Raw genomic sequence first — 54,164 nt, 5'->3', positions numbered from 1 at the left:
ACGTCTTGTTATTACATATAGCTCTCTCGGATTTCAAAAACATTCATTCTAAAACCCGTGCCGACCTTTTCATAGACATAAATCATAATGGCAATCATGCCCATTAGGCATTTATGATCGATCTATTAGAGTATTAAAGGAAAATGAGAATTTTATTCCTATTCTATGATCCTTAGGTCTAAAATAAGGCTCAAAGTAAAACTTGTTCCTATGGATATATAAAAGCTTATTTATCTTACTTCAAATCTTTGATATATTAAAATATTTCCTTAGACGTGTGCTTTTTATTGATTGTTGCTTTTTATTGATATTATGGTTAAACTTAAATTTATTGTTAAAAAATATACCACTTCATACTATTATCTCACTATGCAGATATGATCATTATTCATCTCTGTTAATATCCCATAACAACAGAGCGGTATAATATTAAAAAAATAGTGTAATTTTATATCTTTTAATTTTAATTCAATAGGCAAATAATTCTTCTTGGATGTAAACAATCTTTTACTGAAATAGTTGCGAGAAACTTCTTGCTAAGAGCCATTGGACAACCGTGCCAATAAGAATAGATTATTGAATAAAAAACTCTGGGATTTGTATACTTTTTACCTATATTGGAGTGCTAATTATATTCCACACAATTAAAATACCTTACTAGAGAGTAGTAGTTAAGATCAAGCTACTAGTAATAATCCTTTGAAAACTATTTTCATGGTTATATGATCAATTCTAATAATATATTATTCTTGTTATGTTCTAGAGTTAACATGATATGCGTAGCTTTAACATCATTAGTTTTGTTTAATGTTATTTATTTCAAGTCGAGACCACTTAGAATTACCATTTGAATTTTAAGCTGATAGAAGCTTTAAAAGATATTAATCCATTTTTTGATCTACTGATGAGTAAATCTCTTGACAACGAGTCAAGCCTGATTTCTCTCAATAGACCCATCTGAACAATGTTTAAACTTGAAACAGTTACTTTGACCCAACTATATCTAGGAATGGCAAGGAACAAAACCGAGAATTACTCTTTCATTCTTTGTTGAAAGAGATGACCATAATGGTTTCTCTTAGTTAAAAGAAAGAAAGTACAAAACTTGGAAAATAAGGATTTTAAGTAGAGTAATTGACCTTAGTATATAGTATGTTATTGAAAAATTTGGAGGGTATGTTCACAAGATTTGGTAGGGACAACGTGAATCTAAGCGTAAAATACATCGGGTTATTTTACCTAAAATGCGTGAGTCTAAAATGCATGGAGGATTGGGTTTTCGTAACTTGGAGATTTTTAACTTGTCTTTGCTTGCTAAACAAGGGTGGAGACTACTTAATAATCCTGATTCTTTGTTGTTCAAGGTTTTTAAGTTCAAATATTTTTCACATTCAACTTTTTTCGAGTCACAAATTGGGTGTAATCCTTCCTATGTGTGGAGGAATATTTTTGCCGCCAAAGATGTCCTTATTAAGGGTTGTAAATGGCAAGTTCGGAGTGGCGAATCAAGTAATATTTGGGAAGATAGATGGGTTATAGCAAGTTTGGAGTGAAGTTCACTATTAAAAAATTAATATTTTTTCATGTGGGGCCATTTTTTCAAAGTGATTACGCAGCGTTTGTGCACTTAGAACATTGGCAATGGCCTAGCCAAATGCCAATGCAAGTCCATAATTTAGCTATATGTTAAAAAAAAAAACATCTACATTGGACTAGCTAAAAGTCCAAAGTTAAATACCTCAGTACAGTAAAATTAGACTCCTCTCCAAATATGGCGAGTTACTGTTCATGGTTGAAACTAATATTTTATTATTTCATCTACTTTCCCACGTTCTTTTCTCTGTCTTTATTTATCTCCCTCATTTTTCATTTCTTCATCCCAAAACGCAAATCTCTGTAGCCCTTCATCTTCTTCAACCGCGAGCACCAAAGAGACATGTGTCTTTCAACCGCAATACGCCTTCTCTCCATCGTGTAGTCGTCGTCTTCCAGCTCAAAATGTAATTTCTCTTTCTCGCTCCACTCTCCTTCTTCCCTGCTTAGATTTCTTCTCCCTCTTCTCTTTCTATTTTCTCTCATTTCATCAGGTGATTGAATCTATGTTTAGGGTTTGCAAGGACCACTCTGTCGCAAGGTTGCCTTGCTGGTGAATCCTCGTCCAGAAGGTTGCACATTTCCTCTACAAACTGAACTTGAAAATTGCGATTTGGGTATTTCCGTGTAACTGATTTGAGATTTTGGTATTTTGGTTTGTGATTTGGGTATTTGTCTATGGTCATGCATAGTGTTTAATGATTTCAGTATTTTGCTTTGAGATTTCGGTATTTTGGTTTGTGATTTTGGTATTTTTGTGCTAGAATCTTATTTGAGATTTGGGTATTTTGGTTTCTGATTTGAGTATTTTTGGTTTGAGATTTCACGATTTGTTTAATGTTTTCTCATTGATTAGATCAGAAGGTCTATGTTAGATGCTAGATGGTTATTTTCTTGGTACATTTTTGTTTAATGTTTTCCCTACTATGAGCCATTTTGTGAAAGCATTTATAAGTTGGGTTTAGTGGTCTAGGAACTGTATTCCTACAAGAGTGTATATTGTTATAATCTTGGACAAATTATGGACACAAACCTGCCATAGCTTTTCTTTAAGCTTTCAGTCATTCAACCTTTCAAATTTTAGAACATAGGAGCAGAATGTGAATCGGATATTTGAAACTAAACAAAGGAGCAGATATATTCAGTTTGGTATTTGAATCTGGTATTAGAACATTTCAAATTTTAAAATGCTTTTCCATTTCTATATTTCTAGAGCACATATTCTTGCAAGTCCCGCAACCTTGTACACAACAGAATACCATTATGTTTTTACACTCAAATGTTTGCATTGACTGTACAAAGTTTAACAAACATTTTTTTCCAAGGCATATAATATCCATCTCCGGCACATCATGTTCCAATACTTGATAAGAAAACAAATATCCCCAATGTTTTTATAAAATCTAACTCTAAAAGATGTTATCTAAAATCACATTTTGGTTTTGAAATGCCTCATACAGTTTTTATAGAACTAGAGCAAACAAAAATTTTCTTCTCAAACACAGTATTAATTTGCATAATATAAATAAAATTGAATGAAGGGTGCATTAATATGAATAAAAGTGTATATTGTTATATTTTGGCAGTGTATATTATGTTGTTTTTGGCAGTGTATATTATGTTGTCTATATACATGAAATCTTTTTGGCAGTGTATATTATGCTGTTTTTGTTGGTTTGCAAGGCAACTGGTATGCATTTATATTTGCTTTGCATTTGTCCTCTTCTTTGTAGTTTTAATTTCATGAAGTTTTGTTTAAACTAAAAACCCGACACATGAAGTTAGGATTTCACCTTTAGATATATATATATATACACACACACACACACACACACTAGCAATGGGGCTACATGCTAGGCAAGTTTGCCTTGTATATATTTGAGCAAATATATTATATATACACCCCATCTAACATGGTTATTAAGAGGTAGATGAACATATTTGATCAAATATATTATAGAAGTAATTGGTTTAGTCTAATTTTTACTCCACTTGCCAACACAATGACCCCACTTAAGCTAAACATGCCAACCCAACACAAGCATCTCCGAAATACCTTGCTCTCCATCTCAAACTATTGAAATTCATTCACATGTTTACCTCGAGTCAAAAAAATAAAATCACCCACCATCACTTACACAAACAACAACTGATATAGATGTAATTAATTACAAATCTTTAGAAAGATTGTGGCATGTATCGGGAGGAAGCAAGAAAACAACATTTAGAACAAGATATTTTTGAGATTTCAACACTATAATCTTACAATTATAGATTTATCTCGGAATTTCTCTAAGATTCATTCACATGCTCGAGAGAAATATTTGCACCATCTAGTTTATGTTCCACAGGAAAATGACACCAATTTAAAAAGAAAAACCAACTCCAACTTGGTTGTAATTTTTGCTCAAGAAAGGACCACCACAAAGTCGACACCACAACCACCACAAATAGCAACAGCAAAAACATAGGAAAATACACAAACCATGCACTTCTCAGTAAAATGTAAAGCATACCAAGAAGAAAATAAGAGTTAAGAAATGTGGGAGATCCAATCTAAGCAACCCGCAAGACCAACCCTCTGGAGACTTTCATCCCAAAAATTTCTTAAGAGGCTAGAGATTTTCGAAAGCCATCTAGAAAACTCCATTTGACATAGTTATTAAGAAGTACATGAATATATTTGAGCAAATATATTATAGAAGTAATTGGTTTATTCTTATTTATAATCCACTTGCCAACACAATGACCCTACTTAAGCTAAACATACTAACCCAACAAAGGCATCTCAGAAATACCTTGCCCATCATCTTAAACTTTTGAAATTCATTCACATGTTATCTCAAGTCAAAACATAAAGTCACCAACCATTACTTACACAAATAGCAGCTGAAATTGATGCAGTTAATTATGAAATCTTTGAAAATGTGGCATGTATATAGAGGAAGCAGGAAAACTCCATTTAAAAGAAAATATTTTCGAGATTTCAACACTACCAACCCAAGCGAAATCTTTGCATCATCTCGCTGATGTTCCACAGAAAAATGATACTGATTTTAATAGTCTTTGCACCCAATCTGCCAACAAATACTTCACAAGGAGCAGTCCTCATCTCAGAGTACTTTAAAACATAATATACTATTCTTGGACTAACTTAGACTTATAACCCATCATCTTTATAGTTTGTGAGATCGATTAACATTATATTCAAATGGTTAACATTATGAAATCCATGAGTTATGCTTTGTATTTTTTTATTGTGCACTTATAACTATTGGAGCTGGAATTGCATTTCTTTGATAATTGTTATTAAAAATCAAGGCAACTGAAGCTGGAATCTTGTGACTGTGCTGGAATCTTGGGTAACTTTTCTGACTCCTTGAAAATTTAATCTTTTTCAAGAATGAACACACATTTTAAAGATGACCCATTCTTCACCACTTTCTTACAAAGTGGAGTAGGAGGTTGTAATAGCACACCAACGCAACATTCTAATGTTGTGATCCAAACAACCCCCACTGACGGTGAAAAGAGGCATCCTTAAAAAAAAATTCAAAGATGTGCATCTTTCACTATAGAGGAGGATAATCTTCTCGTCTCAGCTTGGCTCAACATTAGCATCGATGCGATAAGAGATATTAATCAAAAGTCAACTCAAATGTGGTAAAGAATTACCACATTTTATCATGAGTATAAAAAACCAAATATTGCTGACTGTTCTGAGGGCTCATTGATGAATCAATGGTCCACGATTCAAAAATTGACAAATAAGTTATGTGCATATATAGCATAGGTAGAGTCATTGCACCCAAGTGGTGCAACCGAGCAAGACAAGGTATGTACCATTTTTTTTTAATCATCAATTTATGTTGGACTTATTTATGAACTAACAAATATTCCTTCACCTTTGTAGATTGAGAATGCAAAGATGTTGTATAAAGAGATGGTAGGGTCTAATTTCACAATGGAGCTCCAACCAAAGTGGCAGCAGCACATATTCACCTTTGGTAAGAAGAGAAAGCCACAAAAAAAAACATGTTGGTGAAGTTGATATTAATTTAGCCGAGGAGGACCTGGAGGTTCTTACTGAGAGACCTCCAGGCAAAAAAGCTGTGAAAGAAATGGAGAGGAAGCAGAAGTCGATGGAAGGCAAAGATGTAGAGATCAAAATTGCGTTAGCTAAAATGTTCGAGGATAGAGCGACGACCATGGAAGAGCGGAGAAATGCTATGTTGAAGGCAGACCAAAAAAGTGAGAAAGTATTTGAACTAAAGAAGAAAAAGTTTGAACTAAAGGAGAAGAAATTTGAACTAGAGAAGAAGAATTTTAAACTAAAGATAATGATGTTATATTTACGTGGCATGAATGCCATGCAACAAGAATATTTTTGTAATATTCAACTAGCAATTTTTTAGGATTCGAAGTCTCATTCTGGAGGTACATCTACATCTCCTTCGACACCTTATGGAGGTGTCTAACTTCTAGTGTTGGTAATACTAAATTTTTTGGGAATTTAGTGGCTGCCCAGCCACATGTGGGCTGGATAAATATGTGGCTGGGTAGCAACTAAATGCTTGGACTGTTACCAAATCTGTATATATATTATTTTGTTGATAATATCTTTTATTAAACTAGATGTGTCTTCATTATTTTGTTGGACTGTGGACTGTAGATTGTGTTGGACTGTGGAATGTGTTTGTATTTATTTGTGGACTGTCTTGCTCAATATTAATGTTCATTTTATATATGTTGAATTGTGGACTGTGTTGATGCCTAAAAGGAATGTGTTGGTATTTATTTGTGGACTGTGGACTCAGTTTTGGCTTGTTGCTTGTAAATAAATTTATGTTATAGTGTCATTCTTATTATTTTTAGTATGTCTGAATTTTAGTATAGTGGACAGATCTGAAGGTCTGAATTTTAGTAGGTCTGCATTTGTATTTTTGATTCCTTTTCATGAATGAGAATAGAGTTTTGTCTCAATTCCTATTGTCTTTTGATTTCCTTTTGATTACACTTGTAATTTTAGGCACATTGCATAAGAAATAGGTTGAGGAAACAATAATTTTAAGTAAAATATAAATTATTAATAAATATATGAAGTATATTTACAAAATATAAAAAAAAAAAATTGTAAAATAATATTAAAATATATAATATTATATTATTATTTTCGCTTTAAGATACCTAGTCCAATATGAACTCAACTAGTCAAAAATTAATACTATAGCCAAAAGTTAAGATTCTAGTCAAAATTTAGACTTGGCAAGCCATTATCAATGTTCTTACGAATGTAACTATCATTTCTCTTATTTGAATGTTATTGAAACTATAAAATCCAAGAAACCTACTTTTTTTTCTGCACAAGGGGCCTCTTATTTTGGAAATTCAGCGTCTTCTTTACCGTTTTTAGGATATTGAACTTTTCCATGTTGGACGACAGAGTAATGAAGCTGCACATTTGTTAGTTAGACATGTTCACAAGTTGATGATACTGCACAATGGTGGCATACCTATCCAGAAATAATATTAAGTTTTGTACAAGTTGTATTTAATAATCAAGTTTTATTTGTGTTTACGGACCACTCATTTCATAAACAAATCAAATCGAATTCAACTTCAATCGATCTGATCTTAAGCGGTTGATTGAGTAATCTTATTCATTTACAACCACAAATCCCAAGTCTCTCCTCCATCAACTTGAGTTCAATAAAAATCAATCTCAATGACTGATTGATTTTGTAATCAAAGTAAACGATTTTTTGGCTTGAATATCAGTACTTAGAGTCGAGAGAAACGCTACAAGAAAGTCTTAAATTGCACATATCTATTTAACCAACATATGATTTGTTATTTTTATCTTTTTATTTAAACATGCATATTTAAACATTAATATAGAAGGACAAAAATAAAAAATCACATCTTAATTAGGTAGAAATCTATAATATAAGGCTTCTATATAGAATTTCTTTTAGAGCCAAAAACATTATTTTCGCCCAAAATAAGGCGCATATAACCAACAAAAAAAAAATAAAAAATAAAAAATAAAAAAAACCAACATACCTAAAGGTTATAAAAAAATTACAAATCCAACCACGAAAATGCAAAGTATATACAATGAAATTTATAGAATATCAATTACTTACCACCTATTTAGTCAAAATAATATAAATTACATATACATATTATCATCTTTATAATATGTATGATATACATATACAGTATATAAAAAAATATAAGAAAAGACGATAGTGTGTTATCAGTTCGGTTCAATGTGAAAAAATTTAAAAGAATAATGTTACTATACCTCTTAATTTATGTGACTCACTTTACCTCCTTGACATAGTATCATAATGTGGTGTCACGTGACTTATTAAAAAAGTATATATTTAAAATAAAATAATATTAAAAAATATAAAATGAAGGAAACTAAAATTCTAAATTCCCTCTAATCGAACCAATGGACTTAGTCATTTTCAATTGGTCGGTTTGATTTTATAATTTATTTTATTTTACATGAAAATTTAACAAATTTATAATAATGAAATAAAATTATAAAAACAAACGATACCATACCAGGTCATGATAAACCATTTAAGGCGAATGTAGCTGCAGATGCAAAGAGTGGAATATATAAAAAATAAATATAATTATATATATATATATATATATATATATGAAATTATATTGATGGTCTATGATTGGCTCTTGAAATGGGACATTAATGGAGAGAAGTCATGTGCGGGACCCGTTGAGCTTCCCACAACAACAGTAAATAGTGCAATTACCCATGCTCTTAACTCAACCACCTAGTTAATAATCAACCATGGTCACAAGGCCATGCCTCTATAAATTAGAGGATGTTGTCCCATAATTTTTTAACAAAACCCTAGTAGAAGGCCTTCTCTTTGGTTGGTATTTTTGACAAACACCCCGAGGGCAATAAAAACAAAAGACAAACAAAATGGAAAGAATAAGAAGGCATCAGGTCCGCTGAATTGAAAACCCCACACCACGGCCCCCAAAGGCCATAGCTTTACCGAGAAATGTACTGGTACGTTTTTTTTTCCTTTGGGTCCTCTCTTTTACTCCAATGACGATAGTTTTTTAGGGGTTTTGAAGACGAGGGTCTATATCTGTGCAAAACTTGAATTTTAGCACCCCCTCCTCTCTCTCTGTCGCACGCATGCACGCACGAATATCTGCAATTAAGGGAAAGAAAGCGTGGGGACATGAGTTGGGTTCCGAACTAGCTCGCAGCTTTCAAAGCGCTAGCTAGTGTGGATATTTTCCCGCCAAAAACCCGGTTCCAAGCATGACCCGGATGGATGATTGGTACTTTTTTTTGTCTTTCTTTCTTCATGGGTTACACGTCTTAGTCTTTTACATCGGCTCTTATTTTTATTTTTAAATTTGATGCATATTTTTTTAGTTGGCTGTGTTATGTTTGCGTCCCTTTTACTTGCGTGATTTCATTGTTCAAGACTACAACAGATTAAGAAGAGAGTGACTTGGGTTTTTAAGGTCTGAACTCGGAATAAATGGCAGGGTGGTGGATGCTAGCTCATGATGGGTCTGCTTTAGATTGCGCCAAATCCCCAAGAAAGAAGCTCAGGCAGAACGTCTTCTGGGTCGATCTCGAACAGGCTCTGGAAGGGTCTGATAAGGCCTCGAGAACCTGTGCTGAAGGTGAACGAGAACCTGAGAAGCTCCGATGCGAATTCAAATACTTTCTTCGAGGTATCCGCAAGAAGATCTGCGCCGAAGACCCTCTTCCGCCTCTACCTCCGATGTTTGAAGATGGGCGAGGCGTGAATTTGCTTAAGCTTTTCTGGGTTATGAGAGAGAGGGGTGGGTGCGATGCTGTTTAGGAAAAGAGTTGTGGATTCAGGTGGCCAAAGAGTCCGGGTTGTTGGGTTCGGATCTTTCCGCGCCGGTGAAATTAGTTTACGTCAAGTATCTGGATATTTTAGAGAGATGGTTGAAGCGGGCTGTTGAAAATAAGGGCTTCGAATGCGGTTTGAGTGAAGACGTTTTGGTGGGTATTTCATGGACTGTCAGCCTGGGCTTAAAGCTATTACAGCAAAAGTTCCGGATAAGAAGAAGAAGAAGAACGATGAAGAGTACCCGCATCTGGAGTCAGCGTCTGAGGAGGTGGAGTCGAATGGAAGCGAAAAATGTATTGGTGATGAGGGATTGTCAGCTTTGGATTTGGTGGGAAGGATTGATGATGGTAACAATTTTTGCAATGAAGTAGAAGGAGAGGTGATAGTGTTGAATGGGGACGGGAATGATGTTATAGATGAGAAAAAGACGTGTTTGGATTCGAGTGAGAGTGCTGCGAATGAACGGGGTGGTGGAAATTTGTGTTTCAATATTGTGGTAAATAGGTTGGTAGCTGAGTTGGATGCAGGGAAGGGATGCGACGTTGATGACGATGGTGTGGTGGTTTTGGACCCAGAGAGTTTTTGTGGTAAGAGGAAGCGGGAGTCCCTGTGTGGAATGCTCAACTGGGTTATGGGGGTGGCAAAGAATCCTTGTGATCCTGCCGTTGGTTCTTTACCGGAACGGTCCAAGTGGAAGTCTCATGGTATGGAAATGATGTGGAAGCAGGTTTTGTTGGCTCGGGAGGCCATCTTTCTGAAAATGCGGGTTGATTCGAATGCTGACCAATGGCAGGTACATGCTAGAGCAACTTGTGTTCTATGAATAGAAATTTTTATCGTATGCATATTCTACACTTGCAATGTGTTGATATCCTCCTATTCCTTATTCTTGTTAAAGCTTTATACTTGTGTTTCTGTTTATTTCAATGTTTGTCAGAGCATTCTCAATGAATTAGCTAAAACTAAAGTACAATTTTTTATGAATATAAGATGAATTTAGTTTTTGGCCATTCCATTCACACAGGTCTCTACATTGTAATAGCTATTTTTTCATTATATGACAATAAAATAATATAAGATAAATTTGACTTTGGCTATTCACATCAAATCTCCACATTGAATTATCCATTTATTCATTATATAGTAATGAGTAATTAATAATTTTAAAAATATTTTAATTTTTTTAATTATGAATTTATTTTATTTTATCATATTTTACTATTCATAATATTATATATTAATTAATAATCATATTCTAATTATATTTTTCAATTGCCATTTAAAAGGGGAAACTGCTACACCCACAGACTTCTGCCGAAAGGCAAATGTTTTATTTTTTTATTTTTGCTTTTTTTTTTCAATCATTTTTTTAAACATTTTAAATATTTTTAAAAAATACAAAAAAATCACAAATTCATTTAAAAACACTTTCTTAATCATTAAGTAAAAAAATTAAAAAAATAAAATAAAATGCATTTCGATATAAAATTTCGGTGACAAATTTCTGTGGAAATAGTATTTTCCTTAAAAGGGAGAGAGAAATAATTAATATAAAAGGGTGAGAGATATAATTGATATAAAATGTATTTGACGTATAAACAGTTACTTTCAAATTTGAAAATTATTTTGGAAGTGACTGTAGTTATTTGGAATTTAACTAATCTATTGTGATGCCATTTTATGTTCTAACAGCTAAATCTTCAATGGATTTAGCTTTTAGCTAATCCATTGAGGATGCTCTGAGAGGTAAGGCTCTATTTGTTTCAATGTTCCTCTAGCTCAATGTGTATATGCACATATGCGAGGCAGGTATATGTGATTTATCTTAGCATGGCATTTTTTAGTAATTGTACTGAATTTTACCTATAAAAAAGTAGTTGTACTGAATTCATGATACCTCTATTATGCATATCAGACTTAGTGTGTCATTGTGTTCACTAATACAGCCAGGGTTGCATCATTTACCTTATTGGATTATGTGCATCATATACGATGCCCTTGGCCTTCAAAATTTACGTCCCAAATCATTAGGTGTCTGAATTTTCTTATTTATTCACTCTGTTGCTTGTAACACTTGCTGCTATTATGTAACGGTGTGTTACACCAGTCACTTCATTCCGTTCATGCAGTGGCGGAACCATTCATTTTTTTGGGGGGGCCAATTTCTTGCACGTGTAATTTTTTTGTAAAAAAGAGATAAATATTAAGTTTATTTCCACGGTAAATTGTAAAATAACTACATATAAAAGTTACATCTTCGTAAAATTATCATTGAAGGGAACTTTCATTTCGAAGAAAAAATTTATAATTTACCATATACATGTAGAATAAAAAAAACACAACTTAGCCTCTTCTTTAAATTTCTTGTGACAGTATTTCATGGAATAATATTCATCCGCTGTCACTTTTGTAATGATATTTTTAGAAATTTTGTTCTCAATAAAAACTAACAGATGATTTTTCATAGGCTCATCTTTCATTCTAGTACGTAAGCTAGTTTATAAAAGTTTTACATAAAATCTGGATATTTTGTTATCACATTAAGTATATAATGTTACAATTGAGACCTCAAATAAATTCTTTCCTGCTTAATGAAATCTAAATGATAAAAGTTCTCAACTATTTTTTTTTATATAAAATGTCAGCCTTAAATGATTCTTCTAGTGTGTATTTCACTTTGGATTGAAGATTAACATCATATAATCTAGAAGGGGCCACATCATAAAAAATACATGATATATAGAAAATTTTGGGCCATATAGGAAAAAAATTGGAGAAAGGCATTCCTATGTATATACAGATTTTAGAAAGTTTTGGAAAGTACACCCTCCCCCCCCCCCCCCCCAAAGCCATAAATTAGTTCCGCCACTGGGAGCATGCCATTGTATTTGGATTATTGGGTGTACAACTACATCTTCTTGCTACTTTTCTTCTGAATTCCTATTAATCAGAATACCACGGGACATGGCAATTCAGAAAAATATGTATAATTTTTTTTTAATGCAGAAAAATCTTTTATCTCATCTTATCTAGAATTTATAATTTATTTTGTTCGGCTTTAGCAGAAGTGCATTCAACACCTAGTTTTTTTTTTTCAAATTTATTGGGTACATCATTGTTTTATCTAAAATACTTATAAAAAAAAAAATCATTGTTTTATCTAAATTGATTTTTATTGAAGTGTAATATCATGGATCTGCTTGATTTCATCTTGCATTTTCCTGCATTCTTGGCACACAATGCATGTCCAAACGTTACATACCTTCTCTTGGGTCAAAAAAGAAAGATTTCTCTTCCTAAGCTATATCTCGATATGGCAATACGTCCAATTTTTCAAACCAACAAAAGACTGTAACCATTCATATTTTTACGAGTATTTTGTTTTGCATCTATAGAGAACTCAGAAGATGCATCCATGCATGTATGACGATCAATTTGGTTCAAGTTACAATTTTAGAGAGAGATCAAGACGTTGCAAGAAGCTTCATTCTGAGAAAATGATGTCTCAGACACAAGCTTGTTCTGAGTCATCCTCAGCCACTCAAAGTGACTTGGACAAAACTTCTTGTACAGAAGGGGTGGAAAACGGAATCAACAATCAGTTACTTGGAACCTCTGATTCGTTTACAGAAGAATCAGGACTTGATAAATATGTCCCAAAACGCAAATCTTGGAGGCCTTGTTTTAAAGCTGAAGTGCAGGATTGGATTGGTGTGACTTCTGAAAGTGACCTTAAGTGGTTGGGCACCCGAGTTTGGCCATTAGAAAAAGTGGATCAGAGACATATCATTGAAAGGGATCCAATTGGTAAGGGAAGGCAAGATTCATGCGGCTGTGAAGTGCCTGCTTCTATTGAATGTGTCAGGTTTCATATTGCTGAGAAAAGGCTGAGAGTGAAGCGGGAATTGGGCTTAGCTTACTATCAATGGGAATTCCATAAAATGGGCGAGGAAGTTCAACTTTTGTGGACAGAGGAAGAACAACAGAAATTTAAGGCCATACTGGATTCGAATCATCCAACTCTTCAGAGGTGTTTCTGGGATCAAAATTTCAAGTGTTTTCCTACCAGGAGCAGGGCAGATTTGGTAAGCTACTACTTCAATGTCTTTCTTCTGGAGCGCAGAGGATACCAGAATAGATTGACCCCAAATATCATCGACAGTGATGATGAGGAATTAGAATCTGGATTGTCGGCTAATGGTATTGGACATGAAGCAGACAAGTTACAAACCTCCATCTTTTATTCCCCAAAAAAGCCACATACAAACTTTAGATAGGCTGAGAAGTAGCCAACACGAAATACTCAACAGTTGACAGTGGCTGATATGGATTGGAATCAAGTGCTTCAGTGAGAATGTATAGTCTAGCAGTTTTGGATCTACTGTGGAGTTTAAGACGACCTTTTGCTGGTATGCCAATGCAGAATTATCATTACCTTCGAGAAGTGAATACGAATGATTTTGAAGAGTAACATTAAGGATCATTTTTGAAGAAAAAGTTGATAACATATAAGTGGTCAATGTTTCTCACGGTCGAGGCTCCAGACAGCGTTTGTTCCGTTAAAGTGCTTTTTGGTTCGTCTGATTTTGTGTATGAGGTATGTCTTTTTTGTCTATTCACCATTATTAACGACAAAAAATATGGGTGTAGCACACTTCTCTCCTTTTTTACCATTGTTTTTTGACTGCGGAGTTGACTTTAAAACAGAAACTTAGGGATATAGAGGAACAGACTAGGAAATGGTTTACTAGAATCTAAATTGTAGCCCCTCATGTACCAGAGTAAATGCACTTGCTAGTTATATGATTTTTTTTTTTTTTTAAAAAAAAAAAAAGGAAAATGGTATAGTAATTGGTTTTTTCTCTGCAATTTCAATCTTGTTTCTCAATGTCAAATAATCACATTCTTGTTTGTGTATTCACTTTGTTTTTTCTTTTCGGCTAGGCACTTACATATACATTCACAAATTCTAGCGTCTTAATACAAATAGATGGCAATTTACAGTCACTGTATTAAATACTGTACCGTACCGACTGGTACGGCCGGTATATGCCATACTGGCCACTGGTATGGTACAAGTATTCTATATATTTCGTATCGGCCCAAATATTGGTTTATATTTCGGCCCATACCGGCTGACATTTCGACCTTTAATTTTTTTTTTTATTTTTTCAAACTACAAGCTCATTTTTTTATCTCTAATTTAGACTAGGTTATTTATAATTTATATATATATATATTTATATATAATTTATTCATATATCGACTATCTCGAAATGGTACATGAAACGGTATCGATACTGAATTATTTCGTTCCAGTGTCTTGATCGGTACAGCATCCGGTACGGTCTTCAAAACTTTGAATTTACCTACCTTTCTTACACTTACAAGTTACGTGGCTTAATGCAATTAGCAGGCAATATGTCTTTCCAATTACCTTTAGATTATTTCAGGAGAGGAATCCAAACCTGGGGAAAGGAAATAATTTCAAATGTTCACAAAATTAAACAAGTGTATACATTCTTTTTTTAAAGTAAATAGATCGATGGCTTTTAGTGGATTGACCACATTGAGACTACAAGGGTTGTCTCAATCCTTGATTGCTCTCCAATTGCAGAAGTCCCTTAATCTGTCCACTTCTACTTCACTTGCTGGTTGCAATGTCAAGCAAAGGCCATCGCCACTTCAACTTGTTTGTCTTTTGGTTTTTTCTTTTGAAGGAAACTTCAATAAATAAGATCAAAACGAGAAATGGTGCAAAAAACAGTCAAATAACACATTTCCATTTCCAAGGGATGTGATCATTGGCTAAAACTGGTTTATCAGTTCCATTTATTCAAATTTTAGAAAATACAAAGAGGTTTAGGAAAATTGAAAGGGAAAAAAACAGTTTCTCAAATGTCAAACTGGCCCTATTTCAGTAGGCCGCTCATTGAGTGTGGTCAATTACTGGTTCTTTTAAGCAAAGATTTCATTAAAATAAACAATGTAAGAGGAGAGAGTGAAAGACCTAAACAAAATAGGAGAAAGTGGTCTAATACTCAAGATCACAATGCTCATTAAGGTCACACTTGGAGGCCAAAATGTGTTGCAAAATGTGAAACTCATCCACGTCTTGGGTGCTGATACGTAAGCTTCATGCAATAGTCTTTTGGTGGCAATACCCATATGAATTTTGAAGATAGAAGGAAGTGTTTCGGGAGAATGACTCCTGGTTATTAGGAACGTTCATTTCTAGCTGTACAATTACTGGTTGATTGGGTCCCCCCCTGTTCTTATATTTGTTCGCATATGGCCGCCTGCCGTCTAGATGCATGCCATGAGAACCATCTGGCATCTATTTCAAACTCCCTTGTCAAGGCTTCAAAGCTTGAGTGGTAAGATATCATGTTGCTCCCCACATCGGAAACTGCCATTACAGCTAATATATACAACATGTAGCTTTCAATTGGCCCAACAAATAGTATTATGTTCCGTTTGGTTATTAGTATATCTGCATCATCCTACCCATCTAATTTTATTTACCTTTAATGCCCAATAATTGATGTTGGATAAAACGTAATTGAAGAAAGTGAGGGAGGGGGAAGGACTCGTAAGAGAAGGGGTGATCCGCAGAGGATGAAGATGGAAGCTGATCAGACAGATGATTAGACCCGACGTGAAAGAGTGTAATAAATGAGGAGGAAAGGAAATGAATCTTTTACAATCTATCAACTATAAATACTCCCGTCTAAGGCATAAAACTTTAGACTCTTTGAGGATTACACTTATAACGATACTAACTTAAACGTGAGAGGCATCCTCCACTAAAATCACTCAGGTCCCGTTTGGTTACTCAATTGAACCAAACTCAATTGAGCTAAGTGCAGTTTACTTTTAGACCTTTTTTACCATCCAAATAACAACTTGAGCTACATCCAAGATTAAGTTAAGTGAGTTTATATTGTAGATTGATTTAATGCTCCTGCCAAATGCCAGAGATATCGCCCAAACTATTTAAGTGATGGCTGCAACGAAAAAACAAGATTTTGTCTATTTTGCCCTTACTTTACTCCATCTGGTTAGCTGTAAGTGGACCCCACAGGAAAGTTTTTTGCCCTTTTGAGTAGTTGACGCCGGCTGACTTTTTAATATGTCAGATGAATAGTATAAATTAATGATGGGACCTATTTATTTTACAACTTTCTATAAATATATCTAAATTCATCTTAACATATAAATACACTTAAACTCATCTTAAGTGAGTCTTACAAAACTCACTCAACCATCTCAACTTACAACTATTCATAAAGAACTCGGTTCAACTCAGCTCAATATCCAAATGTAAGCTCAATGTCACTTTCCTTATATATAGGCATAGGACGGAGGAGGATGTGATGGTTTTGGCTGGCTGAAAATTGTCTCAACAATTGACATCAAACCACCACTTTTACCTTGCTATTTTGCCACCATCAAACAATGTCTTAAACGTGTTTCATGTTTTATTGTTTCCTTACAATAATTACTATACAACTCACTAAATCTTGCATTTTCATCAACATCGCAACAACACTAAAACCGATCTTAACATCGAGATTTCGGTGGTCGACGGAGTGATTTTGGGGTGAGAGATCAGGGGTTGGGACTTGATATGTGAGTTGTTATCTCGAAAGAACATAAGTTTTTAAATGAAACCTTATTTTAATAAGTGATTAGCGTAGATATAGATTGACTTGTTATGTCAGCCATGTGATTAAAGATTGAAAAAAAACAAAAAAAAGTAGAGACCATCAACTAGTAATCACTTGTTGCCAAACCATATTTGGTGGTTGTAAAGTGAATGATGATCGAGAAGTTCTTTAGCAATAATCAACATCACTGAGATTAACTCATTTTATAACTCAAAACTAAACTTATAAAAGGGCATTGCCACAAGTGCAAGGGAATATGAGTTATAATAATAATAATAATAATAATAATAATAATAATAATATTTGTAAATTGGATTAAGAAGGATGCATAGATGGGATTAAAAAGAGCATTTTTCACTCTCAAAGGAGTGCTTTACATTTTGTATCCTAGGTTTTCATAACTAACACATTGCACCCTTCAAATAAATAATGTGTTAAAATCTTGATGGTCGGATCTTAAAAGAGTATACATATTAATAGATAGATGGAGTGGTGTGTATTTATGTTATAAATTATTCAGATAGATTGGAATCTTTTACATTTTTGAAAGTGAGATCAAATCTAAGCTAAAAAGGCCATAAATATTTTAATCTAATAACTATAAGATAAAGTCTGTCCCTTGTGAATTTGGTACCATTACATTATATGTAGCCATGTTGTGTCAAACTTTATGTTTGTAGTTTAATTAATATGCTGATACATAATTGGGCAGTGTTGCAAAGGGATTTCTTCATTCAACCATACAATATAGATATCTTCCCGAATTTTAATCCGGATTTGAGCGTTTCATTTGAGAGAGATAAACATGTAAGGTAAACTTTATAACATCTATTGTTGTGCGGATGAATTTTTTTGAACAATATTAAATGTTCAATAAATACTGTAAGACTTGCTTTATATATGAGACAAGATATTTACAACGATGAATTGTGTAACCACTGCATAATCGTTTTAAAAAAATGAATAAAACATGGGATCCACGTGAAAAAATATTAATTTTTAATAGTAGACTCTACTCTTCTTCAAAACGATTACGCGACGTTTACACACTTCACGGTTGTATGTAGAATTAGTCTTTATATATATGTCAATCTCATCTCACTTAAGACCCAAGCTCATATAAGAACTTGAGTGATCTTGATCTAACATAGAGATTGAGGGGAATTCACCCAACATTTTTATTTTGATGAGAAAAAATGCAAGAAGTAATTGTGGAGAAATAAGTTTGTATCTTTGTATGTAAAATTATATGACAAGAACCATTTATAGTTGAATAAGGAAAGAGAAATAATAATAAAAAAAATGGTAATTGATTTACACCAAGTATGAGGAGCTGCATGGATATGATGGGGAATACGGAATACCATCAAAGATATGCTAAAATATTACGAAAATATTCTAACACGTTTTTTTTGTGTGAAATTATATTATAAGACCATGGAAGCAATCCCTAACCATGGTTTTTTATCCCTAAAATCTATTATTCACACGTTTTTTTCTACTAAAATTAAAGAAACATTAATTGGCATGAGTAGCATTCACATGTCACATGACACCTCTACCTTTTTCTAAAACACACGAAAGAACTCAATTTTCATACTTGTTAACGTGATATGATTCAATTTATATTTTAAATTTATCTTACAAATCAAGTCTTATCATGTCAATAATAGGGAAGATATATGATACATCTTGCAGGTAAAAATATAATCTATTTTTTTTTCCTTTCCGTGCAGCTCCTTTGGTAACCAAATATGAAAGACCCGGCTCCGTTTAGATGCTAAAAATATCTCAAATCATTTGTGAATAGTAGTGAAATAGTTTATGAAATTGTAATAAATAATAAACTTATTTAAGAATTATTTGCTGAAAATAGCAAATAGATTATCCAAGAAACCAATGGGAAATAGACTGGAGACTTGTGCATAGCAAAAGTACACATACAATGAACGTTAGGGTAAGAAGTTTTTGATGGACTCCAATTTGGTCAAAAGAATCTGCTATATTCTTTGCTTAAAGAGTTGGATTCCTCTTAGATAAATCAAATAATTCAATTACCCAAATCCAAATTAATCTATCACCTTTATTAATTTGTATAAAAGTCAGCCAACCTTCTAGGTAATCCCCCTACCAACTTTGACAGCATAGGGAGGAGCCATCTTGCTTGATAAATTATTTGAGGAAGAGTGATTTCCATTGAAGAAACCAAACTATCTTGTGGGTGTTAAATCATGCATAATACATACATATTCATCCCCTACTTGATTGAGTACAATATTTTTTATTTTCTTTGGGAGTCTGATGAGATTTCTTTTATTGTTGTTATTGTAAGAAACAAATTTGTATAAATGATTAACCGATAAATATTAAACCTTGAATGCCTAAATTATCTTTCATCTATGCATCAATTCAATCCGAAATTCATCTATGCAACAATTCATCTTACTACTTTCTTTTTTTATTTTCTTATTGTTAATTAAAATAATAAAAAAAAAAGTTTGTCTCTCAAACTTTTATCTGTAGAAGTTGAGTCATCTCCTTCTATGAATGGCGATGTTAGGTTATCTCTTAGACGTTTATCTGTAAAGAGTATCAATAGTAGTAAAAATCAAACCAGCCACAAAAGAAACTAATGTATTAGTAGAGCTTCAGATGCATTTTTTTTTTAATAATGTCATATTTGATACGGAGATATCTAAGAATATATCCGTTCATAAATGTAACTTTCTTGATGAATGAATGATGATAGTTTCTCTTAAAAAAAAAATCCGAATATCGACCATCAACATGATGAACATACTCATTTATCAGTTGATAATTTCAACAATATATATTAAAAATAAAAATTATTTCAATAATTTTAGAAAATATAGTTTAAAGGAGGGGGTAATTTAGGGTTGCTTTGAAATTTGGCCCATTTTTTCCGACAACATGTGACCCTTTTACTACAAAATATGGTTACATTGTCGAGATATTTTATTTATATATATATATATATATATATATATATAATATACTACATATGGTTATATCTAGATGATTCATCTTTCACATACATGATTTTTTTTAAAAATAAAATAAAATATAAATTTCTATGGTCATTTATTTCACTAAGTATGATGTAGTACATTTATCACTATTAAATGATCATTTATTATATTTTCTATTATCTAATAACGATGAATGTATTACATACTATTTAATATAATCAAAATAAGATAAGAGTGTAATGTATAATATTACTCAATAAAAAAATATATTTAGAGTTACCATCGAGCTAATATACGGTAGGGATTATACATGAGAAATGGCCTTATTCAGAGGCCACGCAAAATCAAACCTTCCTTCTAGTTCCCAATTCTCTCTTTCTGCTTTTTACTTTCCTATTTTATTTGTAAGCTCTACAAAAAATTCAAACAAATAGGAAATATATATAAGAGATTTGTTAGGTGCAAACGGTTTGATATACTGTTTATGTGACGTGAATCAAATATTATACACGTCAGCTTAATATTAAAAGAATAATATTTTTTTATTAATTATTATAAATGTAATTGGCCCACGAAGTTCCAATGAACCTTTGCTTTCGGCCAACCCTTTAAAAAAGGATAGCTGTCAAAATCAAATACCAAGTTGCACAAAAACGTGGGCCGGCCGAAACAATGTCTCAAAAGTACGAAACAGTGACTGTCATTTATGTATTTTTCGGTTGTAAACTTTGATGCGATTTAACTGCAGATTTGTTTGTATTTAATATTTTTCTGAAGATTTCTGAAACATTTTATAGAATTTTAAGAGGTAAATTTTTTGTAAAATATCTTTATATTGAGAAATATTTTTAGATATCTTTTTACTGAATTAAAAAAATGGATTGGAGGTAAAAATAAAAAACCTTTAAAAAAGCTGATTTTTTTTCTTTAGTTTTTCTTTTTCAAAAAATATATATACATATACATTACTATACTACTATTGACATAATAATTATTTAATAATTTTTCTATCTTAATAATGATTGATGGAAAGGTTATTAAATCTTACACTGTCAATGGAGTGGGATAATTTTAAAATAGTAATATAACTTCTCCCATTTTTTATAATAATAATAATAATATTGGCAGCTCCACCGGCAACAACTCCTATTTTTACTTTCCTGTATTTTATTTTTTTACCATTTTCACCTTCAAGGATTTTTATTTTAAATTGAGAAGTTTACACATTTAATTCACTAAAATATTATTAAAGATGGTTGTATTTGTGCACAAAAAATTTTCATTATCGTATTGGAAAATCTAATTTTCAAAAACTCTATGTGTAGTCACTTTTGTGTACTCCATATGCATTCTATTAATGTGATTGACTGCGTCACTTTTTTTAATATAAAATAAATATTAAATTCTATCACATCAATAGAATATGTAAAGAATACGCAAAAATAACTATATATAACGGAACTTAATTATTTTTATTATATTTAAAGCTTCAAAACCACCAATCTAGTTCTCTTTTTGTTGGAATCCCATTTCAATCCCAAATTTAACCAAATGAACCATTTTATACGCAGCATTAAATGTTCCCAACTGCATAAAGGAAAAAAAAAAAGACCACAGTATTGACTATCAATTTAAGGCCAATTCTATCTATCTATCAACCTGAAAAGCTCCTCCACATCTTTGGCGGACCTTCACCTTTTGCTTGATGGATTGAGGTGTTGCTCGATAGATTGGATCGTGGGAGAGGACCTCTGCCGTCCGCCACCTTGCATCTCACGTGTATGGAGAGATGGATTTGTTTTTCTTTATGTCCCATGTGACCAATATCTTGCTTGTGTCAATGTTTAGAGATGCTAAATTTGGCTCATCTCAATTTCAAGAGAAATTGATAATATCTGTTTAGCATAAACTCTAGGTATTTTAATCGTTTCAAAAAACTCATATGAGCAAATGGACAAAAAATGAATTTGATAAAATTAAAAAAAGTAGAGAATATTAGTGATGTATTTTAAAATCTAGAGAGTTTTTTTTTCTTAGTTCTTCTTTTTTAAATGGGACCAATTTTATGGATTAATATAGCAATTAATATAATTTTATGGATAAATTTGGTAAATAATAGAAAATAGTAAAATTATTTTTCATTTTAGATGTTATCATTTTTAATAATATATTTTTTTATGATAATGCTTATTTTTTTGAGAGAAGTTGCTACTTCATTGCATTAAACTATACTCTGGCCTTCAGTCATTAAATAAATCTCTAAACTAGATCTATTACATTCAACAAGAACCAGAGGCTCAATACATGGATTGATGTTATCAATGTTTATCAGTTCAGTACTGAAAATAACAGCTTGTTGTGCCAATCGATGTGCCACTCCATTTGCATCCCTCTTAACATTTTTAATAAGCCACTTTGTACTAGCCAAGATGGTCTTGATATCTAGCACTAGGCAGCTCGGCAACCCACGGTTCTATGTGTGCTATCCCATTGCCTTTACAACCAGCATTAAGTCACCTTCAAACAAAACATTTTGCAAACCTAACTCTGTATACAAAATTGCAGTAGATACTAATCCTCTTGCTTCTACAAGAGTAGGTTGTGAACAAAAACACAATGGCTACATCAAAGTAGCCAGTATTTCACCTTCACTGTCTCGAAAAGCCACTCCCACACCAATTCTATTACCTGCCTCTCTAACTGCTATGTCCCAATTAATTTTGATCCAATTTGCAAGTGGAGCTTCCCATAATGTGGTGATTTGTTGGTTTGAAGCTAGTCTCAAGCTAGACTATCTTCTTTGAGTTTATTGATACTCTTCATGTGCCCCTACTGCTCAACTAATCAATACTATGGAGGTAGAAAACTGTCCTCAAATACCATTTTATTTCTTCTAGTCCATAGTAATCTTGCAATCTCTGCAAATAGACTAATATTTGACTTGCCAGTTCTTTGAAGCACTTGCAGAAAAATGCAATCAAAGTCTCCCTCAGTAACTTAAGCTTTTTGAAGCTACCTACTACCTAGCATCCATACATTTTGTGCAGATGGGCAAGTCCATAAAATGTGTCCTGGTGTTTCTACTATTTGCTTGCAAATTGGACATAAAGATTCTGTGAGAATTTTCCTTTTATATAAATTCAGCTTTGTAGGTAGAGCATCACTGCATGCACATCATATGAAAGCTTTCACTGGATTTGTAGTCTACATTTGCCATATCTATTTCCACAACTCACATTTCTCTCCCTTTGATGAGGATTCCCCTTTTTTACTCTCATGCATCTTTTTAAAAAGATGATAGGCATTAACTGAAAAACTACCATTGTCAGTATGTTTCCAAGCCAACTTATCCTCTGCTTTAGTCTGTGTCACATGTAGTTTCGTGATTTCTTTCACCTCATCCTCCCAAAAATATCTCTAAGTAATTGTAAATTCCACCACCTAGATTAAGGATCAATTAAGTCAGCTAGCTTAGCATTTGTTGGCAAAATTCTCATCGGAGTCTGAATAAAACCTGATCCCTTAGTAGGCATCCACTTGTCTTTCCAAACCCTTATATTTTTCCCATTGCCTACTCTCCAAATCATGCCTTCCTTAACTATATTGATGGCTGAGCAAGTACTTCTCCATGTGAAATAAGGCCTTAATCCAATTCTAGCTTGTGGAATATAAGTATTAGGAAAATAAATGGCCTTGAGAATTCTTGTTGCAAGAGTGGTAGGATTAGTAAGCATTCTCCAAACTTATTTTGCCAAGAGAGCATAATTGAAGCTGAGTAAATCTTTGAAGCCAAGTCCTCCACTTGATTTACTATTGCTCAAGCTGATTTATCTTAAAAATCCCACTAAAAATTAGCCATCATTGAGTTTAGCTTGTTATAGGAGCTTTGGTAATTGGAAAACACTCATACTATATGTTGGTATGGCCTAAATAATTGCTTTAATCAAAATGTCCTTGCTATAGAAACTTGGTTTTCCAATTTTCAATCTTTTTGCTCACCTTTTCGACAATGCCACGGAAAGCTCTGATTTTTTATCTTCCTATAATAGATGGTAGCTCCAAATACTTTTTCACACTGGATGATGCTCTCAGTCCAGCTACCTCCATGATGTAGTCCTTTGTAACTTACTTGGTATTGTTGCTGAAAAACAAAGAAGTCTTCTCTCTATTAAGTCTTTGCCTTGAAGTCTGCTCATAACAGTTGAGGATTTGATTCAAGGACCCCCCACTCATTCAAATTTGCTCTACAAAATAATAAGCTATCATTAGCAAATAATAAATGACTGATTTTAATCTGTCTCCTTGCTAATGGTACCCCTGAAATTACCCTATTTGTTAGGCCATCTGAAGGTTTGCTGTTAAGACCTCAGAACAAATAATGAATAAAAAAGGTGATAATGGACAACTTTGTCTAAGTTCCCTTGTAGGCTTGAAAATTTCTTGAGGAACCCCATTGAGAAGAACAGAAAAAAGGAGGATGTTATGCATTTCATGATTAGATCAGTCCATTTTGCATCAAACCCCAATTTTAGCATGGCTTCTTTGAAAAAATTCTATTCTATTCGATGATAAGTTTTGCTCATATCTAATTTAAAGCCATATATCCCTTTTGTCCATGAATCTTAGTTCTCATTGTTCGAAGAGTTTCATAGGCAGTTAATATATTATCAGATATAAGCCTTCTTGTAGCAAAGCTGCACTGATTCTAGGAGATAACAGAAGGAAGAATCTGTTTTAATCGATTGACCAACACTTTAGTGATAATCTTGTATAGAACATTACATAGAATTATGGGTCTATATTCAATAATGGTCACTGGATTATTGCATTTTGGAATCATTACTAAATATGTAAAATTGATAGCTTCCATGTGATAGTCAGTAGTTAAAAAAGACAGAATTGCATCAGTTACCTCATCTCCCACCACATACTAATATTTTTTATATAGAAAGAGGCCCATTTGATATGAAACATTTTAAATAATTTTCGTATATTAATTGTTTAAATAAGCTGTTATTTCAGATTTACAATCTTAATTATTATTATAATTAAAGATAATAAAAATAAAAAGTAATTAATTTAATAAAATAAGATAAGCCGTCGGATAGAAACAAATGGAGGCCATGCAATTTGATAATATAGAAGTATTTGGGGTCCTAGCTGAAAAATTCACCTCCTCCACGTCATCATCGTCATCACTTTTATTTTCAATCAAAAGGCACGTTACGTTTTGGTTTAAAAAAAACAAAAAAACAAAAAAGAGCAGAAGCCACGTAGTGGCTGCTCCATGGAACAAGTCGCTTCTCTCAGTTCTACAAGAAACTCCTCTCTCTCTCTCTCTACCCCCAAGACATCTGGAAAGAGAAAAGGAGCCAAAATTGTAAAGAAAAATCATGTCTTCCCCAAGCAAACGCCGAGAGATGGACTTGATGAAACTGTTATTCCTCTTAACTGTTTTTTGGGTCATTTTGAATCTTTTCTCGGTTCATTTTTTTATAGTCAATTTTTATATTTGTGTTTTTTTAGGATGATGGGCGACTACAAGGTAGAGATGATCAATGATGGCATGCAAGAGTTTTATGTCGATTTCAATGGACCCAGTGAGAGTAAATCTTTAATACTCATATCTTGGTTTTAATTCTCATTTCTGGTGCTGCTGCATGAGTTTTTGAGCTTTACAAGATGGTTTCAACTTTCTTATTTCATAAGTTGTAGATTGAAACTCCCGTAATGGTAGAAAGGTACACGTTATGAACATTCCCAACTTAGATTTTGAAATTGCTTTTAAGTTTTCGGACTCCCTTCCTTTATGCAATTTTGGGGTTTGAAGTTCCTAGTGTGCTTTTTTGGTCTTAGAAAGCTGCTTAGTGAGTAATATTTTGATTTCTATATTGTGTATACTGTGGCCTTTTGGTTGAAATATAGAACCGTTTTGGCCCTGTAAAGATTACCCACAGAATTCTTTATAACATCTGTAGATTTGTTGTTTGCTTCTTGTTCTCAACGGCTTCAGAAGTTTTATTGCTAGACTGGAAATGGAGCTTTACAGTTTTGAGCACAGGAGTTTTTCCTGCATTCATGTGATGGATTCTGGCAGGTCCTTATCATGGAGGTGTGTGGAGGATAAGAGTTGAGTTACCAGATGCTTATCCATATAAATCTCCCTCCATAGGCTTCGTTAATAAGATCTACCACCCAAACGTTGATGAGAAGTGAGTATAAATGTTAAAACATGTATTTTGTTTTCTTTATTGGTAGTTTATCACATTCGTTAAGTTTAAGAGGAATTTTGTACAAGTCTGACCATCTTGTCTGATATTAATTTCAGGTCAGGTTCAGTTTGTTTAGATGTTATTAATCAAAGCTGGAGCCCCATGTTTGGTAATAAAAGTTGGGCCTTTTCATTAAAATCAAAGTATCTCTCGCTCTCACTAGTTCAGGAGGTTGTAGTTAATGGTCTTTAGCATCCACGTTTTGCAGATCTTGTAAATATATTTGAAGTATTCCTACCACAACTTCTGCTGTACCCCAATCCATCAAGCCCTTTGAATGGAGAGGCTGGAGCTTTGATGATGCGTGACCGAGCTGCTTACGAACAAAGAGTTAAAGGTATAGATCTTTTTCACTAGTATTTGATGTCATGCCTATAATAATACTAGAGCTGCAGTAGTTTGAGGCACGCACGTGTTTTTTCAATCATTATTTTATTTCAAGAGCATAGGACATATCTTGCTTGCGGATTATCACTGGTCTTACTCCTTGACATTACTATCAAGTATTTTGGGAACTTCACATTGTCCAATACCTGAGAAGGCGGCTTACATCTTACAACATTAATGATCTTATTAACTTGCATAACAAAATGTCACAGTTCTCTTTTAGATATGAGAAGATGTGGTCTTGTACCGATAGACCTCAATTATCTTACAAGTGCTAGCTTCGGTCCTACCTTCATAAAAAAAAATTATCTGTATTGTAAAAGCAAAAGTGTTTCTCCCTTTGCCAATGGAGTTCTGGACCTGAGTAAAACGGAAAGGTATTGTTTTGTTTGTGATTTGTCTGCTTGTTCAACCTTAGAATGGGTGATTTGACATTGGAAAAAGAATGTACGTTCATGTACCTTATATGTTTCCCTTGCCATGTCAAGAACGTTGGTTTTTGTGAGTTATTCATTTCTAATGGCTCTTCATCATGCAAAGCAACGCTCACAAATAGATTATGACAGGGTATTGTAAAATGTGATCATTACATCTACTCATCAAAAGCAAAAGAAAAGAGAAATAAAAGGATATATATATATATGAATAAGTATTTTTAACTCTGGTTGTTTGGGTAACACAATCATCACCAGTATTGACACTACTACAAATATCAACATCAGTGCTTCTTTGGTGCTGCCTATTTTGCCATTTTTGTCACAATTGCCAATGTGTTTCCTTCCATCATAGACGTTATCCACTGTATGCACCTCTTCCACCACTGTGGTTGTGGTGTGCTACTGCCTCATATTCGTTACAACCATGTTGGAACCATACTTTCCTTACCATTTTTATTGCCATTCCACTCTGTTTCCACAAGCTCTGCAAGCACTACCATGAATGCCACCCCCACCTCACTGCGTTATCCTTGCTTTTTCCCTTCAATAAAAGTATTATCTCCATGTAAGCAGTACAGAGAGAATTCTTCTCCTGCCTGGCAAAAACAATTCTAAGAGAAAAGTAAAAGGCATGTTTGGTACCATGAAATTAAATGCCTTTCCTAAGCTATGAAAGCAAAAATCATTTTGGGTATTATACAAATGCCTTTCCTAAACTATGAAAGCATGAATCAAAGGTGGCATTGATGTTGTGGAAACGGTGGTGCTGGTGGTAACAGTAGTTGTGGTGTTGGTGGTGCTGGCGGTATATGTGTGGCTGCTTTCAGTTTGATGATGGTTGAGGTAGTGATATAAGTGACTGTTGATCTGGTGGAAGTGGTGATGTCCTTGGCAATAAAAAAGTGATATGATAGTAATGGTATGTTAGAAGTACATAATTCTTGCCTTCCAAAACAGTATACTTGTTCAAAACTTTTGTGGAAGTCTAAAATGCAGTTTGTGCTTAAATATTAATTAAGTTACTTGATATATTGAGAATGCATGACTAAACCTGTCTTTATTGCATTCGTCATATTATATTGCTTTCTGAAGCAAGAATAGTATTTTCAAGGTTTAATGCATGAAATGCATCAGTGGCGGAGTTGTAGATCTCAATTTAGGTGCATTGTAAGTGGATTGTTCCATGCAATCCAACTCCAACCCAACTGTGAGTGAGTTGGATTTCGATTAGGCTTGTGGTACCCAATTCCAGTGCCTCTTTCTAAACATGAATTGATGGGTGAGTTTTGGATTGTGCCACCTTGTCGATTCGGTTCGGTTCTGATTTTAACTAATTAAGGGCTTTGACTCTATGTATTGCCGGATTTATTTTATTGGTTGGCCATTATGTGTACAAGAGCAGGTTGGTAGGAAATTCGCAACTGCAAATTTCACTATGAATGCCCCATTTCTCTGTTCAAGTCAGAGCTTTACCTCCTGATTTTTGTTTTAGATCCAAAATGTTAGGTAAAACATACTATTAGTGTGTTTGATGAGATTTCTTCCATTAGTCTAGGGAAGAATTGTATATTTTTCATTAAGGCCGCATTGAATGGATTGCCAGTGAAACCGGAAGTGATGATTTTGAAATTCTGAGTCTAAATTTTTAGATGGCTCCCAGAAGTTGAATGGATTCAAATTCTCGAGCTGGCTGGCCCTGCAGCTGCTCTTACTTTTAGCTTAGGGATCATGCCAGGTCTCTCTTGCAAGCCTATATCTGGTGACTCCTAGTGAGAGTTATTCGCAGTAATTATTCGTAGTAATTCATAGCTGCTCATCTTGAATTTTGAAATTGCCCCACCATTGAGTGAGTGAGTGAGAGAGAGAAAGAGAGAGCATTTTTCATCTGTGCTGAAAATTTTAAGGCAGCAACTAGTTAATGGTAGCAGGTTTTCGTAGCCAGCCGCTTAAAAAGAACTGAAGCAATATTATAGCAATCCAGACGTTGTACTCTTTAAGTTTTGATGGGAGATGTTATCCTTTTTACTGACCAAAAGCTTTGAGAACTTTGTGGCTGTTATTTACTGCTTCAGTCACTTTTATATTTGATGGACTCTTTTTCTTTGACTAGTACAATGGCATTTGGGTACCACACAAAACAATTCCATATAGTTCGTTTAGTACGTGTAAGCAGGCATCCAGCAGCTAGATATTTGATTTACTGTTATTTTTGGCAGAGTACTCCATTGTACATGGCATGGCATTGAATTTATCTTCAACCTATATTTGGTTTAAAAAATTCTCCAGATGACATGTAGCTTTCCTTTGCATTTCAATACCGTATATTTATGCAGATATAAATTCATGTTGCTTGTTGTATTCTCTCATCATTCAGAATACTGCGAGAAGTATGCGCAGCCGGAAGACATTGGAGCTGCCCCAGAAGAAAAATCTAGCGACGAGGAGCTGAGTGAAGATGAATCTGATTCCAGTGATGAGCAAGTGGCAGGGAAAGCAGATCCATAGGTGTTGGTGGGCTGTCCTTTAAACTCTCTCTCTAGTTGTTGTACATGTTTTAGCTTTGTTAAATTCAACCGCAACTCCAAGGAATATAGAGACTTTGTTTCTTGATTACAGCCTCTATTGTTTATAGCCCTTCTTTCTTTTGGCAGAACAGATTAATCATTCAACGCTTTCATTTGAATATATCATTCCTTGAACTTTTGAAAGCGGCATGATTTGTTCTTCGTTTGATGTCATTTACTTCACTTCCGCACTTTTTTACTTTTGACGCCACGCGTGTACAAATTAAAGAATAAAAAACATGTTTGTCTCTTGAGAAATTAACAAAAGCTAACTTTTTACATAATAAAAAAACCGCGAACTTTTTCGTTTATAAGGGAAGGAGTGGAGGCCGATTTGTATAAACTCGACTCCAATAAATATTTACGCTAATTCAATATACGAATCAAACAATGAAAACAATCACAGGTACTTGGATGGGACAGATACAAAAAAACTACTTGGTTTTTGTCTCCATTTCATGATGTTCGAGGAATAATTTTTGCACGAGTTAGTTTACATACAGTTCTTAAAGAAATGAACTTTTGTGAACTGTAAAGGTTGAGTCATCTCTTTTTATGAAGGGTGATATTAGGTTATCTCTTAAACGTTTATCTATAGAGAGTATCAGTAGTAGTGAAAATCAGACCAGTCACAAAAGGAACTAGTGTATTAGTGAAGTTTCAAATGTATTTTTTTTTTTTTTTTTATAATGTCATATTTGATATGAGAATATCTTAGAATATATCTATTCATGGATGTAACTTTCTTGATGAATGAATGATGATAGTTTCTCTTAAAAAAAAAATTCAATCCGAAATTCGAACATCGACCATCAACGTGATGAACATACTCATTTATCAGTTGATAATTTCAACAATATAGATTAAAAATAAAAATTATTTCAGTGATTTTAGAAAATAGAGTTTAAAGAAGGGGGTAATTTAGGATTGCTTTGAAACTTGGCCCATTTTTTCCGACAACATGCGGCCCTTTTACTAACTCCAAAATATCGTTACATTGTCGAGATGATATATATATATATATATATATATATATATATATCTAGATGATTCATCCTTCACATACATGATTTATTTTATATATAAAAAATAAAATATAAATTACTATCAAGACTTGACTTGACTTGACTCCACACACCAAAACAAATAAATATATTTGGAGTTACCATCGAGCTAATATACGGTAGGGATTATTCCTGAGAAATGGCCTTATGCGGAGGCCATGCAAATTCAAACCTTCCTTCTAGTTCCCAATTTTCTCTTTCTCTTCTTACTTTCCTATTTTATTTGTAAGTTCAAAAAAAAAAATAAACAAATAGGAAAGGTATATAAATGCTATTTGAAAATAAAAAATAATAATTATATAAGAAAAAAGTGCAAGAAAATATTACAAATGTGATATATCAATTAATATGACTAGAAGACTAAAAAAATATAAGATAAAGAATAATATTTTTCACAAAAAATATTCTGTACAAGAAAATTTTCAAATCAAAGTGGTTTAACTTTAATCAATAGGATGGTAAAGATATTTTTATTATAAAACAGATTTATCATATAGAATTTTTTTTTATATAAAATCTTTGTATAAATTTAGTAATGTTGTATTATAAAAAAATTATGTTGTCAAGGCAATGTATAGCATAATTTAATTTAAAAGATAAATTTTAAAATCTAAATTTTACTATTTATATATCGTGTATAATATAATTCATGCACTTCAACTTAATAATAGAATAATTTATTTTTATTAATTATTATAAATGTAGTTGGCCCACTTATGAAGTTCCAATGAACCTTTGCTTTCGAATAAGGCTGATCATCCCTCAAAAAACTCTCTTTAAAACTCTCTTCCTTCTCTCTACAACTTCCTTCACAGATCCGGCTAGAGGGGTGGGAGCTTCGGCTCCCTTCCCCTCCCTCCCTCCCTCTCCTCCTTCCTCCCTCCCTTCTCTTCTATGTAGTATTTTGTTTTTGTGTATTTCCAGGCGAAATAAGAGAGAATCGCAGATCAGGATTTTCCCGCTGCCCACAGGCCAGCACGCGCCCCGCCATGGTGTTGCCCAGCCGCCAATCTTCAAGACCACCGAATGCGGCACCAAACGGAGCAGCGAGTAGCCCGCACGCGGGGGTTGAAGTTCTGGCGTCGTTCGGCGCGTGGCATTCACGCACCACCGAGAAGCCCTCTGCCAATGCCACACGCGGCATTTCTGGAGTCTGTGAGTCCAGGATCTCCAATGTCGACTATCGGTTCTCTTCCCAGAGTGGCGCGTGTATTGCACGCACCATAGCAGCCTCTGTGCACTACTTTTTCCTTTTTGTACAGTATTTTCTTTGTAGTTTCTTTTGTGTAATATAGTTTTTAGGTAAATAAAAATCTAAAAAAAGTAGTGCCTTCGGACTTTGGTCCGAATGGAGTTGTAGTCCTCCCTCAGCGTTGACGGGTTTTGGTGGGGTTTGGTATATCCTACCCTGCTTAGTCGGGATATGGGGCTTTGTAACCTCTGTCATAGACAGAGGTGGTAGTTTCTTTAAGATCTAGGTCTTTAGAGATTTACCGTCTGGACTGGACCATGTCAGTCACGAAAATATACCGAAAAGTTATTAACGATTGTAATTGACTTAATTTTTAAGTCAACTTTATAAATTATCTCTTAATGTAGGATAATATTCATTTTATCAAAAAAAAAAAAAATGAACCTTTGCTTTCGGCCAACCCTTTAAAAAAGGGTAGCTGTCAAAATCAAATACCAAGTTGCACAAAAACGTGGGCTGGCCGAAACAATGTCTCAAAGGTACAAAATAGTGACTCAGGAATCTTCACTGTCATTTACTCATTTACAATAACCTTAGACACAAATTTTAAATAGATAATTTTATATAAATTTTTTATTAAAAATAACTCATTAATAAAAATTAATATTTTTATATTTTTTTTAAGTTGTACTCTATTTTTTTTTATAAGAATTTATATAGTATTTGTCTATATGAAATTGTACAAATCATTTCTTTTATTTGCTTTTGGGTTGTAATCTTTGATGTGATTTAACTGCAGATTTGTTTGTATTAAATATTTTTCTGAAGAATTTTGAAATATTTTGAAATATTTTTAGATATGTTTTTACTGAATTAAAAAAAATGGTGGGGTCCATTGAAGTGAAGCCTCGAGAGATTTTTTTTTTATTATTATTTTTATGTTTTTTAAATCACATAGACTCGTGTAAATGGATAGTTGAGAATTATTTTTTAAGAGATAGAAGATTTGTTTTATTATCCAAAACATGTTTGGATTGGAGGTAAAAATAAAAAAGCTTTAAAAAAGCTCATTTTTTTTCTTTAGTTTTTATTTTTCAATATATATATATATATATATATATATATATATATATATACACATTACTATACCACTACTAACATAATATTATTTAATAATTATTTTGTAATTTTCCTATCTTAATAATGATTGATAGAAAGGTTATTAAATCTTACCCAATCAATAGAGTGGGATAATTTTAAAATAGTAATATAACTTCTCCCATTTTTCATAATAATAATAATAATATTGGCAGCTCCACCGGTAACAACTCATATTTTTCCTTTCCTATATTTTATTTTTATACCTTTTTCACCTTCAAGGATTTTTAATTTAAATTGAGAAGCTTACACATTTAGTTCACTAAAATATTATTAAAGATGGTTGTATTTGTGCACCAAAAATTTTCATTATTGTATTGGAAAATACAATTTTCAAAAACTCTATATGCAGTCACTTTTGTACACTCTTTGTACATTCTGTTAATATGATTGGCTGCATCACTTTTTTTAAATATAAAATAAATATTGAGTTCCACCACATCAGTAGAGTATGTAAGGAGTACGAAAAAATAATTGTATATAATAGAATTGAAATAATTTTTATTATGTTTAAAGCTTCAAAATAACCAATCTAGTTCTCTTTTTGTTGGAATCCCATTTCAATCCCAAATTTAACCAAATGAACCATTTTCTAGGTAGCATTAAATGTTTCCAACTGCAGAAAGGAAAAACAACACCACAGAATTGACCATCAATCTAAAAGTTGAGAAGTCATGGTATTAAAAAGGGGTTAGTTCTTAAATTAGGGTTTTGTATTTGGCCATGAGAGGGTGGAGGTGGAATCTTTCCTCTAAGGTGGTGGTTGTAATCTATCTATCAAGGTGAAAAGCTCCTCCACATCTTTGGTGGACCTTCACCTTTTATTTGATGGATTGAGGTGTTGCTCGATGGATTGGATCGTGGGAGAGGTCTTCTCTCTAAGGACCTCTCCCGTCCGCCATCTCGCACCTCACATGTAAGGAGAGATGGATTTGTTTTTCTTTATGTCCCATGTAACCAATATCTTGCTTGTGTCAATGCTTAGAGATGTTAAATTTGGTTCATCACAATTTCAATAGAAATTGATAATATATGTTTAGCATAAATTTTAGTTATTTTAATCATTTCAGAAAACTCATATGAGCAAATAGACAAAAAATGAATTTGATAAAATTAAAAAAAGTAGAGAACATTAGTGATGTATTTTAAAATCTGGAGAGTTTTTTTTCTTAGTTCTTCTTTTTTAAATGGGTCCAATCTTATGGATTAATTTAGCAATTAATATAATTTTATGGATAAATTTGGTAAATAATAGAAAATAGTAAAATTATTTTTCATTTTCGATGTTATCGTTTTTAATAATATATATTTTTTAAATAACGCTTATTTTTTTTAGAGAAATTGCTACTTCATTGCATTAAACCATACTATGGCCTTCAGCCATTACATAAGTCTCTAAACTAGATCTATTACATTCAACAAGAACTAGAGGCTCAATACATGGATTGATGTTATCAATGTTTATCATTTCAGTACACAAAATAACAGCTTGTTGTACCAATCGACGTGCCACTCCATTTGCATCCCTCTTGACATTTTTAATAAGCCAGTTTGTACCAGCCAAGATGGTCTTGACATCTTGCACTAGGCAGCTTGGCAACCCACGGTTCTGTGTGTGTTGTCCCATTGCCTTCACAACCAGCATTGAGTCACCTTCAAACAAAACATTCTGCAAACCTAACTCTGTACACAAAATTGCAGTAGATACTAATCCTCTTGCTTCTGCAATAGTAGGTTGTGAACAAAAATACAGTGGCTGCATCAAAGTAGCCAGTATTTCACCTTCACTGTCTCGAAAAGCCACTCCCACACCAATTCTATTACCTGCCTCTTTAACTGCTATGTCCCAGTTAATTTTGATCCAATTTGTAGGTGGAGCTTCTCATAATGTGGAGATCTGTTGGTTTGAAGCTAGTCTCGAGCTGGCCTGTCTTCTTTGAGTTTGTTGATACTCTTCATGTGCCTCTACTGCTCGACTGATCAATACTATGGAGGTAGAAAACTGTCCTCAAATAGCATTTTATTTCTTTTAGTCCATAGTAATCTTGCAATCTCTGCAAATAGACAAATATTTGACTTGCCAATTCTTTGAAGCACCTGCAGAAAAATGCAGTCAAAGTCTCCCTCAGTAACTTAAGTTTTTTTAAGCTACCTACTACCTAGCATCCATACATCTTGTGTAGATGGGCAAGTCCATAAAATGTGGCTTGGTGTTTCTTCTATTTGCTTGCAAACTGGACTTAAAGATTCTGTGAGAATTTTCCTTTTGTATAAATTTAGCTTTGTAGGTAGAGCATCACTACATGCATGGCATATGAAAACTTTCACTGGATTTGTAGTCTGCATTTGCCATATCTGTTTCCACAACTCACATTGCTCTCCCTTTGATGAGGATTCCCCTTTCTTATGCTCATGCATCTGTTTAGAAAGATGATAGGCATTAACTGAAAAACTACCATTATCAGTATATTTCCAGGCCAACTTATCCTCTACATTAGTCAGTGTAACATGTAGTTTCATGATTTCTTTCACCTCATCCTCCAAAAAAATATCTCTAAGTAGCTATAAATTCTACCACCTAGATTGAGGATCAATTAAGTCAGCTAGCTTAGCATTTGCTGGCAAAATTCTCACTGGAGTCTGAATAAAACTTGATCCCTTAGTAGGCATCCACTTGTCTTTTCAAACCCTTATATTTTCCCCATTGCCCACTCTCCAAATCATGCCTTCCTTAACTATTATAACATACTAGTCTTGGATTTAGGATTTATAGGTAAATCTTCCACTTATATTTTATTATTATTATTATTATACTCTTATCAGATTTTATATTTATTTTATTTTAATAATTACTATTATAGTTTTGTTGAATTTACTAGAGTTTTGTTTTATTATTTTTTCTAATAATTATTACTAGATTTTATCAATTTTCTAGTTTTGTTTGAATTTAAATTTTGTTTCTTCCAATCCCCACCTGTAAGCATCATACCTATCTATCAAATTTTTAATCCTAACCTCATATTCATCTTCATCCCTAGTTTAGTAAATTCAAATTCTAATAGGAGACCAACACATATATGAAAACCTACCATATATCATTCCTATCATTTATAAGAAACCCACGAAACCTCTGAAATAAACACAAAACCTTTTTTTAAGCCCTCGTATCGAACTCCTGCAAGCTGCCAACCTGTCGCCACCCTTCTCTCTCTTTCTCTCAGTGTCGCACCTCCCTGCTCAGGAACCCAGCCGCGTCGCCATCCACTTTCAGTCACCCTGCTAGCCACTGTGCCTTGCAGCCCCTCTTGGTAATTTTTTCCCTCCGTCCGCCATTCTCTCTCTCTCTTGTTTTCGGTCTAACAATTTCTCTCTCTAACTCTCGCTTTCTCTCGGCATCGCACCTCCCTGCCCATAGGACCACCCAATCACACCGTCGTGACCCCTGCCAGCCACCCAGAGCCGCCGCATGTCAGCTCCTCTCTCGGTGAGTCCATTGCAGAACCTCTCCCTCTCTCACAAACTCTCTGTTTTGTTTGGCCCATGTATTTTGTCTTCCAGAGGAATCCTTAATTCTTGATGGGCCCTAGGCCCTTATGTGCATGTGATGGGCTTATTTCGATGGACTCATGTAGTAATATTATTATGGGCCAGAATTGCAACTCTTACAAATTGAAATGATTCTTTAATGGACTTGTATTTTGAATTGGACTTGATCTTGTATTATTTTAACAATTGTTTTAGTAATTTTTATTGGGCTTAATATCCTAAAGGTGAGATTTTACTTAAATAAATATGAGCAAATTGGACTTAAATTAATATAGAAAGCATTTAAATGAATTAAAGTATATTTTTATACTATTAAGCCTATTATGTTAAGTAATATTCCAATTGACTATTTAATTAGATTTTCAAGATTTTTATGTTATACTTTAAATAGAAAAAATTAAGAAATATGTTAAGAATATGTAAATTATAATTATTAGATTTTTTATAAGATTAAATAATTATGTTAAGCATGGGAAAATAAATTTATTTTAAGAATTGAGATTTTTATGATTTATTTTAAAATAGCTCAAGTATTCTACTAAATTATAATATGTTATTAGTATTTAAGTAATTTAAATACTAAGATTTATTGATTATGGTGTTAAACAAAAGATTTATTTGACTATCTTTTAGATTGTGAATTTTAATTTAATAGGATATTAGTAAATATTGTTTCCCAAATAGATTTAGTGATAGTTATTATTGCGAATAAGTGTCGAGTTACGAAGTGATATTCAAGAAGAAGCGCAGCGAGGTAAGTAATTTGATCACAAATTAGAATCATCACAATTTAGCTTATATATAAGTATTATTCAAGCCAGTTCATTGCCAGCCATTATTTATGCACCACTCATGTCATATGCAAACATGTCATCCAGCATAGCATACGATTATGTCATTCCATATCATGTTTAAATTCAGAAATTATGATTATGTATGTAATATGTCATACATCTCATGTGTATAAGACACATAAGCTATCTTAGGTTCAAGTGCAAGATAAGATCAGTTAATTAGATGCTCATTTAGATGCATGGTACCAATGCAGTTCAGTTTCAGGGTAGGTGTGCGAGCCACGGGCTCAAGCGTGGTCCACTATAGTATGCCAGAATACTATCAGCAGCTCCCATTGCGACCGCGGGACGTGGGGCCGATGCACAACCTCGCACACAAGGTTAAGTGTGTTGGTCAATCAGTTAAATCAAATAAATCAGTCAGATTAGTCAATTAATTCAGTTAAATCAATCATGCATAGCATAAGGATAAGTATGAACACTCATGAATTTAAACTCTCAGCATGAAAATTTTTATGAAAACCTTAATTTTTATTATGTTTGCGTTGTGTTGGATTTATTGCTGAGTCTTCGACTCATTTTAGTTTGTTTTCATATTTTTAACCACCCAAGTAAGGATAATAAATACGAACAGGCAGGCCAGGATTAGAATGAGCAGTTAATTTTAGTTTCAGACTTTCTAAAATAAAATTTATTTTTATGACATGAATTTATTCAGTTTATTCATTTAATATTTTTGAAAGACATTTTATTAGACTTTTTCTACAAAATAAATTTCTAATTTCATTTATAAAATATGAGATCTTTTGCCGGATTTATTTTTATGAAAAACACGTGACACTCCTAGCCTATGGGAATGGGGTGTTACAACTATATTGATGGTTGAGCAGATACTTCTCCATGTGAAAGAAGACCTTAATCCAATTCTAGCTTGTAGAATAGAAGTATTAGGAAAATAAATGGCCTTGAGAATTCTTGCTGCAAGACTGGTAGGATTAGTAAGCATTCTCCAAACTTATTTTGTCAGGAAAGCATAATTGAAGCTGAGTAAATCTCTAAAGCCAAGTCCTCCACTTGATTTACTATTGCTCAAGTTGTCCCAACCTTTCCAATGAAGATTAGCTGATTTATCTTGAAAATCCCACCAAAAATCAGTCATCATTGAGTTTAGCTTGTTGCATATGAGCTTTGGTAATTGGAAAACACTCATACTATATGTTGGTATGGCCTGAATAATTGCTTTAATCAAAATGTCCTTGCCAGCCTGTGATAGAAACTTGGTTTTCCAATTTTCAATCTTTTTGCTCACCTTTTCGACACTGCCATGGAAAGCTCTGATTTTTTATCTTCCTATAATAGATGGTAGCCCCAATTACTTTTCCATATTGGATGATGCTCTCAGTCCAATTACCTGCATGATGTAGTCCTTTGTAACTTGCTTGGTATTGTTACTGAAAAACAAAGAAGTCTTCTCCCTAAGTCTTTGCCCTGAAGCTTGCTCATAACAGTTGAGGATTTGATTCAAGTAGAGGTGGGCAATGCCCCGTCTCGCTTCCGCTCCGCCCTGGCATGGTGAGGCAGGCAACCCCGCTCCGCCCAGCATCTAGGCCCTCTAGCGGGGGCAGGGCCGGGGAGGGCCCAACCCCGCCCTGCTTTTCCCCCGCCCCGCCCCCCGTTTACATTTATATATATATATATACATATATATAAACATATATATATATATTTATATTTTACAAATTGTGTACATATAAATATATATTACAATTTATTACACTTGTTCACAAAATATACATTGGCAAATTTAAAAACTACATAGTTTAAAAACTAATACACTACAATTTACACAAAATATGCACTAGTAAATTTAAAAATTACGTAGTTTTTAAATTATAGTCATATTTATAAAATTTAAATTTATAATTTAGGTCTAAAAATACATTTTTAATTACTTTTACACTTAGAAATAATTTTTAAATAAAAAAAATGTAGTGTTTTTTTTTAAGTAGAATGAGGCGGGGCAAATTGGGAATCCGCCCCCCGGGGGCAGGGTGCGGGGAATGGGTGCCCCCACCCCGTAGGGGGCGGGTAGCCCTAGATTTAAGGACCCCCACTCATTCAAATTTGCCTTATAAAATAATAGGCTATCATCAACAAATAACAAATGACTGATTTTAGTCTTTTCTCTTGCTAATGGTACCCCTGAAATTAGCCCTCTTTGTTCTGTCATCTGAAGGTTTGCTGTTAATACCTCAAAACAAATAATGAATAAAAAAGGTGATAATGGGCAACCTTGTCTAAGTTCCCTTGTAGGCTTGAAAACTTCTTGAGGAACCCCATTGAGAAGAATAGAAAAAGAGGAGAATGTTATGCATGTCATAATTAGATCAGTCCATTTTGCATCAAACCACAATTTTAGCATGGCTTCTTTGAGAAAATTCTATTCTATTCAATTATAAGCCTTGCTTATATCTATTTTCAATGCCGTATATCAATTTTGTCCATGAATCTTAGTTCTCATTGTACGAAGAGTTTCATAGGCAGTCAATACATTATCAGTTATAAGCCTTCCTGTAACAAAGCCGCATTGATTCTGGGAGATAACAGAAGGAAGAATCTGTTTTAATCGATTGGTCAACACTTTAGTGATAATCTTGTATAGAACATTACATATCTTACAAGGTCTATAATCAATAATGGTCGTTGGATTATTGCATTTTGGAATCATCACTAAATATGTAAAACTGATAGCTTCCATGTGATGGTCAGAAGTTAAAAAAGACAGAATTGCATCAGTTACCTCATCTCCCACCATATACCAATATTTTTTTTTTTTATAGAAACAAGCCAATTTGATATGAAACATTTTAAATAATTTTCGTATACTAATTGTTTAAATAAGCTGTTATTTCAGATTTACAATCTTAATTATTATTATAATTAAAGATAATAAAAATAAAAAGTAATTAATTTAATAAATTAGATAAGTCGTCGGATAGAAACAAAGGAAGGCCATGCAATTTGATAACAAAGAAGTATTTGGGGTCCTAGCTGTAAAATTAACCTCTCCTCCATCGTCATCATCACCATCATCATTTCCAATATCTCCTTTTAAGTTTATGCATTAATGTCTGAATTTGCTTCTCTCAGTTCTACAAGAAACTCCTCTCTCTCTCTACCCCCAAAGACATCTGGAAAGAGAAAAGGAGACAAAATTGTAAAGAAAAATCATGTCTTCCCCAAGCAAACGCCGAGAGATGGACTTGATGAAACTGTTATTCCTCTAACTGTTTTTTGGGTCATCTTGAATCTTTTCTCGGTTCATTTTTTTATAGTCAATTTTTATATTTGTGTTTTTTTAGGATGATGGGCGACTACAAGGTAGAGATGATCAATGATGACATGCAAGAGTTTTATGTTGATTTCAATGGACCCAGTGAGAGTAAATCTTCAATACTCATATCTTGGTTTTAATTCTCATTTCTGGTGCTGCTGCATGAGTTTTTGAGCTTTACAAGATGGTTTCAACTTTCTTATTTCATAAGTTGTAGATTGAAACTCCCGTAAGGGTAGAAAGATACACGTTACGAACTTTCCCAACTTAGATTTTGAAATTGCTTTTAAGTTTTCGGACTCCCTTCCCTTATGCAATTTTAGGGTTTGAAGTACCTAGTGTGCTTTTTTGGTCTTAGAAAACTGATTAGTGAGTAATATTTTGATTTCTATATTGTGTATACTGTGGCCTTCTCGTTGAAATATAGAACCGTTTTGGCCCTGTAAAGATTACCCACAGAATTCTTTATAACATCTGTAGATTTGTTGTTTGCCTCTTGTTCTCAACGGCTTCAGAAGTTTTATTGCTAGACTGGAAATGGAGCTTTACAGTTTTGAGCAAAGGAGATTTTCCTGCATTCATGTGATGGATTCTGGCAGGTCCTTATCATGGAGGTGTGTGGAGGATAAGAGTTGAGTTACCAGATGCTTATCCATATAAATCTCCCTCCATAGGCTTCGTTAATAAGATCTACCACCCAAACGTTGATGAGATGTGAGTATAAATGTTAAAACATGTATTTTGTTTTCTTTATTGGTAGTTTATCACATTCGTTAAGTTTAAGAGGAATTTTGTACAAGTCTGACCATCTTGTCTGATATTAATTTCAGGTCAGGTTCAGTTTGTTTAGATGTTATTAATCAAAGCTGGAGCCCCATGTTTGGTAATAAAAGTTGGGCCTTTTCATTAAAATCGAAGTATCTCTCTGTCTCACTAGTTCAGGAGGTTGTAGTTAATAGTTTTTAGCATCCACGTTTTGCAGATCTTGGAAATGTATTTGAAGTATTCCTACCACAACTTCTGCTGTACCCCAATCCATCAAGCCCTTTGAATGGAGAGGCTGCAGCTTTGATGATGCGTGACCGAGCTGCTTATGAACAGAGAGTTAAAGGTATAGATCTTTTTCACTAGTAGATGTCATGTCTATAATAATACTAGAGCTGCAGTAGTTTGAGGCACGCACGTGTTTTTTCAATCATTATTTTATTTCAAGAGCATAGGACATATGTTGCTTGCGGATTATCACTGGTCTTACTCCTTGACATTACTATCAAGTATTTTCGGAACTTCACATTGTCCAATACATGAGAAGGCGGCTTACATCTTACAACATTAATGATTTTATTAACTTGCATAACAAAATGTCACAGTTCTCTTTTAGATATGAGAAGATGTGGTCTTGTACCGATAGACCTCAATTATCTTACAAGTGCTAGCTTCGGTCCTACCTTCATAAAAAGAAAAATTATCTGTATTGTAAAAGCAAAAGAGTTTCTCCCGTTGCCAATGGAGTTCTGGACCTGAGTAAAACAGAAAGGTATTGTTTTGTTTGTGATTTGTCCGCTTGTTCAACCTTAGAATGGGTGTTTTGACATTGGAAAAACAATATAAGTTCATGTACCTTATATGTTTCCCTTGCCATGTCAAGAACGTTGGTTTTTGTTAGTTATTCATTTCTAATGGCTCTTCATCATGCAAAGCAACGCTCACAAATAAATTATGAAAGGGTATTGTAAAATGTGATCATTACATCTACTCATCAAAAGCAAAAGAAAAGAGAAATAAAAGGATATATATATATGAATAAGTATTTTTAACCCTGGTTGTTTGGGTAACACAATCATCACCAGTATTGATACCACTACAAATATGAACATCAGTGCTTCTTTGGTGCTGCCTATTTTGCCATTTTTGTCACAATTGCCAATGTGTTTCCTTGCATCATAGACCTTATCCACTGTATGCACCACTTCCACCACTGTGGTTGTGGAGTGCCACTGCCTCATATTCGTTACAACCATGTTGGAGCCATACTTTCCTCACCATTTTTATTGCCATTCCACTCCGTTTCCACAAGCTTTGCAACCACTACCATGAATGCCACCCCCACCTCACTGCGTGTTATCCTTGCTTTTTCCCCTCAATAAAAGTATTATCTCCATGTAAGCAGCACAGAGAGAATTCTTCTCCTGCCTGGCAAAAACAATTCTAAGAGAAAAGTAAAAGGCATGTTTGGTACCATGAAAGCAAATGCCTTTCTTAAGCTATGAAAGCAAAAATCATTTTGGGTATTATACAAATGCCTTTCCTAAACTATGAAAGCATGAATCAAAGGTGGCATTGATGTTGTGGAAACGGTGGTGCTGGTGGTAACAGTAGTTGTGGTGTTGGTGGTGCTGGTGGTATATGTGTGGCTGCTTTCAGTTTGATGATGGTTGAGGTAGTGATATAAGTGACTGTTGATCTGGTGGAAGTGGTGATGTCCTTGGCAATAAAAAAGTGATATGATAGTGATGGTATGTTAGAAGTACATAATTCTTGCCTTCCAAAGCGGTATACTTGTTCAAAACTTTTGTGGAAGTCCAAAATGCAGTTTGTGCTTAAATATTAATTAAGTTACTTGATATATTGAGAATGCATGACTAAACCTGTCTTTATTGCATTCGTCATATTATATTGCTTTCTGAAGCAAGAATAGTATTTTCAAGGTTTAATGCATGAAATGCATCAGTGGCGGAGTTGTAGATCTCAATTAAGGTGCATTGTAAATGGATTGTTCCAAGCAATCCAACTCCAACCCAACTGTGAGTTGGTTGGATTTGGATTAGGCTTGTGGTACCCAATTCCAGTGCCTCTTTCTAAACATGAATTGATGGGTGAGTTTTGGATTGTGCCACCTTGTCGATTCGGTTCGGTTCTGATTTTAACTAATTAAGGGCTTGGACTCTATGTATTGCCGGATTTATTTTATTGGTTGGCCATTATGTGTACAAGAGCAGGTTGGTAGGAAATTCGCAATTGCAAATTTCACCATGAATGCCCCATTTCTCTGTTCAAGTCAGAGCTTTACCTCCTGATTTTTGTTTTAGATCGAAAATGTTGGGTAAAACATGCTATTAGTGTGTTTGATGAGATTTCTTCCATTAGTCTAGGGAAGAATTGTATATTTTTCATTAAGTCCGCATTGAATGGATTGCCAGTGAAACCGGAAGTGATGATTTTGAAATTCTGAGTCTAAATTTTTAGATGGCTCCCAGAAGTTGAATGGATTCAAATTCTCGAGCTGGCTGGCCCTGCAGCTGCTCTTACTTTTAGCTTAGGGATCATGCCAGGTCTCTCTTGCAAGCCTATATCTGGTGACTCCTAGTGAGAGTTATTCACAGTAATTATTCGTAGTAATTCATAGCTGCTCCTCTTGAATTTTGAAATTGCCCCACCATTGAGTGAGTGAGTGAGTGAGAGAGAGAGAGAGAGAGAGAGAGAGAGAGAGAACATTTTTCATCTGTGCTGAAAATTTTAAGGCAGCAACTAGTTAATGGAAGCAGGTTATCCTAGCCTGCCGCTTAAAAAGAACTGAAGCAATATTATAGCAATCCAGACGTTGTCGTCTTTAAGTTTTGATGGGAGATGTTATCCTTTTTACTGACCAAAAGCTTTGAGAACTTTCTGGCTGTTATTTACTGCTTCAGTCACTTTTATATTTGAAGGACTCTTTTTCTTTGACTAGTAAAGAGGCATTTGGATACCACACAAAGCAATTCCATATAGTTCGTTTAGTACGTGTAAGCAGGCATCCAGCAGCTAGATATTTGATTTACTGTTATTTTTGGCAGAGTACTCCATTGTACATGGCATGGCATTGAATTTATCTTCAACCTATATTTGGTTTAAAAAATTCTCCAGATGACAAGACATGTAGCTTTCCTTTGCATTTCAATACCATATATTTATGCAGATATAAATTCATGTTGCTTGTTGTATTCTCTCATCATTCAGAATACTGCGAGAAGTATGCGAAGCCAGAAGACATTGGAGCTGCCCCAGAAGAAAAATCTAGCGATGAGGAGCTGAGTGAAGATGAATCTGATTCCAGTGATGAGCAAGTGGCAGGGAAAGCAGATCCATAGGTGTTGGTGGGCTGTCCTTTAAACTCTCTCTCTAGTTGTTGTACATGTTTTAGCTTTGTTAAATTCAACCGCAACTCCAAGGAATATAGAGACTTTGTTTCTTGATTACAGCCTCTATTGTTTATAGCCCTTCTTTCTTTTGGCAGAACAGATTGATCATTCAACGCTTTCATTTGAATATATCATTCCTTGAACTTTTGAAAGCGGCATGATTTGTTCTTCGTTTGATTTCATTTACTTCACTTCCGCACTTTTTTACTTTTGACGCCACGCGTGTACAAATTAAAGAATAAAAAACATGTTTGTCTCTTGAGAAATTCACAAAAGCTAACTTTTTACATAATAAAAAACCACGAACCTTTTCGTTTATAAGGGAAGGAGTGGAGGCCGATTTGTATAAACTCGACTCCAAGAAATATTTACGCTAATTCAATATACGAATCAAACAATGAAAACAATCACAGGTACTTGGAAGGGGCAGATACAAAAAAACTACTTGGTTTTTGTCTCCATTTCATGATGTTCGAGGAATAATTTTTGCACGAGTTAGTCTACATACAGTTTTCACAGAAATAAACTTTTGTGAAAGATAAAAGGATTATCCAATATTTTGAGATTTTCTTCACTATTAATAGAATGTTTTACGAATAAAAAGAGTCATCAGATTCTGTAAAAAGATAATTATATTTGAAAGTCTTTATAGTTCATTCCATTTATGTAATATAATTTGATTTGAAATATAAATTTTTAAAATATAAATCTTACAAATCGAATAATGTCACGCGGTTGGTGTGACGGCTTTCAAATAGTATTTCTCTTCTGTAAAAAAATCTTCAAGCCTATTAATCATCATCCTTAGCTCTCATAGATGAAGTGTATTGGGGCTTGTCAAATATGTTAAGCAAGGAAATCTTCAATCCTATATATAATAGTGTTGACACCATTCCATCAATAAATGTAATATTTGGTACATATACCAATGGTTACAACTCTTATAATATATGCGGGACACATTAACTTTATTAAAATAATAGAAATTATTTATAAAAATTGTTGGTGATTAAAAAAAAATCACAATTCAAAATTTGAGATAAATAAAGAAAATTCTCAGTTGGATCAACGGATTCTCGAAGAGTCGAAGACTAATCGCATGGTCATTTGTATCCTTTTTGTTGTCATTTATCATAGTAATGATAATAGTTAATGTTAAAATATACTTTTAGTCCTTAAAATTTTACAAAAACTCTAATTTAATTTTTGGATAACTTTAAAATGTAATACTTGATGCATGATTGATAGATTGAGTGGTGTGTATTTATCTTATAAATTATTCAGATAGATTTGGAGTCTTTTACATTTTTGAAAGTGAGATCAAATCTAAGCTAAAAAGGCCATAAATATTTTAATCTAATAGCTATAAGATAAAGTCTGTCCCTTGGGAATTTGGTACCATTAAATTATATGTAGCCATGTTGTGACAAACTTTAAGGGATTTCTTCATTCAACCCTACAATATAGATATCTCCTCAAATTTTAATCCGGATTTGAGCGTCTCATTTGAGAGAGATAGACATATAAAGTAATATTTATAACATCTATTGTTGTGTGGATGAATTTTTTTGAACGATATTAAATATACGATAAATACTGTAAGACTTGCTTTATATATATGTCGATCTCATCCCACTTAAGACCCAAGCTCATATAAGAACTTGAGTGATCTTGATCTAACATAGAGATTGAGGGGAATTCACCCAACATTTTTATTTTGATGAGAAAAAATGCAAGAAGTAATTGTGGAGAAATAAGTTTGTATCTTTGTATGTAAAATTATATGACAAGAACCATTTATAGTTGAATAAGGAAAGAGAAATAATAAAAAAAAATGGTAATTGATTTACACCAAGTATGAGGAGCTGCATGGATATGATGGGGAATAAGGGATACCATCAATGATTTGCTAAAATATTCTGAAAATATTCTAACACGTTTTTTTTTTTTTTTTGTCTGTGAAATTATATTATAGGACCATGGAAGCAATCCCTAACCATGATTTTTTATCCCTAAAATTTATTATTCACACGTTTTTTTCTACTAAAATTAAAGAAACATTAATTGGCATGAGTAGCATTCACATGTCACATGACATCTCTACTTTTTTCTAAAACACACGAAAGAACTCAATTTTCATACTTGTTAATGTGATATGATTCAATTTATATTTTAAATTTATTTTAAAAATCAAGTCTTATCATGTCCATAGTATTGAAGATGTATTATCTACTCTGACTTGCAGGTAAAAATATAATCTATTTTTTTTCCTTTCCATGCAGCTCCGTTGGTATCCAAATATGAAAGACTCGTCTCCGTTTAGATACTAAAAATATCTCAGATCATCTGTGAATAGTAATGAAATAGTTTATAAATAGTAATAAAATTGTAGTAAATAATAAACTTATTTAAGAATTGTTTGCTGAAAATAGCCAATAGATTATCCAAGAAACCAATGGGAAATAGACTGGAGACTTGTGCATGGCAAAGGTACACATACAATGAATGTTAGGGTAAGAAGTTTTTGATGGACTCCAATTTGGTCAAAAGAATCTGCTATATTCTTTGCTTAAAGAGTTGGATTCCTCTTAGATAAATCAAATAATTCAATTACCCAAATCCAAATCAATCTATCACTTTTATTAATTTGTATAAAAGTCAGCCAACCTTCTAGGTGATCCCCCCTACCGACTTTGACAGCACAGGGAGGAGCCATCTTGCTTGATAAATTATTTGAGGAAGAGTGATTTCCATTGAAGAAACCAAACTATCTTGTGGGTGTTAACACATACAATAACAACAATAATACATACATATTCATCCCCTACTTGATTGAGTACAATATTTTTTTTATTTTCTTTGGGAGTCTGATGAGATTTCTTTTATTGTTGTTATTGTAAGAAAGAAATTTGTATAAATGATTAACCAATAAATATTATATCGTGTTAGCTCGTAAATAAATCTTGAATGCCTAAATTATCTTTCATCTATGCATCAATTCAATCCAAAATCCATCTATGCATCAATTCATCTTACTGCTTTTTTATTTTTATTTTCTTATTGTTAATTAAAATAATAATAAAAAGGTTTGTCTCTCAGAATTTTGTCAATAGAGATTGAGTCATCTCCTTTTATGAAGGGCGATATTAGGTTGTTTCTTAAATGTTTATCTGTAAAGAATATCAGCAGTAGTGAAAATCAGACCAATCACAAAAAGAACTAGTGTACTAGTAGAGCTTCAAATATATATATTTTTTTTATAATGTCATATTTGATATGGGGATATCCAAGAATATATCAATTCATAGATGTAACTTTCTTTTTGAATGGATGATGATAGTTTCTTTTAAAAAAAAAAATCAATCTGAAATCCGAACATTGACCATCAACATGATGAACATACTCATTTATCAGTTGATAATTTCAACAATATATATTAAAAATAAAAATTATTTCAGTGATTTTAGAAAATATAGTTTAAAGGAGGGGGTAATTTAGGGTTGCTCTGAAATTTGGCCCATTTTTTCCGACAACATGTGACCCTTTTACTAACTCCAAAATATGGTTACATTGTCGAGATATTTTATATATATATATATATATATATATATATATATATATAAATATACTACATATGGTTATATCTAGATGATTCATCTTTCACATACATGATTTTTTTTTAAAAATAAAATATAAATTTCTATGGTCACTTGACTTGACTTGACTCCACACACCAAAATAAATAAGAAAAATTCTATACATCATACTATTATTTCACTTTCATTTCACTAAGTATAATGTATCACATTTATCAATATTAAATAATTTTTTATTATAATTTTTTATTATCTAATGACGATGAATGTATCATATACCATTTAATATAATCAAAATAAGATAAGAGTGTGTTGTATAATATTATTCAATAAATAAATATATTTGGAGTTACCGTCCAGCTAATATATGATAGGGATTATACATGAGAAATGGCCTTATTCAGAGGCCATGCAAAATCAAACCTTCCTTCTGGTTCCCAAGTTTCTTTTCTGCTTCTTACTTTCCTATTTTATTTGTAAGCTCCACAAAAAATTCAAACAAATAGGAAAGATATATAAGAGACTTGTTAAGTGCAAACGGTTTGACATACTGTTTATGTGACGTGAATTATATACTCTACACACCAATATAATATTAAAAGAATAATATTTTTTTTATTAATTATTATAAATGTAATTGCCCACTTACGAAATTCCAATGATCCTTTGCTTTCGGCCAAACCTTTAAAAAAGGGTAGCTGTCAAAATCAAATACCAAGTTGCACAAAAACGTGGGCTGGCCGAAACAAAAATGACTATATATAACAGAACTTAATCATTTTTATTATATTTAAAGCTTCAAAACCACCAATCTAGTTCTCTTTTTGTTGGAATCCCATTTCAATCCCAAATTTAACCAAATGAACCATTTTATACGCAGCATTAAATGTTCCCCACTGCATAAAGGAAAAAAAAAAAAAAAAAAAAAAGACCACAGTATTGACTATCAATTTAAGGCCAATTCTATCTATCTATCAACCTGAAAAGCTCCTCCACATCTTTGGCGGACCTTCACCTTTTGCTCGATGGATTGGATCGTGGGAGAGGACCTCTGCCGTCTGCCACCTTGCATCTCACGTGTATGGAGAGATGGATTTGTTTTTCTTTATGTCCCATGTGACCAATATCTTGGTTGTGTCAATGTTTGGAGATGCTAAATTTGGCTCATCTCAATTTCAAGAGAAATTGATAATATCAGTTTAGCATAAACTTTAGGTATTTTAATCGTTTCAAAAAACTCATATGAGCAAATGGACAAAAAATGAATTTGATTAAATTAAAAAAAGTAGAGAATATTAGTGATGTATTTTAAAATCTAGAGAGTTTTTTTTTTCTTAATTCTTCTTTTTTAAATGGGTCCAATTTTATGGATTAATTTAGCAATTAATATAATTTTATGGATAAATTTGGTAAATAATAGAAAATAGTAAAATCATTTTTCATTTTAGATGTTATCGTTTTTAATAATATATTTTTTTATGATAACGCTTATTTTTTTGAGAGAAGTTGCTACTTCATTGCATTAAACCACACTATGGCCTTCAGTCATTACATAAATCTCTAAACTAGATCTATTACATTCAACAAGAATCAGAGGCTCAATACATGGATTGATGTTATCAATGTTTATCATTTCAGTACCGAAAATAACAGCTTGTTGTGCCAATCGATGTGCCACTCCATTTGCATCCCTCTTAACATTTTTAATAAGCCAGTTTGTACCAACCAAGATGGTCTTGACATCTTGCAATAGGCAGCTCGGCAACCCACGGTTCTAAGTGTGCTATCCCATTGCCTTCACAACCTGCATTGAGTCACCTTCAAACAAAACATTCTGCAAACCTAACTCTGTACACAAAATTGTAGTAGATACTAATCCTCTTGATTCTACAATAGTAGGTTGTGAACAAAAACACAATGGCTGCATCAAAATAGCCAGTATTTCACCTTCATTGTCTTGAAAAGTCATTCCCACACCAATTCTATTACCTGCCTCTCTAATTGCTATGTCCCAATTAATTTTGATCCAATTTGCAAGTGGAGCTTCCCATAATGTGGTGATTTGTTGGTTTGAAGCTAGTCTCAAGCTAGACTATCTTCTTTGAGTTTGTTGATACTCTTCATGTGCCCCTACTGCTCAACTGATCAATACTATGGAGGTAGAAAACTGTCCTCAAATACCATTTTATTTCTTCTAGTCCATAGTAATCTTGCAATCTCCGCAAATAGACTAATCTTTGACTTGCCAGTTCTTTGAAGCACTTGTAGAAAAATGCAGTCAAAGTCTTCCTCAGTAACTTAAGCTTTTTTAAGCTACCTACTACCTAGCATTCATACATCTTGTGCAGTTGGGCAAGTCCATAAAATGTGGCTTGGTGTTTCTACTATTTGCTTGCAAATTGGACATAAAGATTCTGTGAGAATTTTCCTTTTGTATAAATTCAGCTTTGCAGGTAGAACATCACTGCATGCACATCATATGAAAGCTTTCACTGGATTTGTAGTCTACATTTGCCATATCTGTTTCCACAACTCACATTGCTCTCTCTTTGATGAGGATTCCCCTTTCTTATGCTCATGCATCTGTTTAGAAAGATGATAGGCATTAACTGAAAAACTACCATTATCAGTATGTTTCCAGGCCAACTTATCCTCTGCATTAGTCTATGTAACATGTAGTTTCATGATTTCTTTCACCTCATCCTCTCAAAAAAATCTCTATGTAGCTGTAAATTCTACTACCTAGATTGAGGATCAATCAAGTCAGCTAGCTTAGCATTTGCTAGCAAAATTCTCACTGGAGTCTGAATAAAACTTGATCCCTTAGTAGGCATCCACTTGTCTTTTCAAACCCTTATATTTTCCCCATTGCCCACTCTCCAAATCATGCCTTCCTTAACTATTATAACATACTAGTCTTGGATTTAGGATTTATAGGTAAATCTTCTACTTATATTTTTTTCTTATTATTATTATTATTATTATTATTATTATTATTATACTCTTATCAGATTTTATATTTATTTTATTTTAATAATTACTATTATAGTTTTGTTGAATTTACTAGAGTTTTGTTTTATTATTTTTTCTAATAATTATTACTAGATTTTATCAATTTTCGAGTTTTGTTTGAATTTAAATTTTGTTTCTTCCTATCCCCACCAGTAAACATCATACCTATCTATCAAATTTGTAATCCTAACCTCATATTCATCTTCATCCCTAGTTTAGTAAATTCAAATTCTAATAGGAGACCAACACATATATGAAAACCTACCATATATAATTCCTATCATCTATAAGAAACCCACGAAGCCTCTGAAATAAACACAGAACCTTTTTTTTAAGCCCTCGTATCGAACTCCTGCAAGCTGCCAACCTGTCGCCACCCTTCTCTCTCTTTCTCTCGGTGTCGCACCTCCCTGCTCAGGAACCTAGCCGCGTCGCCGTCCACTTTCAGTCACCCTGCCAGCCACCGTGCCTTGCAGTTCCTCTTGGTAATTTTTTTCCCTCCGTCCGCCATTCTCTCTCTCTCTTGTTTTCGGTCTAACAATTTCTCTCTCTAACTCTTGCTTTCTCTCGGCATCGCACCTCCCTACCCAAAGGACCACCCAATCACGCCATCGTGACCCCTGCCAGCCATCCAGAGCCGCCGCATGTCAGCTCCTCTCTCGGTGAGTCCATTGCAGAACCTCTCCCTCTCTCACAAAGTCTCTGATTTGTTTGGCCCATGTTTTTGTCTTCCAGAAGAATCCTTAATTCTTGATGGGCCCTAGGCCCTTATGTGCATGTGATGGGCTTATTTCGATGGACTCATGTAGTAATATTATTATGGGCCAGAATTGCAACTCTTACAAATTGAAATGATTCTTTAATGGACTTGTATTTTGAATTGGACTTGATCTTGTATTATTTTAACAATTATTTTAGTAATTTTTATTGGGCTTAATATTCTAAAGGTTAGATTTTACTTAAATAAATATGAGCAAATTGGACTTAAATTAATATAGAAAGCATTTAAAGGAATTAAAGTATATTTTTATACTATTGAGCCTATTATGTTAAGTAATATTCCAATTGACTATTTAATTAGATTTTCAAGATTTTTATGTTATACTTTAAATAGAAAAAATTAAGAAATATGTTAAGAATATGTAAATTATAATTATTAGATTTTTTTATAAGATTAAATAATTATGTTAAGCATGGGAAAATAAATTTATTTTAAGAATTGAGATTTTTATGATTTATTTTAAAATAGCTCAAGTATTCTACTAAATTATAATATGTTATTAGTATTTAAGTAATTTAAATACTAAGATTTATTGATTATGGTGTTAAACAAAAGATTTATTTGACTATCTTTTAGATTGTGAATTTTAATTTAATAGGATATTAGTAAATATTATTTCCCAAACAGATTTAGTAATAGTTATTATTGCGTATAAATGTCGAGTTACGAAGTGATATTCAAGCAGAAGCGCAGCGAGGTAAGTAATTTGATCACAAATTAGGATCATCACAATTTAGCTTATATATAAGTATTATTCAAGCCAGTTCATTGCCAGCCATTATTTATGCACCACTCATGTCATATGCAAACATGTTATCCAGCATAGCATACGATTATGTCATTCCATATCATGTTTAAATTCATAAATTATGATTATGTATGTAATATGTCATGCATCTCATGTGTATAAGACACATAAGCTATCTTAGGTTCAAGTGCAAGATAAGATCAGTTAATTAGATGGTCATTTAGATGCATGGTACCAATGCAGTTCAGTTTCAGGGTAGGTGTGTGAGCCACGGGTTCAAGCATGGTCCACCATAGTATGCCAGAATACTATCAGCGGCTCCCATTGCAACCGCGGGACGTGGGGCTGGTGCACAACCTTGCACACAGGGTTAAGTGTGTTGGTCAATCAATTAAATCAAATAAATCAGTCAGATTAGTTAATTAATTCAGTTAAATCAATCATGCATAGCATAAGTATAAGTATGAACAGTCATGATTTTAAACTCTCAGCATGAAAATTTTTATGAAAACCTTAATTTTTATTATGTTTATGTTGTGATGGATTTCTTGCTGAGTCTTCGACTCATTTTAGTTTGTTTTCATATTTTTAACCACACAAGTAAAGATAATGAATACGAACAGGCAGGCCAAGATTAGAAGGAGCAGTTAATTTTAGTTTCAGACTTTCTAAAATAAAATTTATTTTTATGACATGAATTTATTCAGTTTATTCATTTAATGTTTTTGAAAGACATTTTATTAGACTTTTTCTACAAAATAAATTTCTAATTTCATTTATGAAATATGAGATCTTTTGTCGGATTTATTTTTATGAAAAACACGTGACACTCCTAGCCTATGAGAATGGAGTGCTACAACTATATTGATGGTTGAGCAGATACTTCTCCATGTGAAAGAAGGCCTTAATCCAATTCTAGCTTGTAGAATAGAAGTATTAGGAAAATAAATGGCCTTGAGAAT

The 54,164-nt window shown here is 33.2% G+C and overlaps 3 protein-coding genes across 3 annotated transcripts; all 3 read left to right on the top strand.

Annotated features, from left to right (window-relative positions):
- Positions 1 to 8,488: 8,488 nt before the first annotated feature.
- LOC121236563 (AT-rich interactive domain-containing protein 1-like) lies at positions 8,489 to 14,348 on the top strand. The gene is given in 6 exon segments (XM_041133015.1): positions 8,489 to 8,647; positions 8,705 to 8,928; positions 9,078 to 9,468; positions 9,471 to 9,626; positions 9,629 to 10,272; positions 12,875 to 14,348. Coding segments are annotated over 4 exon segments (2,016 nt in total). The 5' UTR covers positions 8,489 to 8,647; positions 8,705 to 8,928; positions 9,078 to 9,134; the 3' UTR covers positions 13,757 to 14,348.
- A 10,910-nt stretch (positions 14,349 to 25,258) lies between these two features.
- Positions 25,259 to 45,124, top strand: LOC121265147 (ubiquitin-conjugating enzyme E2 4-like). The gene is made up of 7 exons (XM_041168646.1): positions 25,259 to 25,292; positions 40,590 to 40,827; positions 40,916 to 40,995; positions 41,487 to 41,601; positions 41,718 to 41,770; positions 41,870 to 41,998; positions 44,884 to 45,124. Exons 2-7 carry the CDS (start codon positions 40,784 to 40,786, stop codon positions 45,012 to 45,014), a joined length of 552 nt encoding a protein of 183 aa, XP_041024580.1. The 5' UTR covers positions 25,259 to 25,292; positions 40,590 to 40,783; the 3' UTR covers positions 45,015 to 45,124.
- LOC121265156 (ubiquitin-conjugating enzyme E2 4-like) lies at positions 25,434 to 29,943 on the top strand. The gene is made up of 6 exons (XM_041168656.1): positions 25,434 to 25,576; positions 25,666 to 25,745; positions 26,237 to 26,351; positions 26,468 to 26,520; positions 26,620 to 26,748; positions 29,610 to 29,943. The coding sequence occupies exons 1-6, from the start codon at positions 25,533 to 25,535 to the stop codon at positions 29,738 to 29,740; spliced, it is 552 nt and encodes a 183-aa protein (XP_041024590.1). The 5' UTR covers positions 25,434 to 25,532; the 3' UTR covers positions 29,741 to 29,943.
- Positions 45,125 to 54,164: the final 9,040 nt, after the last annotated feature.

This window comes from Juglans microcarpa x Juglans regia, chromosome 1D (assembly GCF_004785595.1).
Source record: "Juglans microcarpa x Juglans regia isolate MS1-56 chromosome 1D, Jm3101_v1.0, whole genome shotgun sequence".
Lineage (NCBI taxonomy): Eukaryota > Viridiplantae > Streptophyta > Magnoliopsida > Fagales > Juglandaceae > Juglans > Juglans microcarpa x Juglans regia.
This window is presented reverse-complemented; position numbering and strand designations above follow the sequence as displayed.

Coding starts and splice junctions, on each gene's coding strand:
- LOC121265156 (XM_041168656.1), top strand. CDS start 25,533: ATGTCTTCCCCAAGCAAACGCCGAGAGATGGACTTGATGAAACT. Junction 25,577..25,665: donor GAGATGGACTTGATGAAACT/GTTATTCCTCTT, acceptor GTGTTTTTTTAG/GATGATGGGCGACTACAAGG. Junction 26,521..26,619: donor AAGCTGGAGCCCCATGTTTG/GTAATAAAAGTT, acceptor CACGTTTTGCAG/ATCTTGTAAATATATTTGAA.
- LOC121265147 (XM_041168646.1), top strand. CDS start 40,784: ATGTCTTCCCCAAGCAAACGCCGAGAGATGGACTTGATGAAACT. Junction 40,996..41,486: donor TTTCAATGGACCCAGTGAGA/GTAAATCTTCAA, acceptor GGATTCTGGCAG/GTCCTTATCATGGAGGTGTG. Junction 41,771..41,869: donor AAGCTGGAGCCCCATGTTTG/GTAATAAAAGTT, acceptor CACGTTTTGCAG/ATCTTGGAAATGTATTTGAA.